The 72,089-nt window shown below is 29.5% G+C and overlaps 3 protein-coding genes across 3 annotated transcripts; all 3 read right to left on the reverse strand.

Annotated features, from left to right (window-relative positions):
- Nucleotides 1-18,750: 18,750 nt before the first annotated feature.
- On the reverse strand, nt 18,751-20,949 carry LOC135961243 (uncharacterized). The gene has a single exon (XM_065512738.1). It carries the CDS (start codon nt 20,947-20,949, stop codon nt 18,751-18,753), a length of 2,199 nt encoding a protein of 732 aa, XP_065368810.1.
- Nucleotides 20,950-21,302: 353 nt separating this feature from the next.
- On the reverse strand, nt 21,303-22,979 carry LOC135961244 (uncharacterized). The gene has a single exon (XM_065512739.1). It carries the CDS (start codon nt 22,977-22,979, stop codon nt 21,303-21,305), a length of 1,677 nt encoding a protein of 558 aa, XP_065368811.1.
- A 21,603-nt stretch (nt 22,980-44,582) lies between these two features.
- Nucleotides 44,583-45,371, reverse strand: LOC135961245 (uncharacterized). The gene has a single exon (XM_065512740.1). It carries the CDS (start codon nt 45,369-45,371, stop codon nt 44,583-44,585), a length of 789 nt encoding a protein of 262 aa, XP_065368812.1.
- Between the last annotated feature and the right edge of the window lie 26,718 nt (nt 45,372-72,089).

The raw sequence follows: 72,089 nt of genomic DNA on the forward strand, positions 1-72,089 counted from the left end.
TGATAAAGCCACCAATTGTAGGTAACTATTACTTTAATTATCGGGGTCACCAATTATAGTCTTTACTATAATAAAAACAAAGATTCTTTCAATTCCAATAAAGTTCTTTTATTTTAGCTAGTTTGCTGTGCAAGAATGTATCAAGCGTTAATTTTAAACAAGTGTCAAATCAATTGTAATCAGCATTGTATTTTCACGTATTAAGCTGTCACAATGTAAAAGTGTCGTATTTTATCGTACTAATAGGGTAAAGTTGCTACATTTTACTAAAATTTGCGCCATCTGTTGTCAACAAAAAAAGGAAATCTTAAAGTTGATCTTTTAGTAAGGTTCCAAAAATAACATTCATAATAATAATAATATCCATAACACTAATTTATTTTTGCCCATGGGACAAAAAAATCAAAAAAATCAGGTCTTACCCGAAAAATTTTCTACGAAAAAATAGACACATTATAGATTTTTTTTAAAGAGAAATAGTACTCAAGCAATAATGCCTATATCGCACTTGATCAACAAGTGGGTATTAACTCAAAATTTTAAAATTTTCAGTAGGGGTTAAAAACTGTTTGTGGTTACATTTTAGGAGAATTTGAAAATCTGAATACATCATAGTAAGTAAATTCTTAAATAATTTTCTTAACTTGTTCCAATTATTGCAAAAAATCTATTTTTTGAGTTAATACCATTTTTCTGAACAAATTTAAAAAAAAAATGTTCTAAAAAGAGTCATATTACGAATTAAAATCATAAAGTAAAATAAATATTATCAACAAAACAGTATCAACTCAAAATACAACCAAATTTAAATAAAACAATTTGATTACACAGAAAAAAGAAATTCATAATTGGAATGAATTTTGTAATAAATATTATTAATCGAACTTGACTTTTTTTTCCCAAACTTTTTTCATTCAGAATAAGAACATGTTCATAAATATTATAAAATTGTTCATGACGGATATTTTTGCTTTTTTTTGCATAAATTTAATAATATTTTATAATAAATTGCATTATCTAATGAATTAATTCAAAACTATTTGCATAATAGCCATATATTTCCTAATATTTTAAGATGAATCAACAATATCTGAAAATTAAAAACAACATAATAAAATATAAATAAACATTAAGCATATCATCCCCTTAAAAAAATTTAATCATTTTCGCGCATATTGGCTCATTTTATAGCTAAAATCATAAAAATAAATAAAAAAAATTTCAAGGAAAATTTCAAACATTTTTCAACAACATACAAATATAAATGAAATTGAAATTATATTTTTCAAGCCTTCTAGATTTAATTTGAAAACACAAAATATGAACAAAATCTTAATATTTAAGAAATTATTTATAAATGTTATGAATTGAAATCAAATCATAATATTTATGTTGAAACTTTTTTCTGTGTATTATTAACTTGAATAAAGGCTCAAATCAAAATAATACCTTTTTATGAAAATATACGATGCATTTATATTTCATACTTTTGTATTAACTCAAAATAATACCTTTTTGTTGATTCATTAGCATGAAAATGGTCTCAACTGTGGTTTTCGAGATGAAAGATAATCGGAATACGTCGAAACTTTTACAGTAGGTAGATATTGATGTTGTTAGTTGAGTTCATGCAAAAAGTGAAATTTTCAAAATTTTGAGTTAATACCCTCTTGTTGATCAAGTGCGATATATTTATTGTGTTACTTTCTTTGGAAAGGGGTTAATGTAGAAGGAAAGGTAGTGAAAGGAGGCGAAAAGCTTTTTATTTGACAACTCTGAAATTGAGAACAAACATTACTGTTCTTAGTGCAGGTTGCAGCGCCTCTGGTGGTGAGATGGCGCATTATTCAAGCCGTTTTAATGGTGTACCACCAATAGAGGGCGCTGCACTATAGGTTAAATGACTAGTTTTTCTGTGCTAAATTAATAACGACTTTGGTATTCAAACCAAAACCTTAAAGATTTTCGAAAGTAAGAATAATTCTATTAAAAAAAAAGAATTTAACCCACTAACGGCCAAAAATTAACCCATTTACAATCATTAATGCAAACTTAATACATTAATTTATTTTAATTATACTAAAACTTTTAAATCTAATTCATTTTGTAAATTTAAATCAAAAAGGTCCTCTTCGCTTTCATTAATTTCATTGTCTTGGAGGCTAAAGTGAAATTCTTCCATGGGTTCACTGCAACATAACAGTTGAATTACTTCTGGTAGAAGTGTGGAACGTTTCCGGTTTTGTAAGCGCCTATCTAAAAATGATGTGGAAATTAATGGATCTAAGGTACAGCTTAATATTAATATTAATTCAGAGCTTAAAAAATCTTCTCCGCTTCCATTACAGCGTCTTTTTGCATCTCAAAAATTTTTCAGCTATATGAAGTAAAATAGATTGCAAAGAAACTTTGGCTAGAGTCTCATTTGCTTTTAAAATTTCAATAATTTATATGGGAGCTATGACCAATTATGGATCGATCGTCATGAAATTAGGTCGTGTGATTATTTTTATTATGAGAGTTGAATTTTATGTATACCAACATTTTTAAGAGATTTATGCACGTTAAAGTTATTTTCGGAAGCGGGTATTATGTGAGAGCTATGACTAATTAAGGACCGATCATCATAAAATTAACTGACATGAATTCCGTATATATAAAATTTATTTGGAGCAAATTTTATTTGGAGATACTAGGACAGGGGTGCCCACAAGTTCCTTATGGAAGAGTAATCACTAGGGGGCGGATTTTCATGCATTTATTATTGGAAAATATGCGCCTAAAATATGCTTAAAAAAAAATCAAAATATGACCTAAAAATTTAAAAAATATGCACTTATATTTTTGTGCAGAAACATAAAATAATTAAGTATGGAATTCGAAATGTCCAAAAAAATACACAACACTGTTGCCAGCAGTTAGAACTCTTTAAATTATACCAGGAATTAAACAATTAAAGTTCTAAAACTATTTTTAAAATAATTTTTCTTCTGAAAAAACGATGGACGATATATTAATTGTAATATCTTGGTATGAATACTTGTTTAAAGCCATAATCTTTAGAGCTTCTTCAGTGCTGTAAAGTAGCATCCAACCTTAATTTTTATCTCGTAATAACCAAGCAATTAAGCAATTAGTAAATGTATCCCTTATAGAGGGAAATAATATCTGATCACTTGGCTGACTCCAATTTATATATTTTGGGTCATTTGACGTGCTATTTGTAATGCAGAGAGAAGTCAATTGGTTACTTTATACATCCCATGGAATCTAGCATAAAGACAATTATCACTTAAGTGTCTCTATGTAATCTATAGTGTCTCTAAGTTATCCAAAATCTCTAGTTTACGACAGTCTTTCGATAACGAAATCTCTTATAAATCGAATTTGCAATTAAAACAAATATGAATGTTTTTCGATACATTTAATGAATTTTTAATACTTAAAAAAAGTAAACTTTTTTGAAGAAAAATGTTTTGAAATGATAATTTTCAATTACTGTTAAAGAAATGAAGAACTTAATGCCAGTTTCTCGATGTCGAAAGAAGTTAGTTAGTAAATGTTATCTACTGCTATTTCTATAATAAATTCGAAAAAAAAAACTGTTGTCGAAACAATGTATTGCCCATTAATGACAAAAAATTATATTTTTATTAAAAATTGGCATAATATGCATATAAATATGCATTTTGAAGTAAAATATAACAAAATATGCATTATCAATAAAATATGCAAAAATATGCACTAGCAAATCGATGCCATTTTGCAGCAAAATGTGCGATTCGGATAGATAATTGGTCTACAATGTATTTGGACGTTCGAGAAAAAACATGCATTTGCATATAAATCCGCCCCCTAGTAATCACCAATACATTTAAAGAAAAGCTACTTTTTATTCAATATTTGTTGTTGCTAAAACCAATTCATACAAAGAAAAAAGAAAAAAAAACTCACTTTCAACACACACATTTTTAAAATATCATACGATAAACAAAATCTACATGGATGATCGCAGTCGTCAATGTTTACCAGCAAAGCATACGAAAGTGTTGTTGCTTTCAACATGCGTGTATTCAGTGAAGAACGACAAAAAAATAATAAGACAAAGTTGTGTGTGTATTTTGTATTGCTAGTGCTCTAGTGAGTATACAAAACACACCGCCTATAGCTAAGAGCAATTACAAAAACAAAAGAATACCAAGAGTATAGGGTATTCGAATTATTCGATTTTTCTCTTGTTCGAATAATTCGAATAAGAAATTTTAATTTGTTCGAATAATTCGATCACACGTTTAAAATTAATCGAATTATTCGAATAATTTTAATTTTTTTAAAAAAGTAAAGAATGAAGTTTTGATTTCGGTTTTTTAATATTTTATTGTTAAAGAAAAACAAATAATAACGTGAAGTTAACAATTCAACTATTGATAATGGTAAAAAACATTCGAAAACAAAGTCCATTATTAAATTTTCAACAAAAATATTCTGATCAGATTAACTCCCGAACAATCTACAAAACAATTGACTAGCAAACCCTTTAGTTTCCGTTTGGAGCTATGCTTTACAAAATTTGAGCTAGCATGATCCTGAATTCCAATACAATATAAACGTATTAAGAACTTGGTTATTTTGAAGTCATGATTGACGCATTTACAAATACGCAAAACGTTTATTACCATGTTAGACAAAGATCATTTCAAAATCATATTCTCCATCACATTCAACTCCACTTTAATCTAAGTTAATATTTTGATTATTAATTGCGATTCTTCTAATATTTCGCCAGCTAAATAACAAATATTTTATTCCGTACCTTTTATTTTCATTGGTTCAAATCCTAAGTTAAACATTTTGAAAGATTTGTTTTTAGAATTGTAACTTCTTGCAGTAATATTTATAGAAGGAACTATCGGAACACTCATATACAGTGATCGAAAGCCCCTTTGTCTTTAGTTATTTGTCGAATTTTGTCGAGGTAGTCCAAATCGTTGCATTTCATTATTTAATTTATTTATTTTAATTTTGTGTCCAATAATAATTTTTTTTAGTTTAACAAAATTTTTCTTGTTTTTAGTTTGATGTTTCCTATTCATGTGTTGATTGTTTGTTTATGTAGAACTGTCAAACGAAAGGTGGAATGTATCTTTGTACAGGGTTGTTTTTAATTTTTAGTGATGCCCATAGATTGGAGTTAACCAACTTATTTTGATGAAGGAAGAGAATTTTCGACAAGTTAGGTTTGAAAATTTCTTTTTTGAAACCTACAAAATTAAGATGTAAATTTTCTTCAAGGTTAAGGCTTAGAGTACACCGAATTGTGTTCTTTTGTATATGTTACATTTTTTTTTGGTAGTATTTGTTAGTGTAATTTTCTGTTATTTGTTTTGTAAACTGTAGAGAACTTGTGTAGCTAGTCTAAACTAATAAAATTAAATTACTAATCAGTAAGAAAGCAGAAAGCGAAGGTCCAAGAACGAGACATGCAATAAATTAAAGTTGAAATTAAATATTTGTGTCCTAAGAAATTTTTTTTTGATAATATAAAAATTTGTGACCAAAATAAAATCGTCTAGAAAATAAAATTGCTTAATTGAAGAAAGTGAAGATCACTATGAACAGAAACTGAAATGGAATAAATTATTTTTTTTATAGATTTGAGGCTAAAATAACGATTTTTTTATGAAGAGATAAAGCAGAAAAGATTGATCACATAAGAAAAACCAAGGCAGTGTAGCCGAAATATTTCTTGGTCACAATTAATTTAAACTAAATTGGAGAAAAATAACTGAAGTTAATCCCTCTTATTATAAATTTACAAGTGGTAGCACCGAATAATCAAGGCGAAAAGTGCATCCAACCACGCCATCTGCTTTTGAGCTGTAGAATAAAAATAGATTCCACACATATAATTTGAGGAAATTAAGTCAGGACTAGAACCCAATTTATTAGTGTCTAGAATAATAATAATAAAAAATTATAAAAGAGGAAAAATTAAAAAAGAGGATTTGAAAGATAAATTTGGAATAATATTGCAATTGCTAAACACAATTTCCACTCCGCTGGCAATTAAGTTTCATTTTAATAGTATATGATTTTGTTTGATATTCCTCCGGCAGTGAACTACATGAGGTTCACAAGTGAGTTTGATTGGCATTTTTGTCATTTACTTTTAACCTGCAACACCATATAGTAATAAAATGTGTAAACATAGTGGATGAAGGTCCACAGAATCTAATATACCCACTCCGGAATTAAAACTATGTGTTTCCACATAGAAATTAATTAAATTTTGTTAAAGTTTAACAAAATGTCAATAAAAATAAATTAATAAAACAAATTATAAAACAGTGATGTTTATTTTATCACAGAATATTCGTCATTCGAATACTTTAAATAATAATTGAAATAAACTATATAAAAACGTTTGTACATTAATACATTTTAGCTTAATATAAATTTACTAGAATCAGATATACATTTTTTTTATCTAAAATTCAATTTCTAAAATACAACACATAAAAGACACAATAAAATTTTACAAATACATAAAACACAAAAGTTACATGAATTTCAATTACATAAAATACAAAAGATACAATAAAATTTCACAAATACAATTAACACATAAAAGTTTCAATAAAATTTCACAAATACAATTAACACATAAAAGTTTCAATAAAATTTCACAAATACAATTAACACATAAAAGTTTCAGGAACAGTGGTTTTCCAGTCGATGTGGAGAGTATTCATGGAGGTTGTTGGCATTTACAATCTTATGACGTTTTCCTACAATTTATGATGTTCATTTTAACAATTCTAAAATTTGCAAACTAAGCCTATTTTATAATATCTCAAATTTTCTTATATTTCGTTATTTTGTTAATGATTCCAAATACAACAAATGCAAACTGACTCCTCAAGATCAGGACAGTTGTATTGCAATCACAAAATTTCGAAGATAACAAAAATCATAATACGCAAACTAACTGTTCCCAACTGTTAGGACGATTTTGACTATATTTTCTACCTAAATAATTTTCCCTATCAAATTTAACTATCATTTGCAATCTAACAACAAAATAAAACTGTTAGGACAATAATATTTATCTTATCAAAATACGCAAACTAACTTTTCGACTGTTAGGACGATTTTGACAAGTTTCCATTGGGCGACATTTATTGTTAAGAAACCTTAGCCCCTTCATTGATGAGTTTTGATGCCATGAACCGCGTGGGAACTCAACCCGCATCAAAATTCTCATGGTTCGTCACAACAAAAAAATAATCTATCACTACATTGATTAAAACATAAAACAAAATACCCTAACTCTGAACATCACAATACACTAATATCATGTAAGTGAATAGTCATTATTCACTTAGACGACCCCTACGACTCCATCTTCAACAACTCACCATTTCATACTTTTGTATTCACACTCTCACCATCTTCATATTTACCAACACATATTCATAACTTCTTTTCAAATCACATTTATTACAAATATAAAAACTAAAATAAATATAAACAATAAAACTTAACTAAAACAATTATTTCTATTTTCTTATTTTTATCTAATGAAGTAAAAAGGTCTTTTATAAAAAAAATCTTACGTTTAATTTGTCAGTTATATATTTTCTTGTCTCAATTTAAATAAATAAAGTTTTCTAAAATCGACATATGTGTCTAAACGATAGGTTCATGGATCCAGTTGATTTCGTTTTTTCATATATATTAAACTTTTTCTTTACTTTTTCTTTATAGTAAATTGTCTTTTCTATCAAAGACAGTGAAATTTACAACATAATAGATATGTAGTTTGTTTAACTAAACTAACATATCTTTATGGTTTCACGCAAAACATTGGCCCATAATCATAGTCAAACACTAAAGTTGGTTCTTTTTAAAAACAACCTTAAAATAAAAACCTGCTTTTTATTAATTTGCAACCATAGTCAAAATTAAAGTATGTTTTAAATTGAACCGACTTTAACTGGGTGCCACCGCAAATGTAGAAAATGTTTTCATACAATATACATCAAAAAACAGACAAGTGGCAACGCTGAACAGCTGACATCCAAATTTAAAAAAAATCAAATAAACGTAAACAATAAAAGTAACCGGGACATCTAAGAAAGAAAGTTGTTTGTTGTGGAAAAATGGAAAAGATAAGATTAATATCATAATTACGATATTTTGGTACTAATTTTATTGATAACTGTTCAATAATTGCAAAATTTCTAACAATATCTTGTAGCTTAAGCATTTTTTACTTTGTGATGAACATTTTTACTCTGCGAAGAACAGCTGATGCTGTTGTTAAACGAGTTAAAAACAACTTTAGCTAGTTTTATATTTAGAGTCGACTTCAGCGTCAGAAGTATACTTTAACTTGTCTATGATAGACCTAAAGTCCACTCTTAAGTAAAGTCGAGTTTAATTGTCTTAAAATGTACTTTATTTTTGACTTATAAATGGTTTTTAAAGCTAAAGTGTTCGTTAACAAAATTGTGTTTTATATCTACAATAAGGTTTTTTTATGCATATAGCCGTTTAGCTTTAAAACCCATTTATAAAAGTATTGTATTCATAAAAGTTTGATAAAGGTACAATCACTAATGTACTGATTTTTGTCTAAGCTGGCAATGCTTGTCATTTATTTCCCCTTTTTCGTTGTTAGTGTTGCTTGATTGTTTTTAACACTAAACAAACCACAATAAATAATAATGGTACACTGAAGGGCGCTATACCAAAAAAAAAGATAAGTACATTGAAATCACCAGTACTACCAGGTATGCTTAGATATGTAAGTATTAATAAAAGAAATTTAAGTCCCCAAAATAATGGAACGTCTGTCAAGAAACAGAAGATCGTTGATAATCCCTTGATAGGCAATCGTTTCGCACTCTTGAGCGAGGATAATAATAAAAGTATAAAAGATGGTGCTTACGAAAAGAAATCATTAAAGCCACCACCAATATATCTGCGTGAGTCCAGCTCGAATAATTTGGTCAAAACATTTGTTGAACTCATTGGAAAAAATAATTTCCATATTGTTCCAATAAGAAAAGTGCACACCGCGAAATAGTCGTATACACTGAGGATTTTTATAGAAAAATCTCTCAATACCTAAATGATAATAAAAAGAATTTTTATACATATCAACTGAAAAGTAGTAAAGGGTTGACAGTTGTCATTAAAGGCATAGAGTCCAGTGTTGAGACTAATGATATCAAGGAGGCCCTGCAAGAATTGGGCTACGAAGTAAGAGCTGTAGTTAATATATTTAACAAAGATAAAATTCCTCAGCCAATGTTTAGAGTCGAGTTGGAGCCAGAAAAAAATAAATTGAGGGGAAATGAAACTCACCCAATTTACTCAACACGATATCTGTTAAATCGTAGAATAACCATTGAGGAGCCTCTTAAAAGAAATCGTCCTGTTCAATGTGGCAATTGTCAAGAGTTTGGACATACTAAAAATTATTGTACCTTGCGAACAGTGTGTGTGGCATGCGGAGACCTTCATTCTTCATCACAATGTGATATCCTAAAGAATGGTCTCAGAAGAAAATGTGGTAACTGTGGTGGCGATCATTCAGCCAACTACCGCGGGTGCCCAGTTTATAAGGAGTTATTGAACAGATTAAGAGAGAGGCAAAAGCTAATAAGAGGGAAAACATCTGAAGTACCAGCCTACAAATTTGAAAACACCTATCCACCAGTCAATTCTGAAGTTCCGCTATTGAACAAGCAAGCAGCCTCAACACAATTAAATTCACAATCCACTCAAATTGATCAGCCTAAGAATGTAGCAGGTTCTTATGCCAATGTTTTGAGAACGGGTTATCAGCAGCCTGGTGTTCCCCAAAATACGGGAGGGTTGGAAGCACTTATGCACGCGCTTACCCAGAATATTACCTCTCTTAATCAAAATATGACAAACTTTATGTCATCCATGCAAAACACAATACAAGAGCTTTTAAGAGCGCAGAACCAAATGATACAAATCCTCTTAACAAAAAAATGAGTTATTTGAGACTATGTTTCTGGAATGCAAACGGTTTAAACCAACACAAATTAGAGGTATCCCACTTCATGCAGAATAAAAACATCGACGTGCTATTGGTTTCGGAAACTCATCTTACCAATAGGTATAACTTTTATATTTCGGGTTATACATTCTACTGTACAAGTCATCCTGATGGTAAGGCACATGGTGACACTGGTATTTTAATTAGAAATCGTTTAAAACATTATCCCCTAGATGAATTCTTAAAGGACTATATGCAGGCAACATCCATTCATCTGGAAAGCTTTGCTGGAGATTTAAATATAAGCGCGATCTATTGCCCACCACGCTTTTCAATGACCAAGGAGAAGTTTGAAGAATTCTTTAGCACGCTAGGAAGTCGCTTTCTGGCATGTGGCGACTATAATGCCAAACACACTTACTGGGGCTCTCGACTAATGAATCCCAGAGGTAGACAGCTTTATAAAGCATTAGTTGATCGCAACAATGGCCTGGATATTGTGTCCCCTGGACAACCAACATACTGGCCTGCTGATCCTAAAAAAATTCCTGATCTCATAGACTTTGCCATAACAAAAAATATTAATCGAAATTCAATATCTACAGAAATGTCATATGATTTATCTTCTGATCATTCCCCAATTATAGTATCTTATTACGGGAGGACTAACATTTCAAAATTTCATACTGAAACATATTACTTTAAGACAAATTGGCTTAAATATAAAAAATATATAAGCAGTCATATCCACACAGATCTTTGTATTCAGTGTGAGGAAGATGTAGATAAAAGTGTCAATGACTTTACGTCATTAATTGTATCGGCTCTAAATCATTCAAAGAGTCAAATATTTCCTAAAACTGATATGCACATTTCCAACTCAGATATTGAACGACTTCTTTTAGAAAAGAGAAAACTCAGAAGAGAATGGCAACAAAGTAGATCACCTGCTGCAAAGCAGAGGCTGTCTGCTGCTAGTAAAAATCTGAAAAAAGCCCTTCAATTAGAGGAGGATCGCAGAAATAGAAATTACATTCAAAGTTTAACAAATACCAAACACACAAATTTTTCCCTTTGGAAGGCAACGAAAAATATCAAGCCACCGGTAGAGGGGCAAAGCCCTTTAAGGAAAGCTGACGGTACCTGGGCTCGAAGCACGGAAGAAAAGGCTAAAATATTTGCCGATCACTTAAGTACAGTCTTTCAACCAAACTCGCCAACTACTGTTTTTGAACTTGTAGAGCCACCTGTGTCAACATTATCCAATGATGACATATTAGATATAAGCCCAGAAGACATTAACGAAGTAATCAAGGATAATATAATATTAAAAAAATCACCTGGAAATGATTCTGTTACACCTACTATGATTAGAAACCTACCGAGTGTGGCAATAATTGTGCTGTCTACAATATTTAATGCGATCTTTAAACATGGAGTTTTTCCGACAAATTGGAAAACTTCTCAGATAATAATGATACCAAAGCCAGGTAAGGACTTGACCGTACCATCCTCCTATAGACCAACAAGCTTGCTTCCTTGCTTATCGAAACTGTTCGAAAAAGTGTTCCAAAAGAAAATCATACCATTTTTAAATGAGAAAAATATAATCCCAGTTCATCAATTTGGTTTCCGGGAACGCCACGGAACAATCGAACAAGTTAATCGTATAACCGGAGAGATATGAAAATCCTTTGAATTAAAGAAATATTGTTCAGCTATATTTTTGGATGTCGCTCAAGCCTTCGACAAAGTATGGCACAAAGGCCTGGTATATAAAATAAAATGTTTGCTGCCACCATCTACTCATAAACTATTGGAATCTTATCTATCGGACCGTATATTTACAGTTAAGTACAATGATTACGTGACAAGAGAATATAGGATTGGAGCAGGAGTACCACAAGGAAGTGTTCTTGGACCTACCCTCTATTTGATTTACACCTCTGATTTGCCTACGAGCGATGAATTGACTATTTCTACATTTGCTGATGACACCGCAATTATTAGCTCGCATGAAAACCCATATATAGCATCTAGTATAATAGATGGCTACTTAAGATGTGTGGAAACATGGTTAAACAAATGGAGAATACGTGTAAATGAGTTAAAAAGCAAACATGTTACGTTCACACTGAGGAGGGGATGCTGTCCACCTGTCACACTTAACAATGTAAATATACCTCAGTCCGATTATGTTACATACCTTGGTATTCACTTAGATAGAAGACTTACATGGCGCCGTCATATAGAAACCAAGAGACTTCACATGAAGTTAAAAGCATCTAGCCTTCACTGGTTAATAAGTGACCAATCAAAGTTAAGCCTGGACTATAAAGTCACCCTGTATAAAATCATTTTAAAACCAATTTGGACATATGGAATCCAATTGTGGGGAACGGCCAGTAATTCCAGTATTGAGCTTATACAGAGGGCCCAGTCGAAAATTCTTAGGACCATGGGTGCACCATGGTACATAAGAAATGAAAACATCCACAGGGACTTGGAAGTGCCACTAGTGAAGGATGAGTTTAAGAAAGTCCGCGATAAATATATACTGAAACTGCAATCACACCCAAATCCGCTTGCTCGGCTTCTCGCACAGAGCCAAACCAGATCAAGGCTTTGTAGAGGAGATCTACCACCCCGCTAAGATGAGGTCCATCCATCAAACAATGCTCTCTTTAGCAATTAGTTTTAATTTTAGTTATAAGATTTAATCACTTATTGTTAGGCCTAATGATATAGGCAGATTCAATAAATAAATAAAAAGTTAAAAAAAAAAGAAGTAAGTGTTGCTTTCAATTAGGATAAAATATTCGTTAATTTTCTTTTTTTCATTAATTGTTTTTAGTAATAATACATTTTTGAAGATAACAACTAATTTTTAGATAAAAAAAATGTATATCTGATTCTAGTAAATTTATATTAAGCTAAAATGTATTAATGTACAAACTTTTTTATATAGTTTATTTCAATTATTATTTAATGTATTCGAATGACGAATATTTTGTGATAAAATAAACATCACTATTTTATTATTTGTTTTATTGATTTATTTTTATTGACATTTTGTTAAATTTTAACAAAATTTAATGAATTTCTATGTGGAAACACATAGTTTTAATTCCGGAGTATGTATATTAGATTCTGTGGACCTTCTTCCACAATGTTTACACATTTTATTACTATATGGCGTTGCAGGTTAAAAGTTAATGACAAAAATGCCAATCAAACTCACTTGTGAACCTCATATAGTTCACTGCCGGAGGAATATCAAACAAAATCATATACTATTAAAATGGAACTTAATCGCCAGCGGAGTGGAAATTGTGTTTAGCAGTTGCAATAGTATCATCTATTATTCCAAATTTATCTTTCAAATCCTCTTTTTTAAGATAAAAAGCAAAAAGAATTCCTTAAAGTAGGTTTAAAGTAGGGTCAAACCTACTATAAAATTTGTAGACTTAACAATTGTTTATCAAAGGTATTTTAAGCTATTAATCGTTTATGAATACAACTTTATGAACATTTTCCTATAATTGGTTTATAAACCTTTTGTAAATGTTTATGCATATGGCTGATAAACGTTTGCTAAATGCACTAAAACTAATGTACTGATTTTCGTTTAAGCTGGCAATGCTTCTCATTTATTATTTCCCCTTTTTCGTTGTTAGTGTTGCTTTCAATTTGGATAAAATATTCGTTAATTTTCTTTTTTCATTGATTGTTTGTAGTAATAATACATTTTTGAAGATAACAACTAATTTTTAGAGAAAAAAATATATATTTGATTTTAGTAAATTTATATTAAGCTAAAATGTATTAATGTACAAACATTTTTATACAGTTTATTTCAATTATTATTAAAAGTATTCGAATGACGAATATTCTGTGATAAAATAAACATCACTGTTTTATAATTTGTTTTATTAGTTTATTTTTATTGACATTTTGTTAAATTTTAACAAAATTTAATGAATTTCTATGTGGAAACACATAGTTTTAATTCCGGAGTGGGTATATTAGATTGTGTGAAACTTCTTCCACAATGTTTACACATTTTATTACTATATGGCGTTGCAGGTTAAAAGTAAATGACAAAAATGCCAATCAAACTCACGTGAACCTCATGTAGAACACTGCCGGAGGAATATCATACAAAATCATATACTATTAAAATGGAACTTATTCGCCAGCGGAGTGGAAATTGTGCTTAGCATTTACAATATTATCGTCTATTATTCCAAATTTATCTTTAAAATCCTCTGTTTTAAGATAAAAAGTAAAAAGAATTCCTTAAAGTAGGTTTAAAGTAGGGTCGAACCTACTATACAATTTGTAGACTTAACAATTGTTTATCAAAGGTATTTTAAGCTATCAATCGTTTATGAATACAACTTTATGAAAATTTTCCTATAATTGGTTTATAAACCTTTTGTAAATGTTTATGCTTATGGCTGTAAGTCTTTAGTCATAGGTATTTGTTGATTATATTGTAATTGTTAGTAAATATTATTGTAAAGGGATCAAACTAATAGGAAACTAAATCATATTTTTGTAGCCTCATTATTCGTCCTTCAGGGAGCTCCTTTTGGGATTAAAGAAAATAATATTAAATAAGGTCTAAATATAATATTGATTAAAATTTTAAGCTCGAGTTTCTGTTTTATTAGATTGATTCTTATCCATATAATTTGATTGTGAATAGGTTAAGAATAAATGTTTAGTGTTAGTATTAAGTTCTATAGTTCAGCAATTTTTTTTTTTAATAACAGAAAAGATAAAATCAATGGCCCATAATCAGAGTCAAAAATAAAGTACATTTTAAGACAATTAAACTCGACTTTACTTAAGAGTGGACTTTAGGTCTATCATAGACAAGTTAAAGTATACTTCTGACGCTGAAGTCGACTCTAAATATAAAACTAGCTAAAGTTGTTTTTAACTCGTTTAATAACAGCATCAGCTGTTCTTCGCAGAGTAAAAAAGTTCGTCACAAAGTAAAAAATGCTTAAGTTACAAGATATTGTTAGAGATTTTGCAATTATTGAACAGTTATCAATAAAATTAGTACCAAAATATCGTAATTATGATATTAATCTTATCTTTTCCATTTTTCCACAACAAACAACTTTCTTTCTTTAGATGTCCCGGTTAATTTTATTGTTTACGTTTATTTGATTTTTTTTTAAATTTGGATGTCAGCTGTTCAGCGTTGCCACTTGTCTGTTTTTTGTTATATATTGTATGAAAACATTATGGGCCAATGTTTTGCGTGAAACTATAAAGATATGTTAGTTTAGTTAAACAAACTACATATCTATTATGATTTGATAGATAGACAATTGACTATAAAGAAAAAGTTTAATATAGTTATTTCACAAATACTTATGAAAAAACGAAATCAACTGGATCCATGAACCTATCGTTTAGACATATATGTCGATTTTAGAAATCTTTATTTATTTAAATTGAGACAAGAAAATATATAACTGACAAATTAAACGTAAGATTTTTTTTATAAAAGACCTTTTTACTTCATTAGATAAAAATAAGAAAATAGAAATAATTTTTTTAGTTAAGTTTTATTGTTTATATTTATTTTAGTTTTTATATTTGTAATAAATGTGATTTGAAAAGAAGTTATGAATATGTGTTGGTAAATATTTTTGAGTTTCAGGCACAGTGGGTTGAAGATGGTGAGAGTGTGAGAATACAAAAGTATGAAATGGTGAGTTGTTGAAGATGGAGTCGTAAGGGTCATGTAAAAATAAAAAAACACTTTCCTTTTAATGTTTTTTCCACTAGTATAGTTGTACAAAATTTGTTTTATTATAAAATCCAAATTCAAAGGGCTCGATACAAATTCAAAAAGTTTAGGATAATTAATGTTTACTTTACCAAGGCTAAGCCACGATTGGCTCGCAAAACTATAATATAAAGTTAAAGTAAGACTTAACGAAAAAATCTAACTAAAAGGCTAAATATATATAGTTGCAGCGCTCTATAGATGGAAGTCTTTTTTATATATTTTTGATGGCAACATCATCCCCCAACAGGACAGAGATGGGAAAACCAATACCATCCATTCAGACATGAACATTCCGGCGCCCTTGCTGTACAGCAACTCAAAAAACCACTTCAAGAAAACCTAAAAGCTTATATAAAAAATAGAAAAAAAAGAGAAGAAACAAAAACCTCAAAAAATTCAAAAAACGTAAAAATTCCATTTTATTTCAAATCAAAGTAATAAATATTTAAATGTGATGACTCCATTCCATAATAATCCAAGCTTGTGAAGCCACCATCCAAAATACGAAAAAGAAAAAAAATAAGAAAACTAAAAAAAATAAAATACCAAAAATTAAATTCTTGTTCATTATTTAACGAATTCAAAAAAAAACAGTGCACGTAATTTCATACAAACTATACCATTATGATGAACACAATCCAGAAATGATGTAGCCAAAAATTGTGTATTGTGCAAGTGGTTTGCCGAAGGACCCTCCATATACGCCATTTCTTATAATTCGGCTATACAGATCACCACCCAATAACACGTTTACTGGACTCGCTGTGTTAAAATTCGGATCTGCCAATTGCAGCCCTGGAAATTCGTCAATGATACAAGCATCGACAGATCTCGGTGGTGCCATTATGTCCAGAGTCCGCTTGATTTCGGCGTAAACCTCAATTATGGTGCTGGAACCGTGGTTACCACCAATTTTAATGAGGCACTTCTCCTTGTCGCCCACGATTATTCTACGAGCAGATATTCTTCGAGCCACTTCTTCCGAGATAATGGATACCTCTGAGTTGGCATCTATTATGGCTCGTTCACTAATGAAACGCCCATTCGATTCTATGTTTACTATAGCCGTTGGCTTCAGCAACACTGACCCGCTTATATTTATTGGTGGTCCCATCACGGTTCCTGCGACGGTGCTCCTTTTAAGCGCATTTTTTGTTCTACGATTACGTCTGCGGCGGGCGTTACGGTCATTGTTCTTCCTTAAAACAAGTGCTTGAGACGTGCTAGGTCTCTCGCTCTCATGACCATTTGTTAACTGACGTTCCCTGGTAGAGCTGCTCGACAAACTGGGTTCGGTCGACTCTCGGCGATCGGACAAATTATTTTCTCGACGATGACGGTGGTTTCCTCTGTGCGAGGATATAGAACTTCTTCCTTCCTTGTGAAGCAGAGTGTGGTGCATGTCACCACAACGTCCGCATCGTCCCGTACTTTCACAAGTACGCCAGGTATGGTCATGAGCCAAACAGCCCGCGCAATAGCGATAAATGGAGACCAGTCGCATTCGTTCCTCATAATCCACTTGCAAAAATTTGTGGCAGGATTTCAATGGGTGATTTTTAAGACAAATCCGGCAAATTATCTTTTTAGAGGTTTGACGACCTTCAGCATTATTGCGAGGATTTACCATATTGTTTCTGGAAAATGTCTGTAGGAAAAAAATTAAAAAAGACTAGTCAGTTGGAAGTACCACTAACTTCACAACTGGTCTAACTATTGAGCCACGTGCTGTCCTTAACTCAACAACTCGAACGTGGCCATCCTTACCAATATTCAGCTTTTCTACACGACCTAAACGCCATTCGTTTGTAGGCAAGTTATCTTCCCGTATGACTACCATATCACCGATCTGCATGTCTTTCCGCACATATTTCCATTTATTGCTTTTTTGCAAATCCTTCAAATATTCATCCTTCTCTTTGCCAACGATATACAATGGATATCGGAGCTTCCAAAACTTCAACCTCGGGAGGTGATAATAGTGGGCCACCGATAAGAAAATGGCCTGGCGTCAAAAAATCTAAGCAGTCAACATTTTCCGATAAAGGACATAAAGGTCTCGAATTCAAACAAGATTCTATCCGCGCTAACAATGTAGAAAATTCCTCAAATGTGTATTTCAAACCTCCAGCAATTCTACGAAAATGGTGTTTAAAACTTTTAACCCCGATTCCCATAAACCCCCCATATGAGGGGCACTAGCAGGATTAAAATGCCAGTTTATTCCTTGATGTGCATATCCGGAGTTTATTTCGGAACCTATGTCATGAAGAAAATTACGAAATTCGGTCTTTAAAACTCTTGACGCCCCAACGAAATTGGTTCCATTGTCCGAATACATATTCTTTGGACAGCCCCGACGAGATACAAATCGGGAAAAAGCCGCCAAAAAGGCGGGAGTTGACCAGCTACTGACTGCTTCTAGGTGAATTGCTTTCGTAGCGAAACATGAAAATACAAACATAGCCCTTCGTTATCAAGCAAGCTCGGCCCGTAAAATTTCGAATATCAAAGGGGCCAGCAAAGTCCACACCAGTCGTGGTGAAAGGCCGATTTATAATTGTTCGCACTGTAGGAAGTGCTGCCATAATTTGACTATGTGTTGTCTTTTTCCGAATGGTACATGTTTTGCAGCGGCCTATTATAGTTTTTATCAAGTTCTTGGCCCGAGGGATGAAAAACTCTGTACGTAGCACCCTCAACATAAGTTGATTGCCTCCATGCAGTGTAATATCATGAATAAATTTCACAAAAAGTCTCGCAATTTGACAACTGGACGGTAATAAAATGGGAAACTTTTCATTATAAGTCAAATTCGGTGCGTTCTCCAAGCGACCTCCTACACGTATCATACCATTTTCATCCATAAACGGATTTAAATTCAGTACTTTGCTATTTGTTACCAATTTTTTTTCGAAAGTTTGTGATATTCATCAGCAAATTCAACTTTCTGAGCAACAATAATAAGTTTTTCCTTCACAGATTTTAATTCATCTGATGAAATGTCCAACGAAGTAAACAAATGTTGGTTAATTTTAAGAATTCCATTAATTCCTCTAACTACATATGCCATTACTCTGAGAGCTCTGCCGTAAGATGAAAAATTTTCCAATAGATCAGAATATGTTTTAAAATACGAGAAAAAAACTTTGGGTGTTCTCTCTTCTTCTCTTGTGCCAAAATCTACACATGTTGGAGATAACCAATAATTTGAAGGAGAACGAAGCCATGAAGGACCATTCCACCAAAGATGACTTTCGATCAAATCTTGTGGGCGAACACCACGACTAATTAAATCCGCCGGGTTGTCTTTTGAGCACACATGTCTCCAGCATTCTTTGCCAGTTTTTGCTACAATTTTCGAAACTCGATTAGCAACGAAAGTAGTCCACGAATTTGGTGGCTTCTGAAGCCAAGCTAAAACAATCATTGAGTCGCTCCAAGTGAAAAATCGTGTCTCATTTTGGTTCAAATCTAAATCTTTTCTAACAACTTCCAGTAAGTCTGCTAGTAAAAGAGCTCCGCAAAGTTCCAGACGTGGTAACGAAATAGTCTTGAGAGGGGCAACTCTTGATTTGGCTAGTAATAAATGCGAATGTATTGCATTAACTCCATTATGGACTCGTACGTAAATACAAGCTCCATAAGCCTTTTCAGAAGCGTCACAAAACCCATGAACTTCAAGTGTCGTCGTAGGTTTGAATCCTACCCAACGAGAAATATGAATATCGTTTATCGATTCATAATCAACAAGAAATTGTCTCCATTTTATCCCAGCATCTTTTGAAATAATTTCATCCCAATCAGTTCCCTCACTCCAAATTTGTTGCATCAATATTTTTGCTATAACTACTATCGGTCCTAACCATCCAGCTGGATCGAAAAGTTTGGCAATAGTAGATAGAACTTCCCGTTTTGTAAAATTTTCTTTCAATGATATTGTGGAAGTAGCAAAATAAAATTCATCAAGTTTTGCATTCCATCGTATACCTAGAGTTTTTGGCACACTTTCATCATTAATTTCTAAAAAGTTTTCATTCAAAAGATGATCTGCTGGTAAACCGTAAATAATTTGTTCAGCATTTGAGGTCCATTTCCTCATAGAAAATCCAGCGGATGATAATGCTAGGATCAATTGATCACGAGCTTTTATCGCCAACGAAACTTCATGTGCTCCTGCGAGAGCATCGTCCACATACATCATGCGGCGTAAAATTTTTGAATCTAACGGCCATTTGTCTTCGACATCTTCAGCTAACTGAAGTAGAGTTCTGATGGCCAAAAAAGGAGCACAATTAACACCGAAAGTAACTGTTTTTAATTCAAAATCTACCAAATCACAGCTGTGGTTCTTACGAAATACAATTTTTTGAAGTTTCGTTTCTTTGGGATCAATTAGAATCTGGCGATACATTTTTTCAATGTCACCATTAAAAACATATCGATAGAAACGCCATCTATTTATTAGCAACATCAAGTCATTTTGCAAAATAGGTCCAGGGTACAATATATCATTAAGACTCAACCCAGTTGTAGTCCGGCTGGACGCATTAAAAACAACTCTTACTTTCGTTGAAGAGCTTTCAGGCTTAAAAACTGCATGGTGTGGCAAATAATATGTCTCTGAAAAGTCTGAATCATTAAATTCAGCCTCGACCATATGGTTCAAAACATCATATTCGGAAAGAACATTATCATAGATCAATTTCAACTCAGGATTTCTTTTCAGGGAAATCTCGTTTCGCAAAAACTGTTTCCTGGCTTTCTCACGCGAATGTCCTAAACACCTATCAGTCGAATACTGCTGTTCGAAAGGTAGTGAGACAACATAACGACCTTCAGAATTTCTCTTAACTGTATTCTTAAAATGTTCTTCACAATATTCATTTTCTGGTGTGAGTCGGGAATGTTGCGGCGGTTCTTCCAAGGTCCAAAATTTCTCGAGTTGCTTGTCCAAACTATCATCAGTAAAATACGAAACACTTGTTGTGAAAACTTCTTTGTTCGAGTTAGGAAGTGGACCAGTCAAAATCCATCCAAAATGTGTTTCCTGCGCCATCAAGTTTCCTAAGACATTTTTCCTAACACCACCAAGCATGATCCTAGGATAGTTATCGCCCCCAATCAAAATATCAACTTGACTGCTTCTCGAGAAATTTGGGTCCGCTAACTTAACCTTTAACTTATGACGTGAAAATTTTTGACATAGTCACAGATGTGGTGTAAATTTTACACCTTATAATTTGTGCAAAAAATTTTACTTTAAAAAAAATTTTTTCGTTAATATTTGCTTTTTAACAATAAGATACAACAATTTCAATTTAAAAAAATTAAAAAAGGAAAGCAAAATGTTATTTGAAACAAAAATGTAGGCACTTTATTTCGCAAGCCTTTTTGATAAAACTATAAAAAAATGAAGAGAGGGTGTAAAATTTACCACCACCTCATAAGTTAAAGGTTAAGATTAGATAAAGAACATTGAGAAACATCAACTGAATCAACAGGCAACTTCCCAGTCAAGCTCGGTAAAACAAGACTTTGAACTTCAAGCCTAAAACCTGAATCTTGGGGAGAGCTCAAAACAAACGAGCATTGCTTTTGAACAGACCCCGCAAACGCGCCATTCAAACCTGAAACCTTAGCACAAATACTCTTAATAGGCAAATTAAGTTTCCTCTGCAATCTTTCCGAAATGAAAGTGGCCTGTGAACCTGAATCTATTAGTGCCCTTGCAGTAAACACGTCGCCTCGAGATATAATATTTACTAAAGCAGTTCCCAATAAAACTTGTTGTCTTGCAGTTACAAAACAATTTTGTACGGTCTGAGTTTGTACAACCGCTTGACTGGTAGTTGGCCTATCTGAACTATCATTATTATTCGTAGATGTTTCTGTTACCTCCCGATGTAACATAGAATGGTGTTTTAATTTACATACTGAGCAACTATATTTGCTTGTACAAGTATCTAACTTGTGTCCGGTACCTAAACAATTAATGCAAAGATTGTTTCTCTTTACTATCAAAAATCTTTCTCCGGGATTCATTTCCAAAAATTTCGAGCAAAATCTCAACAAATGGTCTCTTGAACATAAAATACAGGAATTTCCTACCTTGGCTTGAAAACTTCTAAATTTTCCTCCAGATGATGCATTATTTCCAAAATTAGACTTATTCTTGGACTTAAATCTGTTTACATTTTGCCTATTTCCCGTAGGGTTGACAGCATCTTCCGAATCAGATTTTTGTGTTCCACTCATCAAACCAGAATTACGAATGTCGAACACTGTTTCCAAAGATTGAAATCGGGATGTTATAAAAGTGTCCATTTCTCGCCATTTCGGTATCTCTTTCTTAATTTTCACACTCTGTTCCCACAATGACATAGTGAGGACTGGTAATTTAATGGAACACAGATATACAAAAATAGGGTCCCATGTAGAGATATCTATCTCATGTAATTTCAAGACCGAAATGCAATTATTGATGTCCCTTTGAAGCCTTTTTATATCCTTAGCTGATTCAGTTTTAACGGGGGAAAGGTTGAATAAAATCTTAAGTTGGCTGTTGACCAAAATCCTTTTATTTTCATAAGCCTCACTTAGATTATTCCAGGCATTTTGAAATCCTTGATTTGTCAAAGGCGAATCCCTAACAATTTCCAAAGCATCGTCAGATGAGAATTGTCTTAAATAAAACAATTTCTCAACTCCCGACAAATCGTCACAGTTAATATAAACCGCTGTGAACATATCGCGAAAAGAAATCCAAGATCCATAATCGCCCTTAAATACTTCCATCGTGCAAGGTGGCAACTTCATGTGATGGCTAGAAATGCTATTCACCACAGTAGCTGAGTCTCCACTGTTCCCAGGTGCACAATGAGTTGAACTTAAAACTGGCTTGTTTATAAAGGATTGAGACAGTTCACCCATTAAAGCCGCAATAGTTATGTAGGCTAATCTACATTCCTTATACAACCGTTTTGCCTGATCACAATCTTCATCTGAATCTTTAACCGTGTTGCTAATAGCGAAAGTCTCGTAACTTGCTTTTACTTTTTCCCATAAATCCTTAAATTCATCTTTTTGAAGGTCGATGCTAAAGGAACTTCGATTTTCTTGTGGCATTTCATTATAGTCATTCTCAAATTCAAGAAATATCGCGGCCAACTTTTAAAATTTTACTAAAACATCCGATTTCATCTTATATTAGTAAGCTGCCAATATGAAAGAAAATGAAACTGCCAGAAAAAATGTTTAAGCGACCAAAAACAAAAACTAATATTCTCAAACTTATAGATTTGAAGCACTAAAAAGACAAAAAACTTAAAAATTGCCAGATGAATTCCAAAAACCAAAAATCTTAAAATTCAAAAAAGACAAATGTTATCAAAACCACTAAAAGGTCTCAAAATTCGTAAAAAGTAAAAAATTTTCAAAAGAAACTCGATTATTTCTCAAAGATACCAAAAAATAAATGCTGCTGTTTCACAAAAATGTTGAAATATTTACCGAATAATTGTTTTCCAAAATGACGTTGTATATCTTGCGAAAACTAATCGAAAAAACTTAAGAAAACAATATTCAGATTACACCAACGAAAAACAAGTAAGGGTGAACGAAAAAAAACACAACTTAAAAATCAAAGAAGAAAAATATTTCCCAAATGTACATAATATAAATTTTCCTTAAATCGATTATTATGTAGTCAAATACAACTTACAAATAGAATTGTTCAATTTAGTACTGTTGTATTGCAAAATATATTTAAAAAAACTTATTGAAGATTTAAAAAACACAAATCTGTCATCAAACACTTTAGCCTTCAAAACCATATATAAAAGTATTCGAATGAATTATGTTATGATACAAAATAAACATCACTATATTATGATTCACTTCAAATATATTTTCATTGTCATTTTGTTAAATTTTAACAAAAAGGAATGAATTTCCATTAGAAAACACTTTGTTTTAATGCCGGAGATAATTATCAAATTGAGTGGACCTACTACAGTCTATAGTAAATTACAAAAATAAAAATCTAACTTGTTTATAAAAAGTTAAGCAACTTATGAAGCTGCCGGAGAAATACAAAACAAAATCATATATTATTATAGTAGAACTTATTCCCCTGTGGAGTTAAAATTATGTTTAGCAATTGCAATAATATCGTCTATTATTCCGACTTTATAAACATATATCCTTAAAATTATCTTTTTTCAAGAAAAAGGCAAAAAGAAATCTTTAAAATCGGTTTCACTTTTAAATTTGTACACTTAACACTGGTTTATAAGCCATTAAACGTTTATGAATACAATTCATAATGTTTTGCCTAATAATGGTTTATAAACCTGTTGTAAGTGTATCTGAATAAATATCAAAAAACAAAGCAATTAAAAATTATTAATTTTTCAGCTTACCGCATGAATACAAAACTACCCTGTTTTCGAACGAGTTCTTGCTACACAATCTTCTTCTTGTTCTCTATGCGAATTGTATTTACTATCACTTCTTACATTACTGCTTGTCCAATAAACTTGTTGCGTTAATATCCTCTTCAAGAACTTTACTAACAAAAGTGTGGGTTGTCTCACGATCGGCCGGCAAAAACCACAAAAATTCAAAAAACAATATTTCACGTTTTTGTGTTTACTTTTACTTGTTTGTTTTGCCAACGAACAAGTGAATAGAAATAAAAAAGCCAAAAAAAAAACTTACTTGGTGCAAGAGTATTTTAAGGGAGCAGCGCCAAATAGACCCAATGGAGGCACACACAGGTTCATAAATTTTGTTTATAAAAAAAAACAAACGTCTAGTATTGACATCTGTCATACTAAGCCAGTGTTGTTGAGCTAAAAAACAACAGCATGACTCAAATACTAATATATTTATCCAAGACACCAACATTTTATCAGTGTTGGTTAAAATACTGTGGAAAATTTAGCTAATACACATACCTCAGTAATGTATTATTAGCAAAACAATGTTTTTGTTAGAATTTTAAAGTCTAACAAAATTTAAAACAAAATTAAAAGAGAAAAAACATCACCTTTTTCTTTTTAAATTCCAATGTATGTCAAACCAAAGTATCCGGTTCGAAGGACCAAATGTTAAGCCACCAAGCGTATATGTAAAACTGTTGTGGGACCTGTAAATTGTTCAACCAAGTTTCCAAACAACTTGGTTTTAGTTTAATAAAAAGAAAGTGGTTGTTTTTAGGCACAGTATTGTTGTTTTGTTGAAAAAAAAATAAAAAAACACTTTCCTTTTAATGTTTTTTCCACTAGTATAGTTGTTATGGTATTCAATCGGTTAACCGATTAATTTTGTTCGGTTAACTGTTCGAATAATTCAAAATTGCCGATTTTAAAATAACGAATAAACCGATTAATTTGTGTCGGTTAACCGATTAACCGAAATTTCTTTTTTCATTTTAATTCAAATACAAATGTCAAAGTAAAATTACATATTTTTTCGAGCATTCAAGAAATATGTTTAGTGAGTATAATAACTCAATAATGTATTGTCGGATGAGAACATGATAATAGACGAAACTGGAGACTCTACTGAAACGAATTTTTATCAGAACTTATCGAAATAATTAAAAGTATTTAAAATCTAAAAAATTCAAAAGCACAATGGTATAATGGAGCATTTTATAAGCTTCGAAAAAACTAAAAAAAATAACTGACAAATTGGATATTCTTTATCACGTCTTATTTTCGATTTCTCCAACATCTCCAACGAGAGAGTTTTTTCCAAGTCGAGTTTTATTAAAACTAAAGAAAATTATTTACTTTTTTGTTGAATTGATATATTTGTTTATTTTTTATGTTTTTGTTCTTTTTATTAATAAAATACTTCAATAAGTACACAAAATTCGTGATTTAGTTTCAGTTTAACATTTAAATATAAATTATTCGGTTAATCGAATAATTTAAAATTAACCGATTATTAACCGAATAAATCTAAACCCCGATTAATTATTTGCTCGATTAACCGATTAAACCAGAAACCCGATTAATTGAATACCCTATTAGTTGTACAAAATTTGTTTTATTATAAAATCCAAATACAAAGGGCTCGATACAAATTCAAAAAGTTTAGGATAATTAAAGTTTACTTTACCAAGGCTAAGCAACGATTGGCTCGCAAAACTATAATATAAAGTTAAAGTAAGACTTAACGAAAACATCTAACTAAAAGGCTAAATATATATAGTTGCAGCGCTCTATAGATGGAAGTTTTTTTATATATTGTTGATGGCAACATCATCCCCCAACAGGACAGAGATGGGAAAACCAATACCATCCATTCAGACATGAACACAATGTAGTGATAGATTATTTTTTTGTTGTGACGAACCATGAGAATTTTGATGCGGGTTGAGTTCCCACGCCGGTTCATGAGCTAGTTGAGGTGGCATCAAAACTCATCCATGAAGGAGCTAAGGTTTCGTAACAATAAATGTCGCCCAATGGAAACTTTTCAAAATCGTCCTAACAGTCGAAAAGTTAGTTTGCGTATTTTGATAAGATAAATATCATTGTCCTAACAGTTTTTTTTTGTTGTTAGATTGCAAATGATAGTTAAATTTGATAGGGAAAATTATTTAGGTAGAAAATATAGTCAAAATCGTCCTAACAGTTGGGATCAGTTATTTGCGTATTATGATTTTTGTTATCTTCGAAATTTTGTGATTGCAATACAACTGTCCTGATCTTGAGGAGTCAGTTTGCATTTGTTGTATTGGGAATCATTAACAAAATAACGAAATATAAAAAAATTTGTCCTAAGATATAAGATATTAGTTTGCAAATTTTAGAATTGTTAAAATGAACATCATAAATTGTAGGAAAACGTCATAAGATTGTAAATGCCAACAACCACCATGAATACTCTCCACATCGACTGGAAAACCACTGTTCCTGAAACGTTTATGTGTTAATTGTATTTGTGAAATTTTATTGAAACTTTTATGTGTTAATTGTATTTGTGAAATTTTATTGTATCTTATGTATTTTATGTAATTGAAATTCATGTAACTTTTGTGTTTTATGTATTTGTAAAATTTTATTGTGTCTTTTATGTGTTGTATTTTAGAAATTACTGTGACTTTTGTATGTTAATTTTGTTTTTTTAAAAATCTTAATTTTGTATTGAAAGTGTTATTCTATAGTTATATGTTTTATATTTACAATTGTGATTAAATGTTTGAATATTAATTTTAAAGAATTTTGAGAAATAAGAGAATTTAACCAGTATTTTCATTTGTGCTCAGTAGTAGAATAATTAAATAAAAACAGAATGCCGATTCAAAGATCTCCACCAGAAACTGAAAATAGGGAATTAAGTGATATTATTGATATGTCAAAAACAATAAATACTCCCAATACTCACGTACCAAATCAAAAAACATCAGGTCATTTAGCTTCGGGCCAATCAACAGGTGCCATTCCGAAGGAAAGTAATCCGAAACCTACGGTAAATTATAACGTACCACCGCCACCGATTCCACAATTACAGAGGAGAATGTCAATAGGACATAGTCCGAGGGCATATGCAGTATTAATCAGGGAACTAATTATTGAGACAAATAAAGAATATAGAGATGAATTAGAAAATAGATTAGATAGAAGAATACAAGATAGTTTACAGGAAGGCTTCGCGGAGATAATAAGGCAAATGAAAAAAATGAATGTAAATGAAAAATCTTCCGAAGGTCTAAATTCCTTAGTTAGTGATGATACTGAACCACTTATCCCTGATCTCACTAAAGCGCCAGAAAAGAGAAAAGTTGAAACTTCCAATAACATACAAAGAAGATTAGATTTTCAACAAATATCTAATAATGAAATTAATATGTGTGTCAATAATCGACCGATAGAAACGCTGATACTGAAAGACATTATCCACATATCTTAGGGTAGATAAATGGGATGTAAGTTTTGACGAAAACACCGAAAAATTATACATAGAGGACTTTATTTTCCGAATAGAATATCTACAAAATATCATTCTTGTCCTTGGAGAGAATTACGCGGAGAGTTTCATAAACTATTGAAATGTGACGCTAAAGATTGGTATTGGTTGCTAGTTCAACAAAAGTCTTTAGATACTTGGGATGATTTAAAGAAAGCATTAAGATTGCAATATGCTTCAAATCGCAGCGAATACGAATTCATGTGAGATTTTGAGGAACGTAGACAAAAACCTGGGGAATCAATAGATGCTTACTTCCAAGCTATGCGAAAACTTAGATCCCGTTTAAAAATTATTAAAAGAAATATACGTCAAAATATCTCACAAATAGTGTACCCAATGCAGATATTTTCAGTAGAACATCTTAGGGATGAATGTAAGGAGATGCAACATCAATCAAGATATGGTCCGAGAAGACAAATCGATGAAATAATTGAGGACCAACAGAATGAGATAATAGAAGAAATCTATCCTAACAATAAAACAAAATCTAATGAAAAAAATAACAATACATGCTGGAACTGTCACTTACTTGGTCATTTATTCAAAGAATGTCCATGGATGCAGCGAAACTTGTTTTGTTTTAAATGTGGTTTGTCAGATAATAGGATTAATGAATCATATAAAAAGAGATTAGATAATTACCGGAGAGTCAGGAAGAGAATTTTTGGACCTGAATCTGATATTAGTAGATTAGACAAAGTAATACGAACAGGAATAGATTTAAGAAGAAAAAAACATTATTTAGAAGTATAGATCAGTCCGTCCGAAAATGTTGCGCTATTAACTATAGTAACCAAAATGATCGAGGGTATTTGCGAGTATACAATTAGGAAATATAACTTTACAACGATTACTAGATAGTGGAGCATCTATCAGCATTTTAGGGAAAAATTGCATAGAATTAGTTGAGAAAATAGGAGCCAAAATTGTACCAATATTGACCGAAGTGAAAACAGCCGGTGGAAAAGATTACCAGGTATTAGGGAAAACCAATGTAATAGTTGAATATCAAGCCAAATCTAGTGTAATAGAATTCAATTTATGTCCCGATTTATTACAGGAGGTTTATTTGGGAATAAACTTTTGGATAGAATTCCAAATAGCCCCTGAAATTTTTCAATTAGATTCCATAGAACCAGACCATGCAAAACTTTCCCTTAGAAGTAGATAAACAAAATATCACTATGGATCAGCAAGAGCAATAGGAAAAAGTGAAATCATTATTCAGGACATTTGAGAAACATGGATTAGGAAGAACACAAATAGAAGTACATAAAATAGATTTAGTAGAAGGCACAATACCGATTAAGGATAGACATTACTCAGTTTCTCCAGCCGTTCAGGAATTGATATATGCAGAGGTTGATGAAATGTTAAAGCTAGGGGTAATAGAAATCTGCAATAGCCCATGGAGTAACAGATGAACATTGGTAAGAAAACCAGGCAAAAACAGATTATGCCTAGACGCGAGAAAACTTAATGAGAAAACAATAAAAGATGCTTATCCAATCCAGAATATAGAAGGCATACTCAGTAGGTTAGATGAGATACACTTCATAAGCAGTGTAGATCTCAAATTTGCTTTCTGGTAAATTGAATTGGAGGAAAAGTCCAGAGCCTACACAGCTTTCACAATACCAGGGCGTCCGTTGTACCAATATGTGGTTATTCCATTTGGATTGTGCATCGCCGCGCAAAGGTTGTGTATACTCATGGACAAAGTGAGTCCTCAAGAACTCAAGGCCAATGTATTCGTCTATCTCGACGATTTACTGGTAATATCTTCTAATTTTGATGACCACATGATATTGCTGAGAAAAGTGTCGGATTGTCTGAATAAGGCCAATCTAACAATAGGCTTAGGGAAATCACAATTTTGCTTTAAGGAATTGAGATACCTTGGATTCATAGTGGAGGTGGATGTATGAAAACAGATCCTATTAAAATTGAGGCTATTAGAAAGTTAGAAGTTTCTTAGGCACAGCGGGATGGTACCTCAGCTTCATTCAATTTAATCAGAAAAGGTACGAAATTTCAATTAAATAATGAGGCATTAGACAGTTTTAATAAGATAAAACAAGCTTTAACGACAGCACCAGTCCTAGCGCACCCGAACTTTAGTAAACGTTTCTATATTCAATGCGATGCATCAAACTATGGTATTGGTGCAGTATTGTTCCAAAAGGATGAAGAGAAAAATGAGTGGCCAATTTCATTCTTCTCACAGAAACTGAATCCTGTGATGGAAATCAAAAGGTTCAGACAATATGTAGAATTGATGCCATTCACAGTGATCACCGATCAGATTGGCCGAATGGCATTAAAATTGCAATCGTTTGATTTTGAAATCGAACATAGAAATGGTTCGGATAACATTCAGGAATTGGAATTAGGTAACGCGAGTATATTAGGCTTTGAGACTGTAGAATTTGATTCAGAAGAATACCAGGAATTAATAGAAACAATAAACAAAAATCAAACCAAACTTCCAGACCTGAAAGTGGTTAACGGAATGGTTTATAAGAAAAGTAATTTTAGTTCAGATATGGAAAATCTAGAAGAATTTAATTGGAAGTTATGGGTTCCCAGTAATTTAACAGATACATTGATAAGGGAAGCTCTTAATCCGAAAGATAAGGCCCATGGTGGCATAAATAAAACATTGCAACGTCTTCGGTTGAGATATTACTGGCCCAACATGTTAATTCAAGTCCGAAACTATATTCAGAATTGTTCAATTTGTAATGAAACGAAATCAGCTAACAGAAATCTAATGCCCGAAATTGGTTCGGAGGAAATAACTTTTAGACCTTTTCAAAAGATTTACATTGACTTTTTAGGAAAATACCCACGGACAAAAAAAGGCAATGCTTACATATATATAGTAATGGATCACATGACCAAATTTGTATTTTGAAAAGCGATGAGAGATGCAACTGCCTCTAATGTGGTTAAATTTCTTTCTGAACAAGTTTTTCACGAATTCGGTGTCCCAGAGATTATACACTCTGATAATGGACAACAATTCACATTAAAAGAATTCGAGAAAATCGTACAATTGTATGAGATTAACCACATGAGAACTGCAGTTCATGCTTCTCAGTCTAATGCGTCGGAAAGAGTAAACCAGAGTGTATTGGCGGCTATCAGGGCGTATATGGAAAACGATCACAGGGATTGGGACGTAAATTTGTCTTCAATAGGGTTGGCATTACGTACTTCTATCCAAACGGCCACTGGCGTTAGCCCATTTTTTGCATTGTTTGGACACAACATGTTTACTTGTGGCTCAGATTATAGATTAGCAAAACAATTAAAAGCATTGGACGATAATGAAATTTTAATGGAAAGGTCTGATAAGATCAGACTTATTAGGGAAATAATTAAAGATAATATACACAAAGCATATGAACGGAGTTCCTTAAGATTTAATAGAGGCGAGCGAGTAGTACGATTTGTTCCGGGTCAGGAAGTTTTTAAAAGAAACTTTGTCTTAAGTGACTTTAAGAAAAACATAAACGCCAAATTCTGTCGAAAATTTGTGAAATGTAGAATTCGTAGAGTTATTGGGAACAATATGTACGAGCTCGAAATCTTAACAGGTACGCCACTAGGAATCTATCACGCCAAGGACATAAAACAATAAAGAATTGATAACCTTACAAAATAGGTAGAGTTTAAACGTATTACAATTTAGAATAAGAAACACAATCTTGACTTAATTATACAATTTAAATTTTGTGCAATATTAGTTTAAGGTCTGTTTGTTGTTCAGTGTTTAATTATTTTTAAATTATACCTATATAATGTTGTCCAAAATATAGAATACAATAATTGGGAATTTGTGCAATAAAAAAATGACAATCTAAGATAAATTTGACTTACGTGTACAAAATTTAGTGCAATAATAAGTTAAGTATGTGTTTATGATGTCATGTGTGTTCAAAAATTGTCCAATTATTTTATAAATGTAGATTATTATGTCCCGAACATATAGAAAAATTCCTGAAAGTGGAGAGAACAAGTAAATTTGTGCAGATCAATTATGTGTGCAATATTAGCTTAAGATTTGTGTTCTGTCTCGGATTGTTGTTTTATTCATGAAATTATAGACTTACGGTCTAATTCATAATAACTTAAAACAGTTTTATAAGTCGTTAATAAGAAAAAAATCGAAAAACAGTATTCATAAACGTTTAATAGTGTTATAAGTCTGTTATAAACCATTCATAAATTTGAAATATTTATTGTAGGTTCGACACTACTTTAAACCTATTTTAAGGTATTATTTTTCCATTTTATCTGGAAAAAAGCGAATTTTAAAGATAATTGTTTATAAATTTGCAATAATAGACGATACTATTGCAATTGCTAAACATAATTTTAACTCCGCCGGGGAATAAATCACACTTTAATAATATATGATTTTGTTTCATATTCCTACGACATTGAGCTTCATGAGGTTCGCAGGTGAGTTTTATAGACATTTTTGTAATTTTCTATTAACCTGTAACGCCATGTAATAATAAAATGTGTAAACATTGTGGAAAAGGTCCACACAATCTAATATACCCACTCCGAAATTAAAATTATGTGTTTCCACATAGAAATTCATTAAATTTTGTTAAAATTTAACAAAATGTCAATAAAAATAAATTAATAAAACAAATTATAAAACAGTGATGTTTATTTTATCACAGAATATTCGTCATTCGAATACTTTTAATAATAGTTGTAATAAAATATATAAAAACGTTTCATTTTAGCCTAATATAAATTTACTGGAATCAAATATAGATTATTTTCTCTAAAAATTAGTTTTTATCATCAAAAATGTATTATTACTAAAAACAAACAATGAAAAAAAAGATAATTTACGAATATTTTATCCTAATGACAAGCAACACTAACAACGATAAAGAAGAAATAACTAAGAAGCATTGCCAGCTTAGACAAAAAACAGTACATTAGTTATTGTGCCTTTATCAAACGTTTATGAATAGAATACTTTTATTAAAGGTTTATACAGCTAAACTGTTTGTTAACAAATTTGTGCTTTAAATCTACAATAAGATTTTATTATGAATTAGACCGTTAGTCTTCTCGTACAATGTTCTCAATATGATAATATAAGAATTTAGTGCAATATTTACGATAAGTTAGAACAATATTAACTTGTGCAATATTGGTAATAATTACAATATTAAGTTAAATTTTTTTTTGTCTCGTATCGTGAATATTAAATTATTGTATTGCTATTGAAGTTCTAGTACCTGAAGCAAAATATAAATATATTGAACAGAATAACATGGATCCAGTATACTTCCCTTATTCGTAGTATGTTTGATGCTGATTGCCCGGCTAACTCACTGGATGATCTTGATTAGGTACCGTGGGTGTAACCTACGTTGGGCGTTGAACAAAAATATGGTGGAAATCATTAGGACATAACCACCTCACACTGTCATCCCTGCGACATGTCTGGGTATACCAGAGTTTTGTTGAGGTAGTCCAAATCGTTGCATTTCATTATTTAATTTATTTTAATTTTGTGTCCAATAATAATTTTTTTTAGTTTCACAAAATTTTTCTTCTTTTTAGTTTGATGTTTCCTATTCATGTGTTGATTGTTTGTTTGTTTATGTAGAACTGTCAAACGAAAGGTGGAATGTATCTTTGTACAGGGTTGTTCTGTAGGGAACTTGTGTAGCTAGTCTAAACTAATAAAATTAAATTACTAATCAGTAAGAAAGCAGAAAGCGAAGGTCCAAGAACGAGACATGCAATAAATTAAAGTTGAAATTAAATATTTGTGTCCTAAGAAAATTTTTTTTGATAAGATAAAAATTTGTGACCAAAATAAAATCGTCTAGAAACTAAAGGTAAATGAAATTGCTTAATTGAAGAAAGTGATGATCACTATGAACAGAAACGGAATAAATTATGAGGAGATAAAGCAGAAAAGATTGATCTCATAAGGAAAACCAAGGCAGTGTAGCCGAAATATTTCTTGGGGTCACAAAATTGGAGAAAACTAACTGAAGGTAATTCCTCTTATTATAAATTAACAAGTGGTAGCACCAAATAATCAAGGCGAAAAGTGCATCCAACCACGCCATCTGCTTTTGAGCTGTAGAATAAAAATAGATTCCACACATATTTGAGGAAATTAAGTGTCTAGAATAATAATAATAAAAAATTATAGTAAAAAGGCATTAGGGTAGGTTAGAACTTAGAATAGGTTAAATTATATTAAGTCTTTAGTCATAGGTGTTTGTTGATTATATTGTAATTGTTAGTAAATATTATTGTAAAGGGATCAAACTAATAGGAAACTAAATCAAATTTTTATAGCCTCATTATTCGTCCTTCAGGGAGCTCCTTTAGGAATTAAAGAAAATAATATTAAATAAGGCCTAAATATAATATTGAGTAAAATTTTAAGCTCGAGTTTCTGTTTTATTAGATTGATTCTTATTCATATAATTTGATTGTGAATAGGTTAAGAATAAATGTTTAGTGTTAGTCTTAAGTTCTATAGTTCAGCAATTTTTTTTTAATTTTTTTTTAGACATATATGTAGATTTTAGAAAACTTTATTTATTTAAATTGAGACCAGAAAATATATAACTGACAAATTAAACGTAAGATTTTTTTTATAAAAGACCTTTTTACTTCTTTAGATAAAAATAAGAAAATAGAAATAATTGTTTTAGTTAAGTTTTATTGTTTATATTTATTTTAGTTTTTATATTTGTAATAAATGTGATTTGAAAAGAAGTTAAGAATATGTGTTGGTAAATATTTTTGAGTTTCAGGCACAGTGAGCCGAAAATGGTGAGAGTGTGAATACAAAAGTATGAAATGGTGAGTTGTTGAAGATGGAGTCGTAGGGGTCATGTAAGTGAATAATGACTATGGTTGGGAGGACGACGTGAGTGGGAATATCATTTAACCCATATTAGTGTATTGTGATGTTCAGAGTTAGGGTATTTTGTTTTATGTTTTAATCAATGTAGTGATAGATTATTTTTGTTGTTGTGACGGACCATGAGAATTTTGATGCGGGTTGAGTTCCCAAGCCGGTGTATGAGCTAGTTGAGGTGTCATCAAAACTCATCCATGAAGGGGCTAGGTTTCGTAACAATTTCAGAAACAATAAAATTTTTGTGAGTCATTATTATTTATTTAAATTTGAAATTGTGAAAAATTTTATTCATCTGAAAATATGTTTACTTCAATTTTGTCCACTACATGTTTGAAAACGGCATAAAATTTTTCTTTTTTTGAATTTTCGTTAAGCCAAATTTTAAACAATAACCTAAAAAAGATAGTATTATTCGAAAACGGTTAAAAATGGCTATTATATGTAAATGAAAATTGTTTTATAACATTTCAATATATTCATTTAATCTGCCGAACTTTGCCGAAATTTTAAAAGCTTCCACGAAGTTACATTTTGAAAACAATCGCAGCACTTTTAAGGTTATGTTAAAAAAGTGGATTTATTTCAAGCAAGTTAAACAATTTTATCACATTTTTTAACAAAAAACATTACTTACTTAGTTTATTGTTCTCCATTTTCACTTTCTTGTTTATAACTCGCGAAATTATTTAAACATGCAATTGAAAATTTGAAAGCAATACAGGCATTTCAACAAAATTTATTAAGTGATTACGATGCAATGTTTTTGACTGCGTGTTGTCAAATGGAATTTAATATCTACCAAAAACAGAAAGCTGACCTAATTAATTTGGAGTATTGGTTACAAAATGGCATTAAAAAAAGTGCAATATTTGCATTTTGAAAAATTGGACTTTAGCACAGTTTGGTAGTCGTTTAACCTATAGTGATAAATATAAATATTAGATATTAGTAAACTAATATTATTATAAACTGATGTTGTTGATTGGCATTGGCTAAGAATCGAACCCATGATCAAACCCTCTAACCAATTAAGCCACAGTGCCCTCATTTTTTGAATAACATCCCTATCATGATTTACTGATTCCTGAAGAAAATTAAAAATTTGAACGGATTAAGATATCATAATAAGATTTAGAACTTATACCTATAGATCGAAATGTCTTTTAATCAATGGATTGATAATGTTTGCCATTGGAAAAATATGTTCCAAAAATTTAGTTTTTTCATAAAGGAGATGTTTGGTGAATTTATATAATACTAGCTAAAACCCGGTGTGCTTCGCTACCCGTACCGTAAAGATTTACAATATATTTAGTCTATCTAAAATTAGTTTCTGTTCATGTGAAAAACATGGATTTTCTAGATTTAGTCCGCAAAATTGCAAACACTGACGATGAGCTTTATCAATTATCATTGCAAATACTAAGCAAATAGGAAACTGGAATCGAATAAAATCAAATGGCATTTCCGAAGTTATAATTCCCAGTTATAAAGGTCGCTCCGATTAGATTGTTCATTAATTGCCTTACTGTACATACAAACAAACACACATTGACTTTTATATATGGGGCATTTCATGTCAAGTGAACCAACTTTTGAAATCGATGTCTTCCGGGATGAAATTTGCACCAAGGTTAGTTCTATTGGATAGTAACTCAGACAAGATCGGTCGAGAACTCTCTGAGTTATAGGGGGTCAAATTTTGACATTTTGGTCAAACTGGTGTTTTTTCTTATCCATGTAACTTATTACCTATTGTTCTTAGCAAAATGTGTCCCAAATAGCTTAGATAGCTCTTTCTTCAATATTTTAATAAAAAAATAAAAAATTTTTAATATTTTTTTTCCGAAATCAAAAACTTTTTTGACTTTTTTTTAAAAATGGGCCCTTTTTTTCTTAAAATAAAGCTTAGTGGGATGCGAGTGGGATATATATCAAAATAAATGTTTTGTAACCACTAAGCGACCAAAAGGGTCTTCAAGGATAATATCTAAGCTTTTGTTTGAGCTAAAAAAAAAAATTAAAAAAGGGTCCATTTTGAAAAAAAAAGTCAACAAAGTTTTTGATTTTGCAAAAAAAGTCAAAAATTGTATATCTTTTATAACTCGAGAAATACAATTTTTGACTTTTTTTTTGCAAAATCGATTTTTCTCCAATATGGGCCCTTTTTTAACATTTTTTTTTGCTCAAAAGAAAGTTTAGTTCTTTTCCTTTAAGACCTATTTGGTCGCATAGTGGGATACGAGTGGGATATCTATCAAAATAATTGTTTTAACACAAAAATTGTATGTCTTGAGTTACAAAACATTTATTTTGCTATATATCCCACTCGCATCCCACTAAGCGACCAAAACCATCTTAAAGGAATACGAGCCCTAACCGCAAAAATGACGTAAGCGCCATTTTTTAAAAAATTTAGTTTTTAATGAAAATCGATAGAAAACTTTCGTGCGCATCAAAACACGAAACTATGAAAATTAAGACTTTATATATACAGAGATATCGCAATTTCAATTATATCGTAAGCGACACTCACCTTTTTGCTTTACCGCAAAAATAACGTAAGCGACATAAAAGCAAAAAGGGGCGGTAAATGAAAGTAAGAGTAGCCGAAGAACTAGAGAGAAAATCAAAAGAAATTGAAATACAAAAAGATAGATGTACTAAATGTGATCAAGGAAAAAATTTAGACAGCAGTCACATCCAAACAGAAGAATTTAAGCTTAAGAATTTTTTTGAAGGAATAAAAACAAAGGGAAAATGTTTTGTTTTTATGTGCTAGTTTCGACCTTCAAAAAGTTTTGAATATGCCTCATAGTAAAACAAGTAAGAAAGTATGGTTGGTCAAGCCCGACCATATAATACCCTACACTAAGAATAAGAGATTTGAGATTTATGTCTATATTAAAATTAACTATGTTGAATTTTATGTGTATACCAACATTTTTAAGAGATTTATGCACGTTCAATATTTGTTGTTGTTAAAACCAATTCATACAAAGAAAAAAGAAAAAAAAACTCACTTTCAACAAAAACAAAATCTACATGGATGATCGCAGTCGTCAATGTTTACCAGCTAAGCATACGAAACTGTTGTTGCTTTCAACATGCGTGTATTCAGTGAAGAACGACAAAAAAAATAATAAGACAAAGTTGTTTGTGTATACAAAACACACAGCCTATAGCTAAGAGCAATTACAAAAACAAAAGAGTACCAAGAGTATAGGGCTTGGGCATGACTGCTTTACATGGACAGCCAGACGGACGGACATCGTTTAATCGACTCAGAAAGTGAATCTGAGTCGATCGGTATACTTTCAGGTGGGTCCTAGACTAATATTTTAGGGTGTTACAAACATCTGCACAAACGCATAATACCCTCCCCACTATGGTGGTGTAGGGTATAAATATTACACTGTTTTATTCAAGAAAATATTAGTATTACAATTTAAGTGTTTATGGATTGTGTTTTTTATTTGGTGAAAAAGACGGCAAACGATGTTGTAATGAAATTTGTACTGCAATGTACAAATATCTCCTTATTTTAGACGAACGGAAAACAGTGAACGATTTAAGTTTGTATTGCGATAACTGTGCCTGGCAAAATCATAATAAAACCATGTTAACCATGATAGCTTATTTCATTATATCATCCAAATTCATTAAATCTATTAAAATTACTTACTTACTACCAGGTCTTACCATGATGCCTGTTGATTCTATTCACAGCACAATAGAATCATTTACTCGAAACCGAACTGTATGGGTTCCTAGTGAGTGGCCTACAGTTATTCGAAGTGCAAGAACAAACCCTTACGGTTATGAGTGTATATCATTAAAGCACTCTGATTTTCTAAACTAGAAAATGTTTTCTGATCTGCTTCTTCCAAAGTAAATAAGATTACAATTAAATACATCTATTTAGACAATAGCGAGGAAAAGACTATTAACATTGATTTAAATACTTCTACGGCCCGTGGACTTCCAACACAGAATTAAAAAATTTCGTCACATAAATTCAATGATATAAAAACTCTTTGCAATAAAAATAGTATTCCTCAATGTTTTCATAACGAATATATTGGCCTAAAACATTCCCAAAATATTAAAGACGCCTTAAACAAAACATATGAAGAAGATGTGCCTTAATTTCCTAAGCACCTACTATATTATGTTAAATCTTTACTATGATTTATAACAAATGTTTAATTTAGAAAATATCTTTTTTCGAAAAAGAAAATATTTTTTCTTTGTAAAGCATTTATCGTATGCGCCACAATTTAGTCTCACATGCCTGTAATAGAGACGGTAAAAATAACGTAAGCTCCAAAACAAATTTGTTGCTCACAAAATAAAATGCACTTATCGCATGTATGATACCATTAATAGACTACATTCAAATTTTTAAAGAAATCCTTCGCACAACTTGAAAAAAAAAGAAAAAAACTCTCTCCTATAAAATTTGATTTTTGGCACTTACGTTATTTTCGCGGTTAGGGCTCGAATAGACCTAAGCTTTCTTTATAGCAAAAAAAAATTACAAAAAGGGCCCATTTTAAAAAAAAGTCAAAAATGTTTTTGATTTTGCCAAAAAAATCAAAAATTGTATATCTTGAGTTACAAAATATTTATTTTGATAGATATCCCACTCGTATCCCACTAAGGGACCTAAAATATCTTAAAGGAATGGACCTCAGCTTTCTTTTGACTAAAAAAAAATGTTAAAAAAGGGCCATTTTGAAAAAAAATTCGAATTTGCAAAAAAAAAAAGTCAATAATTGAATGTCTTGAGTTAAATCATTTTTATTTTGGTAGATATCCCACTCACATTTTACTAAGTGACAAAATAGGTCTTAAAGGAAAAGACCTAAGCTTTCTTTTGAGCAAAAAAAAATTTAAAAAAAGGTCCCCTATTGGAAAAAATTTCGATTTTGCAAAAAAAATTAAAAAATTTTATGTCTTGCGTTACAAAATATTTATTTTGATAGATATCCCACTCGCATCACACTAAGCGACCAAAAATATCTTAAAGGAATGGACCTAGGCTTTCTTTTGAGCAAAAAAAAAATTAAAAAGAGGTCTCATATTGGAAAAATTGCGATTTTGCAAAAAAATTTTAAAAATTGTATTTCTTGAGTTATAAAATATTTATTTTGATAGATATCCCACTCGCATCCCACTAAGGGACTAAAAATATCTTAAAGGAATTGACCTAAGCTTCCTTTTGACTATAAACAATTTGCAAAAAAAAAGTCAAAAATTTTAAGTCTTGAGTTAAAAAATATTTATTTTGATAGATATCCCACTCGCATCCCACTAAGCGACCAACTTCAAGGATAATATCTAAGCTTTTGTTTGAGCTAAAAAAAAAATTAAAAAAGGGTCCATTTTGAAAAAAAAGTCAACAAAGTTTTTGATTTTGCAAAAAAATTGTATGTTTTGAGTTACAAAATATTTATTTTGATATATATCCCACTCGTATCACACTAAGCGACCAAATAGGAAAAAAATATTAAAATTTTTTTATTTTTTTCTTAAAATATTTTTTTCGAAAGATTGAAGAAAGAGCTATCATATTTTGCTAAGAACAATAGGTAATAAGTTACATGGATAAGAAAAAACACCTGTTTGACCAAAATGTCAAAATTCGACCCCCTATAACTCAGAGAGTTCTCGACCGATCTTGTGTAAAAATTGTGTCTGAGTTACTATCCAATAGAACTAACCTTGGTGTCTTCCCGATCGGAAGACATCGATTTCAAAAGTTGGTTCACTTGATATGAAATGCCCCACATATATAAGGGTTTCAAATGTATATATACACATTTTAAACATTTGCTTAATATTTTTGGTAGTCCGCGCATTTCTGTACTAAATATTAATATTGATATCTGCTATAGCTGTCCCTATATATAATTTTTCATCACATCTATGGGAGGTGCCACGCCCACTATTGCTATTTTGCCCATTTTTGGCCTAAATAAGTAGTTTATACAAAATTTGAATGGTTTCAAATGTATACATACAAATTTTAACATTTGCTTAATATTTTTGGTAGTCCGCGCATTTCTGTACTAAATATTAATATTGATAGCTGCTATAGCTGTCCCTATATATAATTTTTCATCACATCTATGGGAGGTGCCACGCCCACTATTGATAGTCCGCCCATTCTTGTCCTAAATATGTAATTCATACAAAGTTTCATTGCTTTACATATCAATATTATACAGATAGATATGAATTATAGTATTTAGTTTGTATGGGATGTGCCACTCCCATTATTGATAGTCCGCCCATTCTTGACCTAAATATTAATATTGATGGTAGAATAACCGTACCATATATCTTATTGTTTTCCATATATAAATTTTTTTTAATTATCATCATATGGGAGGTGCCACGCCCTCTGTGGTTACTACTCCCATTTTTGCCGCAAATATTTGAACAAACAGTGGAATTGCTCATGCAAAATTTGAGGACTATAGGTATTAGAGTTTCCTAAATATTTGATTTTAAAAATTAACTTTATATGGGAGGTACCTCGCCCACATAAAATTTCAAAACAAAAAGCCTATAGCTCCTTCCAGACATACATAATTATACTGTAAAAATTTCAAGCAAATCGGTTCAGCCGTTTAGCCGTCTATAGATCCCCAACTAATAATAATAAACATACATACATACATACATACATACATACATACATACATACATACATACATACATACATACATACATACATACATACATACATACATACATACATACATACATACATACATACATACATACATACATACATACATACATACATACATACATACATACATACATACATACATACATACAGACATACATACATACATACATACATACATACATACATACATACATACATACATACATACATACATACATACATACATACATACATACATACATACATACATACATACATACATACATACATACATACATACATACATACATACATACATACATACATACATACATACATTTTATGATTTTATTAGCCTATGGAAAATTATCCTTACAGGCAATTAACAATTATTTGTATAAATGTAATTAAAAAACTTATTATAAAAATTATGAATTCAAATGAGCAATAATGTTGTTTTTAATTATATTGTTACTTAATGAAAAATCAATTAACATGTAAAATTTATTAAATTCCATACACATTCTCCTTATTGGATCAGCATTGGCAAAGTTCGCTCTAATAAATTTCACTGATAATGGAACAAAATGACGTGATGGTCGTTGAGGCACATTAAATGAGATATTTTGGATTAAAAAACCGGAACTTACACTACCATTGATTATGTTGCAAATAAATGAAATGTTTAACATTGATCTTCGGCTCTTCAGGGTTGGAAGTTTAATTAAAGCCAATCTTGCAGAATATGAAGGTAGATTTATTGGGTTGAAATTTAATCCACGAAGACAAAAGAGTAGGAACTGTTTTTGTACAGATTCAATAGCGTCAGAATGCTTTTTATATATAGGGTCCCATATTACGGATCCGTATTCCAGGATAGGTCTTACCAGGGATGTGTATAGAGATTTAGTGGCATAAGGGTCATTGAACTCCCTAGCCCAACGTTTCATAAATCCTAGTACACCTCTGGCTTTATTTGCTGTCATTGTTATATGTGAAATAAAATTTAGCTTGGAATCCAGTAAAATTCCCAGATCTAAAAATTTATCGACCATTTCAAGCTGATGTAGTTCAAAAACATAGTGTGCCGGTATTGGATTCTTTCTAACAAATCGCATATATTTGCACTTTTTTAGGTTTAATTCCATATGATTTTCTTTACACCATGAATAAAACGAATTTAAATCATCTTGAAGAAGTTGCTGATCAAGAACTTGACGATAGCTTAAAAATATTTTAACGTCGTCTGCATACATTAAGACATTTGAACCACGAATAACTTGAGGAAGGTCATTTATAAACAGTGAGAAAAGAAGAGGACCGAGATGACTGCCCTGTGGTACACCAGATGATACCTTTATATTTTTAGAACGAATATTCTTAAAAAGTACAGCTTGTATTCTATTTGTTAAATACGAGAAAATCCACTGTAATGTACTGTCGGAAAACCCCAATAAACAAAGTTTCTTTCTCAAAAGCATATGATTGACTTTGTCAAAAGCTTTGCTGAAGTCTGTATATATCACATCTATTTGCTGATGTTGAAGAAATCCGTGATAAATTTCGGATGTTAGGTGAAGAAGATTTGTTGTAGTTGAGCATCCTTTCTGAAAGCCATGTTGATAAGGAGATATTAAAGTTGAGACTTGATAGCATAATTGTTCAGTTATGATTTTCTCGAATAATTTGGGTATTATACTTAATTTAGCAATACCTCGGTAGTTTTTAATATCAGACTTATTTCCTGATTTAAATAATGGAACAATAAAAGAATCCTTCCAGACGTTAGGAAAATTACAACTCTTTATTGATTTGTTAAATAAATACGTAAGAGGGATAGCAATATTGTCAGCACAATTGATTAAAATACTGCTGGGGATTTTATCAGGACCAAAATTATGCGAAAATTTTAGTTTCTTTAATTCCATGGTTATATTACAAACATCGATAAAGTGTATAGATACTGATTGATTTGAAGATATCGTATATGGGTAGTCAGCAGAATCATTATAAGTTGCATTTGAATAAGTTGTTGAGAAAAAATCCGCAAATAGATTGCTTATAACTGCATCATCACTAGATTCATTTTGGTTAAACTTCATAGATGAGGGGATGCCAGTTGATTTTCTTTTGGAGTTGACAAATTTGAAAAACGATTTAGGATTACGTTTAAAATTGTATTTAACTTTGTTTATATAATTATTGTAACACGATTTACTGAGCAGAGTGTACTCAGCTCGACAAACGGAGTACTTGAAGTAAAAAAGATGAGAACCAGTTTGTTTAAATTTTTTGTAAAATTTATTTTTCTTATTTTTAACTTGAACCAGCTGTTTATTATTCCACGGTGGACCAGACAGATTTGTATATATTTGTTTTGGAACACATAAATCCAAGAATGAATTTAATTTATTGTAAAAAGCTTCAGTCATTTGCTCAACATCTGTATAGTACGAAAATATATTGTACCAGTTTGTATTGTTAAGGAGTTCATTCAACATATTATAATTGGTACGATTGAACGAAAAAACCTTTTTACTTTCATCAGGTGAAGTCAAGAGCGATTTATATATTATTGGCGTTCTTAGCTCAATTGTAGGATGGTAGCAATCTTCTGGAGTTGTAATTGTTTGGACAAAATATTTATCATCTGGCAAATAATTCCAAGCTACTGATGGCAGATTAAAGTCTCCAAAGACAAAAATAGCGTCGTTATTATGAAGGGAGCGGCCAATAGAACTAATAATTTCAGCCTGTTTGATGTATGTTATTTGTGGAGAAGATGGCGGAATGTAGGAACATGTAATAAATATTTTATATCCATTTACTTTTACTGATACTGATATAAATTCTATGTCTTGTGGAAATTCGAAATCTACAAGTTCAGATGAAAAATTAGAAGAAACTGCGATAAGGACACCACCACCTGTGGACTTGCTGCCACGATCACGACGAAAAATATTAAATTTGTTACAAAGTATTTCGGTATTTAAAAAATTTTCATTGAGCCATGTTTCTGTTAATACTAAAATATGTTGATCAATGTTAAAGCTTTCTATATAAAGGGATGATAGTTTTGTTCTCAAACCACGAACATTTTGATAAACGATAGACATGAAGTCATTAGTTGGAATTAGTTTTTTGGAGCAACAAATTCACGTTGTGGAAGTACCGCGATATTTTGTGGCCTAGGTCTGTAAATATATTCACGAACAAGTGTATTTATAGGCCAGAAATTCGGATCATCTAAGGTTTTAAAAATATCAATGGAAACAGTAATTTTAAATGATGAGATAGATCTGGGTTGGGGAAAGTTAAACTTTTGTATTGAAATATCAGCTTCATTTCCAATTATATTTTTCACGTAGTAGTCAACAGATTCAGTTGTAGTATCGTTTGCCAAGCGGGAAATAAATATTGTTTTTTTAGGAGGTATTGCTCGTAGAGGAATACGGACGTTTTCATTATTTAGCAGTTGTGGAGGATTGTAAGAAGTATTATTGTTTATATTAGCAGTATTTAAAATAGCATCTGCATAACTTAATTGTAAATTATTACAATTTAATTTGGGAGCATTCGAGGATGGGAAATTGCAATCAGTTGGTACAGATGGATCGGAATTACTAGGTACAGATGGATCAGAATTACTAGGCGGTCCAGAAACAGAAGTAGAAGGTTGCTCATCACGTTTTTCCTTTGCGGATTTGCGGCGTTTAGGAGAAGATTGAGGCGGGGACTTAAGATTATCTAATGATTTATAATCATCAAACAAATTGCCATATTCTGATATACGATCATTTAACTTATTAGCATCGTCTTGAAGTTCCATAAATTTCTTCTTAGTATCTTGGAAAAAACGGTAATAATTCACACCAAGTTTCCTACAGCTTTCGCAACACCAGTGTAGTCCATTATTTTTCATAATTGCTTCAGCAACTAGGCCAGATAATCCACTACATTTAAAGTGGCAAAATTCATGGCAGAGCCAACACACAATCATTCTTTCTTCTTCACTTTTAATATTGCAATTTTTTTAAATAATAAATAAATAATCACTCACCCACCTTCGTTACTCTATTGAACCCCCTAGAAATAGTATCCCCGACTGGTCACTCTGCAATATCAAGCACGAAAATAAATTGGTTGAAATATAGAAAATATATTAGCACACACAGTACAGAAAATATATCTCTAAGAACACCAGAAGATACCGATATCTCACTCAAAAATTTTGAACAAAACTTAAAACTTGCTGTTGAACACGCCACTCAAATAACCCAACAAATAAGATACAATAGACTCTATTCTGCAGACATTGAACAGTTATTAGCTGAAAAAAGAAGAGTTCGTCGAGAGTGGCAACTCTATAGATCCCCTCAACTTAAAACGGAGCTTAGAAAATGTCGCAAACGCCTCAGTATGCTTCTTCACAAACGCAAAACTGAATCGATTAATAAATATCTGGAGAACTTAGATGCCACCCAGTACTCAAACTACTCTCTATGGCGAGCTACAAAAAAATTAAAAAGACCTGTTATGAGCAGACCTCCTCTACGTAATTCTAGTGGAGGCTGGGCGAGAAACGATACTGAAAAAGGAAACCTGTTTGTTAGTCATCTAAAGACCTACACCTACTTTACCCCATAGTACTGCAGCTAAACCACTTCGTTTTGAGATTTCAGAGATTGTCAAGGCTATTGTTGATTTAAACTCCAAAAAATCACCTGGTATTGATAAAATCAGTAACAAGATGCTCCTCGAGCTACCCCAAATTGCATTAAGAATAATCCTATTTATTTTTAATGCTATATTACGCCTTGCATATTATCCACCAGAATGGAAGGTTTCTTTAGTTACAATGATACCTAAGCCGGGAAAAGATCACAGTAAATTAGAATCATATAGACCCATTAGCCTATTGTCAAATATATCAAAGCTATTCGAAAAACTGTTAATGCACAAGTTAAAGCCGATAGTAAATCATTTTGATTGTATTCCAACTCATCAATTCGGATTTCGAGAAAAACATAACACCATAGAACAAACTCACAGGTTGGTAGAAATCATATCCAAGACATTTGAAGAAAAAAAGTATTGTTCTGCACTCTTCATCGACGTTTCGCAAGCCTTCGACAAAGTATGCCATGAAGGATTATCGATAAAAATAAAACAATATTTACCAGTGAACACACACAAGCTTCTAGAAAGTTATCTAAGTCATCGAAAGTTCGTTCTTAAAGAGGGAGACTTCATAAGTTCACCACAGCCTATTGAAGCAGGCGTACCCCAAGGAAGTATACTGGGTCCCTTCCTATATTAGCTATATACTTGAGATATGCCTACAAACAGTCGAACCCACATATCAACTTTTGCTGATGACACAGCTATACTAGCCATTCATGAAAACCCCCAAGAAGCATCTGTACTTTTACAAGGCCATATACTCGACATAGAAAGGTGGTTAAAACAATGGAGAATAAAAGTAAACGAGCAAAAATGTATACATCTTACATTCACATTGCGTAGATAATCGTGCCCTCCAATCCTAATAAATAATCATATAATACCTCAACAAACTGAAGTTAAATATCTAGGTCTGCATCTAGACCAGACGTCGGCGCTAGTATTGTTCTGACAACGAAGATTTTCGGCTATTTACACGTACACAACACGATCGAAAACAAAACTCGTAGCAAGAGCTTAAAAATAGACTCATTACATTTAGTTGTTTAAAAACATTCAACAAAGCAGGAGTATACCGCATGATTGTTTTAGTTTTTTTTATTTTCCATAAAAATACTCACAACAAGAGCGTAGAAAATTCAAACATTTCATTTAGTTGCTTGACAGCATTCAACAAAGTAGGAGTATAGCGCATGTTTTTCGTTTTTTTGCTCATTTTTTGTTTGTTTTTAGCTCAGTCTTTGTTTTTTTCAGTACACTGAGAAGCAACAACCTGAATGAATGTTTATTTTTTATTTTACAGAATATTTTTTAAACTTTTACAGAATATTATTATATATTATAAACTTTATTAATAATAAATAGGTATGTGGGCAGAAGAATGGGAAAGGAAATTTTTATTTTCTTTAAATTTATTAAAAGAGGCCGAATGCCTTGTATGTAATAAAGTTTTAAAAAATGTTTATGCAAGTTGTCTGAAACGACATTATGAAAATTGTCATAAAGATTTACATTATGTAGCTGGAATTGACAGAATACATCTTTTAAAAAAATTGAAGGAAGACTTTCATATTAAAAATGTACAAATAAAAAATAAAATCATTAGTAATACTGATGATTGTTTGGCAAATCAATTGGCAAATCAATTAAAAGCTACATATGCAATATCTTTAGCTCTTGCATCAAAAGGTCGACCTTTTGAGGACGGCGAACTTTTTAAAGATATTTGTCTGTCCATAATGCATTTGTTTGGTAATGCAGGGCTACAAATTGAACAAATAGTTTGAGATATGCCGTTATCAGCTAGAACTATAACTCGACGCACTGAACAAATAGGGCTATTTTTGCAATGGGAAACACAGGAGAGAATTAAAAATTCTAGATATGTATCTGTATGCTTCGACGAAAGTGTCGATAATTGCGATACCAGCCAAATGGTTGTATGCATTAGAACCGTAGATTTTAATTTCAACTCCTTTGAAGAAATTCTAAAACTAATTCCTTTCTACGGAAGTGTCACAGGAGCTGCTATTTATGACGCTTTTGAAAGGAACATTTTAACTATTGTAGATAAAAGTAAATTATCCGCCATTTGTACAGATGGCGCCGCAGTTATGCTGGGGCGAAACAATGGTTTTGTTGGACATTTAATTAAAGCTGACATAGATGTACCAAATTTTCATTGTGCTATTCACCAACAAGCATTGTTCTCAAAAACGGTAGGCTTCAACGAAGCAATGAAAATGGCCATAAAATAATAAATAGACTTAGAGGAGGACATAATGCCCTTACCCATAGAAAGCTAGTGGCTTTCTTAAAAGAAATAGAAGCAGAGTACGGTGATATATTGTTGTTTACCGAAGTTCGATGGCTAAGTCGAGGAAAAAGTCTGGAACGCCTTTTTAATCTTAGGGAAGAGATATTAATCTTTTTAGAATCCCAGGGCTGTTCTAAAGACTCTGACTTAATAAAATCATTAAAATCTCCAGACTTTTTCCTTGACATAGCCTTTCTAACAGACGTAACACAACATTTTAATAATTTAAATACTGCACTCCAAGGGAAAAATAAAAATATTTCCCAAATATTTAATTTGATTAAAGAATTTTCTAGAAAATTAGCGATTTTAAAGGATCAAATTTCTTCGGAAAACTTAACAAATTTTCCAAAATTGAAAGAAGTTTTTCTAACATATAAAAATAAGGAAAAGCTTTTAATATTTTCCGAAGAACTAAATTCACTTTTAGAAAATTTTATACATAGATTTAAGGATTTTTATAAAATAGAATGGATTATAAATATATATAATAATCCAATTTTATGTTCATTGGAAGATGTTCCACCTAACATACAGGAAGAATTAATATTGATGCGGGAAGATGCTTTTATTCCAATGGAAAGCGGTATTGAATTTTGGAAAAAAATTTGTCCACAAAAATATACCGAATGCAGAAATTTAATCTTAAAACTTCATTCAATGTTTTCTACAACATACATCTGCGAGTCCGCATTTTCATCAATGTCATTAATTAAAAATAAACACAGAAGCAAATTGAGTGATAACCATTTAGAGACGTTATTAAAAATAAAGTGTTATGGTGATGAAATTGACATCGATAAATTAATGAATTTTGTAAACTCTAACAAATTAAACTTATGTGGTTAATTTTTGAACATATAAACATATAGTTTCTGTTTCGAAAATAAAAATATATTAAAAAAAAACTGTTTTATTAATATTAAAGCAAATGGGAATTTACATTTGTAAATGAATTAAGAAATTATTTGTAAATTTAATTTGATTTTGACACACATACATTCATTCATACATACATACATACATACATACATACATACATACATACATACATACATACATACATACATACATACATACATACATACATACATACATACATACATACATACATACATACATACATACATACATACATACATACATACATACATACATACATACATACATACATACATACATACATACATACATACATACATACATACATACATACATACATACATACATACATACATACATACATACATACATACATACATACATACATACATACATACATACATACATACATACATACATACATACATACATACATACATACATACATACATACATACATACATACATACATACATACATACATACATACATACATACATACATACATACATACATACATACATACATACATACATACATACATACATACATACATACATACATACATACATACATACATACATACATACATACATACATACATACATACATACATACATACATACATACATACATACATACATACATACATACATACATACATACATACATACATACATACATACATACATACATACATACATACATACATACATACATACATACATACATACATACATACATACATACATACATACATACATACATACATACATACATACATACATACATACATACATACATACATACATACATACATACATACATACATACATACATACATACATACATACATACATACATACATACGTACATACATTACATACGTACGTACAAATAACAAGGCAAAACAAACGAGTTATCGAAAACAGTTTACTTAACCATTACATGTTATTTCTCTATGTGTAGTGTCACCTATACATATGCACAAAATAAATCCTCTCTATCCGCCGGTATATGATCTAGACCGACGTCTTACCTGGAAAAAGCATATAGATACGAAATTGACTCAAATGAAGTTAAAATTACTACAAATTTACTGGCTAATTGGTAAGAACTCGAGATTGAGTTTAATTTTGCTGTACAGCTCAATAATAAAACCCATATGGTGCTATGGAATTCAATTATGGGGCACGGCCTCAGCTTCTAATATTGAAAAAATTCAAAGATTCCAAAATAAAATATTACGAATGATAACAGCAGCGCCTTGGTATGTGCGAAATATTAACATTCATAAGGACCTAGGTGTCTTCCTGGTGAAAAATGAAATAAAAAAACAAGCGCAGTCATATTTGAAAAAGTTAGAAGTTCACCCAAACCCACTTGCACGAACATTAATGAGAAGTAATGGCTACATCCGACTAAGAAGAAGGAATCCAACAGACCTGCGCTAATGATAGGATCTATTAATTAAACAAAATTTTTCGTCCAACTGTGGTGGGACGTAAATAAAAAAAAATAATATTTAGATTTAAGATTTGAACAAAATATTGATAGTTCACATTATTTTGTGAAGATACAATAAATAAAATATGAAATAAAAAAAAAATTAAAATTAACAAAGGGAACCTGTTGAAGTCGCTTCAACACAGTATATTCTATAGAAAATATTGTGTATAACAGTATATTCTATAAAAAATATTGTGTATAAAAGTATTTTCTATAGAAAATATTGTGTATAAAACTATTTTCTATAGAAAATATTGTGTATTACAGTATTCTCTATCGAAAATATTGTGTATTATAGTATTTTCTATAGAAAATGTTGTGTATTACAGTATTTTCTATAGAAAATGTTGTGTATTACAGTATTTTCTATAGAAAATGTTGTGTATTACAGTATTTTCTATAGAAAATATTGTGTATTACAGTATTTTCTATAGAAAATATTGTGTATTTCAGTATTTTCTATAGAAAATATTGTGTATTACAGTATTTTCTATAGAAAATATTGTGTATTACAGTATTTTCTATAGAAAATATTGTGTATTACAGTATTTTCTATAGAAAATATTGTGTATAACAGTATTTTCTATAGAAAATATTGTGTATAACAGTATTTTCTATAGAAAATATTGTGTATAACAGTATTTTCTATAGAAAATATTGTGTATAACAGTATTTTCTATAGAAAATATTGTGTATAACAGTATTTTCTATAGAAAATATTGTGTATAACAGTATTTTCTATAGAAAATATTGTGTATAACAGTATTTTCTATAGAAAATATTGTGTATAACAGTATTTTCTATAGAAAATATTGTGTATAACAGTATTTTCTATAGAAAATATTGTGTATAACAGTATTTTCTATAGAAAATATTGTGTATAACAGTATTTTCTATAGAAAATATTGTGTATAACAGTATTTTCTATAGAAAATATTGTGTATAACAGTATTTTTGAACATATAAACATATAGTTTCTGTTTCGAAAATAAAAATATATTAAAAAAATTCGTCACCGAATGTGAATTAAAAAAAAAAATATAACTTTATTATACCTACATATACATATATACTTTTCAATATTACTTTTTATATGAATTATTTTTTTTGTTATGAAGTAATTAATATTATTTTTCGCGAGCCTTAAACTGTTTTATTAATATTAAAGCAAATGGGAATTTACATTTGTAAATGAATTAAGAAATTATTTGTAAATTTAATTTGATTTTGACACACATACATTCATTCATACATACATACATACATACATACATACATACATACATACATACATACATACATACATACATACATACATACATACATACATACATACATACATACATACATACATACATACATACATACATACATACATACATACATACATACATACATACATACATACATACATACATACATACATACATACATACATACATACATACATACATACATACATACATACATACATACATACATACATACATACATACATACATACATACATACATACATACATACATACATACATACATACATACATACATACATACATACATACATACATACATACATACATACATACATACATACATACATACATACATACATACATACATACATACATACATACATACATACATACATACATACATACATACATACATACATACATACATACATACATACATACATACATACATACATACATACATACATACATACATACATACATACATACATACATACATACATACATACATACATACATACATACATACATACATACATACATACATACATACATACATACATACATACATACATACATACATACATACATACATACATACATACATACATACATACATACATACATACATACATACATACATACATACATACATACATACATACATACATACATACATACATACATACATACATACATACATACATACATACATACATACATACATACATACATACATACATACATACATACATACATACATACATACATACATACATACATACATACATACATACATACATACATACATACATACATACATACATACATACATACATACATACATACATACATACATACATACATACATACATACATACATACATACATACATACATACATACATACATACATACATACATACATACATACATACATACATACATACATACATACATACATACATACATACATACATACATACATACATACATACATACATACATACATACATACATACATACATACATACATACATACATACATACATACATACATACATACATACATACATACATACATACATACATACATACATACATACATACATACATACATACATACATACATACATACATACATACATACATACATACATACATACATACATACATACATACATACATACATACATACATACATACATACATACATATCTCCAAATTATGCAAATCAGAAGTGGATAGATCTCATCTCTGCATAAAATGTGGACTAGAGGGTCATATTGCAAAAAACTGCGAGGGTGAGGCATGCTGCATACTCTGCAAATCCAATGGAAATCCGGAACTGATGCACGCGGCAGGAAGCTATAGGTGTCCTGTTTTCAAAAAGGCCTTAAGCGAGAGATTTAAATGAAATTCATCCAACTCAATACAAACCACTGTGTTGCTGCCCAAGAGCTTTTATATCAGACAATCCTCGAATTGAAAATAGATGCTGCAATAATATGCGAACAGTACAAGAACCTCGAAAGAAACGTCTGGGAAAGCGACTCATCAGGCAGAGCGGCAGTGTGGGCCTGTGGAAACAAGGCCATAGAACAAGGCATGAAACACAAACAGGAAGGCTATGCTAGAGCAAAAATTGGAGGTATACTCATATACAGCTGTTACATATCACCCAATGCACCACTGGATGAATTCGAGAGATGCATAGACAACTTAGTAAACGACGCTTTTCAACACAACCAGATCATCATAGGGGGCGACTTTAATGCATGGGCAGTAGATTGGGGCAGCCAAAGAACTAATGAAAGGGGTAGGATTCTCCTCGATTCTCTAGACTTGATGTAGTACTTGCAAACAAAGGAGTAGCTTATACATTTAGAAGAGCAGGGTACGGTTCAGTTGTGGACATAACATTTGTAAGTACTACACTTGCAAACAACATGGATTGGGAAGTGAGCGAGCAATACACACACAGTGATCACCAGGCAATTATTTTCACCATAAAGCCAAATAATGCGTCAATAGCACCCTCATGTAAACCCACAACTCAGGGCTGGGCGAAAGAGAAACTCGACAAGGCCACCTTCGCGGAGATATTTGTACACTACCATATTGAGGACGGTACGGCAGCAGACATGGCAACACAAATCACGGAGGCATTAAAAACTGCCTGTGATGCATCCATGCCAAGAAAGAGATCCAGCCAAAGGAGGAAGGAGAATTATTGGTGGAACGACAATATAGCCGATCTAAGAAGAGAATGCTTCAAAACCAGGCGAAAATACCAACGAAGTAGGGGCATGCATGACTTTCTTACAAATAAAGACAACTACCATCAAGCTAGAAAATGCTTACAAGATGCAATAAACCACAGTAAGGCTGAGAGCTTTAAAAAACTCTGCGACGAGGCTGACACTAACCCCTGGGGAAACGCTTACCGTGTGGTAATGTCAAAATTGAAGGGGAAAAAGTCACCTCAAATTACATGTCCCAGTCTCATTAAGGAAATAGTAACGGTTTTATTCCCAGAAGGCGAATCATATATAGACCAAGAAACACCAGCATACCAAGGCGAAATAGTTGTTACAAAGGAGGAAATACTTAACCTGTGTTCAAGAATTGGAGATAATAAGGCGCCAGGCTTAGACTTCATCCCAAATAGAGCCTTGAAAATTGCTCTAAAGTCAAGACCAGAACTATTTATAAAACTGTTTAAAAACAGCCTGAAGGAGGGTAAATTCCCAAACAGTTGGAAAAAACAAAAGCTCATCCTGATTCCTAAACCAGACAAAGTACTTGGTGAACCACAGTCATATAGACCTATATGTCTTCTTGATACGCTAGGAAAATGCTTGGAAAGAATTATCTATACTAGGCTACTGGAGGCCGTTGAGGCGGTACATGGTCTATCTGATAGACAATATGGCTTCAGAAAATCAAAATCAACGACAGACGCGGTTAACCTGGTAATCGATTTAGCCAGAAAGGCAATAAAAGGGAAAGGCAAAAACAGAAAATACTGTGCAATCATCACACTGGATATAAAAAACGCTTTCAACTCTGCCGGATGGAAACATATAATCTCATCCCTGAGAGACATGAATGTACCTGCGTATCTAATTAAGATAATCAAGGACTACTTCTCCAACAGAACTTTGTGGTTCGAAACCGATAAGGGATTTGAATCATATAGCGTTACATCAGGAGTTCCTCAGGGCTCGGTCTTAGGTCCACTTCTGTGGAATATTATGTATAATGGCATATTCAACCTGCAAATTCCAGAGGAGGCAACAATTGTAGGATTCGCAGACGACGTTGCAATTCTAGTTACAGCTCGAAATCTTGGCGAAGTACAAATCTATGCGAATGAAGCAATCAGATCGATAAAGGAGTGGCTTACGACAATGAACCTGCACTTGGCAGAGCAAAAGACTGAGTCAGTGCTTATAAGCGCAAAGAGAAAAATAGAAACCTTAACGATTAAAGTCGGTTCAACCGAAATTACTTCATCAGAAGCCATAAAGTACTTGGGCATAATGGTTGATAGAAGGCTCACCTTCACCAAGCACCAGGAATACGCATGCAAAAAAGCTGCTGGGGTGGCAAATGCACTAGCAAGAATGATGCCTAATATAGGTGGACCGCGCCAAAGTCGCCGTTTATTAATATCAAGTGTTTGCAATGCAGTTCTACTCTACGGGGCACCAATTTGGGAAAATGCACTAAGACATTCCGCCAAAAAATCGATGATGTCAATACATACATACATACATACATACATACATACATACATACATACATACATACATACATACATACATACATACATACATACATACATACATACATACATACATACATACATACATACATACATACATACATACATACATACATACATACATACATACATACATACATACATACATACATACATACATACATACATACATACATACATACATACATACATACATACATACATACATACATACATACATACATACATACATACATACATACATACATACATACATACATACATACATACATACATACATACATACATACATACATACATACATACATACATACATACATACATACATACATACATACATACATACATACATACATACATACATACATACATACATACATACATACATACATACATACATACATACATACATACATACATACATACATACATACATACATACATACATACATACGTACATACATACATTACATACGTACGTACAAATAACAAGGCAAAACAAACGAGTTATCGAAAACAGTTTACTTAACCATTACATGTTATTTCTCTATGTGTAGTGTCACCTATACATATGCACAAAATAAATCCTCTCTATCCGCCGGTATATGATCTAGACCGACGTCTTACCTGGAAAAAGCATATAGATACGAAATTGACTCAAATGAAGTTAAAATTACTACAAATTTACTGGCTAATTGGTAAGAACTCGAGATTGAGTTTAATTTTGCTGTACAGCTCAATAATAAAACCCATATGGTGCTATGGAATTCAATTATGGGGCACGGCCTCAGCTTCTAATATTGAAAAAATTCAAAGATTCCAAAATAAAATATTACGAATGATAACAGCAGCGCCTTGGTATGTGCGAAATATTAACATTCATAAGGACCTAGGTGTCTTCCTGGTGAAAAATGAAATAAAAAAACAAGCGCAGTCATATTTGAAAAAGTTAGAAGTTCACCCAAACCCACTTGCACGAACATTAATGAGAAGTAATGGCTACATCCGACTAAGAAGAAGGAATCCAACAGACCTGCGCTAAGGATAGGATCTATTAATTAAACAAAATTTTTCGTCCAACTGTGGTGGGACGTAAATAAAAAAAAATAATATTTAGATTTAAGATTTGAACAAAATATTGATAGTTCACATTATTTTGTGAAGATACAATAAATAAAATATGAAATAAAAAAAAAATTAAAATTAACAAAGGGAACCTGTTGAAGTCGCTTCAACACAGTATATTCTATAGAAAATATTGTGTATAACAGTATATTCTATAAAAAATATTGTGTATAAAAGTATTTTCTATAGAAAATATTGTGTATAAAACTATTTTCTATAGAAAATATTGTGTATTACAGTATTCTCTATCGAAAATATTGTGTATTATAGTATTTTCTATAGAAAATGTTGTGTATTACAGTATTTTCTATAGAAAATGTTGTGTATTACAGTATTTTCTATAGAAAATATTGTGTATTACAGTATTTTCTATAGAAAATATTGTGTATTTCAGTATTTTCTATAGAAAATATTGTGTATTACAGTATTTTCTATAGAAAATATTGTGTATTACAGTATTTTCTATAGAAAATATTGTGTATTACAGTATTTTCTATAGAAAATATTGTGTATTACAGTATTTTCTATAGAAAATATTGTGTATTACAGTATTTTCTATAGAAAATATTGTGTATAACAGTATTTTCTATAGAAAATATTGTGTATAACAGTATTTTCTATAGAAAATATTGTGTATAACAGTATTTTCTATAGAAAATATTGTGTATAACAGTATTTTCTATAGAAAATATTGTGTATAACAGTATTTTCTATAGAAAATATTGTGTATAACAGTATTTTCTATAGAAAATATTGTGTATAACAGTATTTTCTATAGAAAATATTGTGTATAACAGTATTTTCTATAGAAAATATTGTGTATAACAGTATTTTCTATAGAAAATATTGTGTATAACAGTATTTTCTATAGAAAATATTGTGTATAACAGTATTTTCTATAGAAAATATTGTGTATAACAGTATTTTCTATAGAAAATATTGTGTATAACAGTATTTTCTATAGAAAATATTGTGTATAACAGTATTTTCTATAGAAAATATTGTGTATAACAGTATTTTCTATAGAAAATATTGTGTATAACAGTATTTTCTATAGAAAATATTGTGTATAACAGTATTTTCTATAGAAAATATTGTGTATAACAGTATTTTCTATAGAAAATATTGTGTATAACAGTATTTTCTATAGAAAATATTGTGTATAACAGTATTTTCTATAGAAAATATTGTGTATAACAGTATTTTCTATAGAAAATATTGTGTATAACAGTATTTTCTATAGAAAATATTGTGTATAACAGTATTTTCTATAGAAAATATTGTGTATAACAGTATTTTCTATAGAAAATGTTGTGTATTACAGTATTTTCTATAGAAAATATTGTGTATTACAGTAAATTAGAATCATATAGACCCATTAGCCTATTGTCAAATATATCAAAGCTATTCGAAAAACTGTTAATGCACAAGTTAAAGCCGATAGTAAATCATTTTGATTGTATTCCAACTCATCAATTCGGATTTCGAGAAAAACATAACACTATAGAACAAACTCACAGGTTGGTAGAAATCATATCCAAGACATTTGAAGAAAAAAAATATTGTTCTGCACTCTTCATCGACGTTTCGCAAGCCTTCGACAAAGTATGCCATGAAGGATTATCGATAAAAATAAAACAATATTTACCAGTGAACACACACAAGCTTCTAGAAAGTTATCTAAGTCATCGAAAGTTCGTTCTTAAAGAGGGAGACTTCATAAGTTCACCACAGCCTATTGAAGCAGGCGTACCCCAAGGAAGTATACTGGGTCCCTTCCTATATTAGCTATATACTTGAGATATGCCTACAAACAGTCGAACCCACATATCAACTTTTGCTGATGACACAGCTATACTAGCCATTCATGAAAACCCCCAAGAAGCATCTGTACTTTTACAAGACCATATACTCGACATAGAAAGGTGGTTAAAACAATGGAGAATAAAAGTAAACGAGCAAAAATGTATACATCTAACATTCACATTGCGTAGATAATCGTGCCCTCCAATCCTAATAAATAATCATATAATACCTCAACAAACTGAAGTTAAATATCTAGGTCTGCATCTAGACCAGACGTCGGCGCTAGTATTGTTCTGACAACGAAGATTTTCGGCTATTTACACGTACACAACACGATCGAAAACAAAACTCGTAGCAAGAGCTTAAAAATAGACTCATTACATTTAGTTGTTTAAAAACATTCAACAAAGCAGGAGTATACCGCATGATTGTTTTAGTTTTTTTTATTTTCCATAAAAATACTCACAACAAGAGCGTAGAAAATTCAAACATTTCATTTAGTTGCTTGACAGCATTCAACAAAGTAGGAGTATAGCGCATGTTTTTCGTTTTTTTGCTCATTTTTTGTTTGTTTTTAGCTCAGTCTTTGTTTTTTTCAGTACACTGAGAAGCAACAACCTGAATGAATGTTTATTTTTTATTTTACAGAATATTTTTTAAACTTTTACAGAATATTATTATATATTATAAACTTTATTAATAATAAATAGGTATGTGGGCAGAAGAATGGGAAAGGAAATTTTTATTTTCTTTAAATTTATTAAAAGAGGCCGAATGCCTTGTATGTAATAAAGTTTTAAAAAATGTTTATGCAAGTTGTCTGAAACGACATTATGAAAATTGTCATAAAGATTTACATTATGTAGCTGGAATTGACAGAATACATCTTTTAAAAAAATTGAAGGAAGACTTTCATATTAAAAATGTACAAATAAAAAATAAAATCATTAGTAATACTGATGATTGTTTGGCAAATCAATTAAAAGCTACATATGCAATATCTTTAGCTCTTGCATCAAAAGGTCGACCTTTTGAGGACGGCGAACTTTTTAAAGATATTTGTCTGTCCATAATGCATTTGTTTGGTAATGCAGGGCTACAAATTGAACAAATAGTTTGAGATATGCCGTTATCAGCTAGAACTATAACTCGACGCACTGAACAAATAGGGCTATTTTTGCAATGGGAAACACAGGAGAGAATTAAAAATTCTAGATATGTATCTGTATGCTTCGACGAAAGTGTCGATAATTGCGATACCAGCCAAATGGTTGTATGCATTAGAACCGTAGATTTTAATTTCAACTCCTTTGAAGAAATTCTAAAACTAATTCCTTTCTACGGAAGTGTCACAGGAGCTGCTATTTATGACGCTTTTGAAAAGAACATTTTAACTATTGTAGATAAAAGTAAATTATCCGCCATTTGTACAGATGGCGCCGCAGTTATGCTGGGGCGAAACAATGGTTTTGTTGGACATTTAATTAAAGCTGACATAGATGTACCAAATTTTCATTGTGCTATTCACCAACAAGCATTGTTCTCAAAAACGGTAGGCTTCAACGAAGCAATGAAAATGGCCATAAAATAATAAATAGACTTAGAGGAGGACATAATGCCCTTACCCATAGAAAGCTAGTGGCTTTCTTAAAAGAAATAGAAGCAGAGTACGGTGATATATTGTTGTTTACCGAAGTTCGATGGCTAAGTCGAGGAAAAAGTCTGGAACGCCTTTTTAATCTTAGGGAAGAGATATTAATCTTTTTAGAATCCCAGGGCTGTTCTAAAGACTCTGACTTAATAAAATCATTAAAATCTCCAGACTTTTTCCTTGACATAGCCTTTCTAACAGACGTAACACAACATTTTAATAATTTAAATACTGCACTCCAAGGGAAAAATAAAAATATTTCCCAAATATTTAATTTGATTAAAGAATTTTCTAGAAAATTAGCGATTTTAAAGGATCAAATTTCTTCGGAAAACTTAACAAATTTTCCAAAATTGAAAGAAGTTTTTCTAACATATAAAAATAAGGAAAAGCTTTTAATATTTTCCGAAGAACTAAATTCACTTTTAGAAAATTTTATACATAGATTTAAGGATTTTTATAAAATAGAATGGATTATAAATATATATAATAATCCAATTTTATGTTCATTGGAAGATGTTCCACCTAACATACAGGAAGAATTAATATTGATGCGGGAAGATGCTTTTATTCCAATGGAAAGCGGTATTGAATTTTGGAAAAAAATTTGTCCACAAAAATATACCGAATGCAGAAATTTAATCTTAAAACTTCATTCAATGTTTTCTACAACATACATCTGCGAGTCCGCATTTTCATCAATGTCATTAATTAAAAATAAACACAGAAGCAAATTGAGTGATAACCATTTAGAGACGTTATTAAAAATAAAGTGTTATGGTGATGAAATTGACATCGATAAATTAATGAATTTTGTAAACTCTAACAAATTAAACTTATGTGGTTAATTTTTGAACATATAAACATATAGTTTCTGTTTCGAAAATAAAAATATATTAAAAAAAAACTGTTTTATTAATATTAAAGCAAATGGGAATTTACATTTGTAAATGAATTAAGAAATTATTTGTAAATTTAATTTGATTTTGACACACATACATTCATTCATACATACATACATACATACATACATACATACATACATACATACATACATACATACATACATACATACATACATACATACATACATACATACATACATACATACATACATACATACATACATACATACATACATACATACATACATACATACATACATACATACATACATACATACATACATACATACATACATACATACATACATACATACATACATACATACATACATACATACATACATACATACATACATACATACATACATACATACATACATACATACATACATACATACATACATACATACATACATACATACATACATACATACATACATACATACATACATACATACATACATACATACATACATACATACATACATACATACATACATACATACATACATACATACATACATACATACATACATACATACATACATACATACATACATACATACATACATACATACATACATACATACATACATACATACATACATACATACATACATACATACATACATACATACATACATACATACATACATACATACATACATACATACATACATACATACATACAGACATACATACATACATACATACATACATACATACATACATACATACATACATACATACATACATACATACATACATACATACATACATACATACATACATACATACATACATACATACATACATACATACATACATACATACGTACATACATTACATACGTACGTACAAATAACAAGGCAAAACAAACGAGTTATCGAAAACAGTTTACTTAACCATTACATGTTATTTCTCTATGTGTAGTGTCACCTATACATATGCACAAAATAAATCCTCTCTATCCGCCGGTATATGATCTAGACCGACGTCTTACCTGGAAAAAGCATATAGATACGAAATTGACTCAAATGAAGTTAAAATTACTACAAATTTACTGGCTAATTGGTAAGAACTCGAGATTGAGTTTAATTTTGCTGTACAGCTCAATAATAAAACCCATATGGTGCTATGGAATTCAATTATGGGGCACGGCCTCAGCTTCTAATATTGAAAAAATTCAAAGATTCCAAAATAAAATATTACGAATGATAACAGCAGCGCCTTGGTATGTGCGAAATATTAACATTCATAAGGACCTAGGTGTCTTCCTGGTGAAAAATGAAATAAAAAAACAAGCGCAGTCATATTTGAAAAAGTTAGAAGTTCACCCAAACCCACTTGCACGAACATTAATGAGAAGTAATGGCTACATCCGACTAAGAAGAAGGAATCCAACAGACCTGCGCTAATGATAGGATCTATTAATTAAACAAAATTTTTCGTCCAACTGTGGTGGGACGTAAATAAAAAAAAATAATATTTAGATTTAAGATTTGAACAAAATATTGATAGTTCACATTATTTTGTGAAGATACAATAAATAAAATATGAAATAAAAAAAAAATTAAAATTAACAAAGGGAACCTGTTGAAGTCGCTTCAACACAGTATATTCTATAGAAAATATTGTGTATAACAGTATATTCTATAAAAAATATTGTGTATAAAAGTATTTTCTATAGAAAATATTGTGTATAAAACTATTTTCTATAGAAAATATTGTGTATTACAGTATTCTCTATCGAAAATATTGTGTATTATAGTATTTTCTATAGAAAATGTTGTGTATTACAGTATTTTCTATAGAAAATATTGTGTATTACAGTATTTTCTATAGAAAATATTGTGTATTTCAGTATTTTCTATAGAAAATATTGTGTATTACAGTATTTTCTATAGAAAATATTGTGTATTACAGTATTTTCTATAGAAAATATTGTGTATTACAGTATTTTCTATAGAAAATATTGTGTATTACAGTATTTTCTATAGAAAATATTGTGTATTACAGTATTTTCTATAGAAAATATTGTGTATAACAGTATTTTCTATAGAAAATATTGTGTATTACAGTATTTTCTATAGAAAATATTGTGTATAACAGTATTTTCTATAGAAAATATTGTGTATAACAGTATTTTCTATAGAAAATATTGTGTATTACAGTATTTTCTATAGAAAATATTGTGTATAACAGTATTTTCTATAGAAAATATTGTGTATAACAGTATTTTCTATAGAAAATATTGTGTATAACAGTATTTTCTATAGAAAATATTGTGTATAACAGTATTTTCTATAGAAAATATTGTGTATAACAGTATTTTCTATAGAAAATATTGTGTATAACAGTATTTTCTATAGAAAATATTGTGTATAACAGTATTTTCTATAGAAAATATTGTGTATAACAGTATTTTCTATAGAAAATATTGTGTATAACAGTATTTTCTATAGAAAATATTGTGTATAACAGTATTTTCTATAGAAAATATTGTGTATAACAGTATTTTCTATAGAAAATATTGTGTATAACAGTATTTTCTATAGAAAATATTGTGTATAACAGTATTTTCTATAGAAAATATTGTGTATAACAGTATTTTCTATAGAAAATATTGTGTATAACAGTATTTTCTATAGAAAATATTGTGTATAACAGTATTTTCTATAGAAAATATTGTGTATAACAGTATTTTCTATAGAAAATATTGTGTATAACAGTATTTTCTATAGAAAATATTGTGTATAACAGTATTTTCTATAGAAAATATTGTGTATAACAGTATTTTCTATAGAAAATATTGTGTATTACAGTATTTTCTATAGAAAATATTGTGTATTACAGTATTTTCTATAGAAAATATTGTGTATTACAGTATTTTCTATAGAAAATATTGTGTATTACAGTATTTTCTATAGAAAATATTGTGTATTACAGTATTTTCTATAGAAAATATTGTGTATTACAGTATTTTCTATAGAAAATATTGTGTATTACAGTATTTTCTATAGAAAATATTGTGTATTACAGTATTTTCTATAGAAAATATTGTGTATTACAGTATTTTCTATAGAAAATATTGTGTATTACAGTATTTTCTATAGAAAATATTGTGTATTACAGTATTTTCTATAGAAAATATTGTGTATTACAGTATTTTCTATAGAAAATATTGTGTATTACAGTATTTTCTATAGAAAATATTGTGTATTACAGTATTTTCTATAGAAAATATTGTGTATTACAGTATTTTCTATAGAAAATATTGTGTATTACAGTATTTTCTATAGAAAATATTGTGTATTACAGTATTTTCTATAGAAAATATTGTGTATTACAGTATTTTCTATAGAAAATATTGTGTATTACAGTATTTTCTATAGAAAATATTGTGTATTACAGTATTTTCTATAGAAAATATTGTGTATTACAGTATTTTCTATAGAAAATATTGTGTATTACAGTATTTTCTATAGAAAATATTGTGTATTACAGTATTTTCTATAGAAAATATTGTGTATTACAGTATTTTCTATAGAAAATATTGTGTATTACCGTATTTTCTATAGAAAATATTGTGTATTACAGTATTTTCTATAGAAAATATTGTGTATTACCGTATTTTCTATAGAAAATATTGTGTATTACAGAATTTTCTATAGAAAATATTGTGTATTACAGTATTTTCTATAGAAAATATTGTGTATTACAGTATTTTCTATAGAAAATATTGTGTATTACAGTATTTTCTATAGAAAATATTGTGTATTACAGTATTTTCTATAGAAAATATTGTGTATTACAGTATTTTCTATAGAAAATATTGTGTATTACAGTATTTTCTATAGAAAATATTGTGTATTACAGTATTTTCTATAGAAAATATTGTGTATTACAGTATTTTCTATAGAAAATATTGTGTATTACAGTATTTTCTATAGAAAATATTGTGTATTACAGTATTTTCTATAGAAAATATTGTGTATTACAGTATTTTCTATAGAAAATATTGTGTATTACAGTATTTTCTATAGAAAATATTGTGTATTACAGTATTTTCTATAGAAAATATTGTGTATTACAGTATTTTCTATAGAAAATATTGTGTATTACAGTATTTTCTATAGAAAATATTGTGTATTACAGTATTTTCTATAGAAAATATTGTGTATTACAGTATTTTCTATAGAAAATATTGTGTATTACAGTATTTTCTATAGAAAATATTGTGTATTACAGTATTTTCTATAGAAAATATTGTGTATTACAGTATTTTCTATAGAAAATATTGTGTATTACAGTATTTTCTATAGAAAATATTGTGTATTACAGTATTTTCTATAGAAAATATTGTGTATTACAGTATTTTCTATAGAAAATATTGTGTATTACAGTATTTTCTAAAGAAAATATTGTGTATTACAGTATTTTCTATAGAAAAAATTGTGTATTACAGTATTTTCTATAGAAAAAATTGTGTATTACAGTATTTTCTATAGAAAATATTGTGTATTACAGTATTTTCTATAGAAAATATTGTGTATTACAGTATTTTCTATAGAAAATATTGTGTATTACAGTATTTTCTATAGAAAATATTGTGTATAACAGTATTTTCTATAGAAAATATTGTGTATTACAGTATTTTCTAAAGAAAATATTGCGTATAACAGTATTTTCTATAGAAAATATTGTGTATAACAGTATTTTCTATAGAAAATATTGTGTATAACAGTATTTTCTATAGAAAATATTGTGTATAACAGTATTTTCTATAGAAAATATTTTGTATAACAGTATTTTCTATAGAAAATATTTTGTATAACAGTATTTTCTATAGAAAATATTGTGTATAACAGTATTTTCTATAGAAAATATTGTGTATAACAGTATTTTCTATAGAAAATATTGTGTATAACAGTATTTTCTATAGAAAATATTGTGTATAACAGTATTTTCTATAGAAAATATTGTGTATAACAGTATTTTCTATAGAAAATATTGTGTATTACAACATTTTCTATAGAAAATATTGTGTATAATAGTATTTTCTATAGAAAATATTGTGTATAACAGTATTTTCTATTGACAATATTGTGTATAACAGTATTTTCTATAGACAATATTGTGTATAACAGTATTTTCTATAGACAATATTGTGTATAACATTATTTTCTATAGACAATATTGTGAATAACAGTATTTTTTATAGACAATATTGTGTATAACATTATTTTCTATAGACAATAAAAATATTGTGTATAACAGTATTTTTTATAGACAATATTGTGTATAACATTATTTTCTATAGACAATAAAAATATTGTGTATAACAGTATTTTCTATAGAAAATATTGTGTATAACAGTATTTTCTATAGAAAATATTGTGTATAACAGTATTTTCTATAGAAAATATTATGTATAACAGTATTTTCTATAGAAAATATTGAGTATAACAGTATTTTCTATAGAAAATATTATGTATAACAGTATTTTCTATAGAAAATATTATGTATAACAGTATTTTCTATAGAAAATATTGTGTATAACAGTATTTTCTATAGAAAATATTGTGTATAACAGTATTTTCTATAGAAAATATTGTGTATAACAGTATTTTCTATAGAAAATATTGTGTATAACAGTATTTTCTGTAGAAAATATTGTGTATAACAGTATTTTCTGTAGAAAATATTGTGTATAACAGTATTTTCTGTAGAAAATATTGTGTATAACAGTATTTTCTATAGAAAATATTGTGTATAACAGTATTTTCTATAGAAAATATTGTGTATAACAGTATTTTCTATAGAAAATATTGTGTATAACAGTATTTTCTATAGAAAATATTGTGTATAACAGTATTTTCTATAGAAAATATTGTGTATAACAGTATTTTCTATAGAAAATATTGTGTATAACAGTATTTTCTATAGAAAATATTGTGTATAACAGTATTTTCTATAGAAAATATTGTGTATAACAGTATTTTCTATAGAAAATATTGTGTATAACAGTATTTTCTATAGAAAATATTGTGTATAACAGTATTTTCTATAGAAAATATTGTGTATAACAGTATTTTCTATAGAAAATATTGTGTATAACAGTATTTTCTATAGAAAATATTGTGTATAACAGTATTTTCTATAGAAAATATTGTGTATAACAGTATTTTCTATAGAAAATATTGTGTATAACAGTATTTTCTATAGAAAATATTGTGTATAACAGTATTTTCTATAGAAAATATTGTGTATAACAGTATTTTCTATAGAAAATATTGTGTATAACAGTATTTTCTATAGAAAATATTGTGTATAACAGTATTTTCTATAGAAAATATTGTGTATAACAGTATTTTCTATAGAAAATATTGTGTATAACAGTATTTTCTATAGAAAATATTGTGTATAACAGTATTTTCTATAGAAAATATTGTGTATAACAGTATTTTCTATAGAAAATATTGTGTATAACAGTATTTTCTATAGAAAATATTGTGTATAACAGTATTTTCTATAGAAAATATTGTGTATAACAGTATTTTCTATAGAAAATATTGTGTATAACAGTATTTTCTATAGAAAATATTGTGTATAACAGTATTTTCTATAGAAAATATTGTGTATAACAGTATTTTCTATAGAAAATATTGTGTATAACAGTATTTTCTATAGAAAATATTGTGTATAACAGTATTTTCTATAGAAAATATTGTGTATTACAGTATTTTCTATAGAAAATATTGTGTATAACAGTATTTTCTATAGAAAATATTGTGTATTACAGTATTTTCTAAAGAAAATATTGCGTATAACAGTATTTTCTATAGAAAATATTGTGTATTACAGTATTTTCTATAGAAAATATTGTGTATTACAGTATTTTCTATAGAAAATATTGTGTATTACAGTATTTTCTATAGAAAATATTGTGTATTACAGTATTTTCTATAGAAAATATTGTGTATTACAGTATTTTCTATAGAAAATATTGTGTATTACAGTATTTTCTATAGAAAATATTGTGTATTACAGTATTTTCTATAGAAAATATTGTGTATTACAGTATTTTCTATAGAAAATATTGTGTATTACAGTATTTTCTATAGAAAATATTGTGTATTACAGTATTTTCTATAGAAAATATTGTGTATTACAGTATTTTCTATAGAAAATATTGTGTATTACAGTATTTTCTATAGAAAATATTGTGTATTACAGTATTTTCTATAGAAAATATTGTGTATTACAGTATTTTCTATAGAAAATATTGTGTATTACAGTATTTTCTATAGAAAATATTGTGTATTACAGTATTTTCTATAGAAAATATTGTGTATTACAGTATTTTCTATAGAAAATATTGTGTATTACAGTATTTTCTATAGAAAATATTGTGTATTACAGTATTTTCTATAGAAAATATTGTGTATTACAGTATTTTCTATAGAAAATATTGTGTATTACAGTATTTTCTATAGAAAATATTGTGTATTACAGTATTTTCTATAGAAAATATTGTGTATTACAGTATTTTCTATAGAAAATATTGTGTATTACAGTATTTTCTATAGAAAATATTGTGTATTACAGTATTTTCTATAGAAAATATTGTGTATTACAGTATTTTCTATAGAAAATATTGTGTATTACAGTATTTTCTATAGAAAATATTGTGTATTACAGTATTTTCTATAGAAAATATTGTGTATTACAGTATTTTCTATAGAAAATATTGTGTATTACAGTATTTTCTATAGAAAATATTGTGTATTACAGTATTTTCTATAGAAAAAATTGTGTATTACAGTATTTTCTATAGAAAAAATTGTGTATTACAGTATTTTCTATAGAAAATATTGTGTATTACAGTATTTTCTATAGAAAATATTGTGTATTACAGTATTTTCTATAGAAAATATTGTGTATTACAGTATTTTCTATAGAAAATATTGTGTATAACAGTATTTTCTATAGAAAATATTGTGTATTACAGTATTTTCTAAAGACAATATTGCGTATAACAGTATTTTCTATAGAAAATATTTTGTATAACAGTATTTTCTATAGAAAATATTTTGTATAACAGTATTTTCTATAGAAAATATTTTGTATAACAGTATTTTCTATAGAAAATATTGTGTATAACAGTATTTTCTATAGAAAATATTGTGTATAACAGTATTTTCTATAGAAAATATTGTGTATAACAGTATTTTCTATAGAAAATATTGTGTATAACAGTATTTTCTATAGAAAATATTGTGTATTACAACATTTTCTATAGAAAATATTGTGTATAACAGTATTTTCTATAGAAAATATTGTGTATTACAACATTTTCTATAGAAAATATTGTGTATAACAGTATTTTCTATAGACAATATTGTGTATAACAGTATTTTCTATAGACAATATTGTGTATAACATTATTTTCTATAGACAATATTGTGTATAACAGTATTTTCTATAGACAATATTGTGTATAACAGTATTTTCTTTAGAAAATATTGTGTATAACAGTATTTCCTATAGAAAATATTGTGTATAACAGTATTTTCTATAGAAAATATTGTGTATAACAGTATGTTCTATAGAAAATATTGTGTATAACAGTATTTTCTATAGAAAATATTGTGTATAACAGTATTTTCTATAGAAAATATTGTGTATAACAGTATTTTCTGTAGAAAATATTGTGTATATCAGTATTTTCTATAGAAAATATTGTGTATAACAGTATTTTCTATAGAAAATATTGTGTATAACAGTATTTTCTGTAGAAAATATTGTGTATATCAGTATTTTCTATAGAAAATATTGTGTATAACAGTATTTTCTATAGAAAATATTGTGTATAACAGTATTTTCTATAGAAAATATTGTGTATAACAGTATTTTCTATAGAAAATATTGTGTATAACAGTATTTTCTATAGAAAATATTGTGTATAACAGTATTTTCTATAGAAAATATTGTGTATAACAGTATTTTCTATAGAAAATATTGTGTATAACAGTATTTTCTATAGAAAATATTGTGTATAACAGTATTTTCTATAGAAAATATTGTGTATAACAGTATTTTCTATAGAAAATATTGTGTATAACAGTATTTTCTATAGAAAATATTGTGTATAACAGTATTTTCTATAGAAAATATTGTGTATAACAGTATTTTCTATAGAAAATATTGTGTATAACAGTATTTTCTATAGAAAATATTGTGTATAACAGTATTTTCTATAGAAAATATTGTGTATAACAGTATTTTCTATAGAAAATATTGTGTATAACAGTATTTTCTATAGAAAATATTGTGTATAAAAGTATTTTCTATAGAAAATATTGTGTATAACAGTATTTTCTATAGAAAATATTGTGTATAACAGTATTTTCTATAGAAAATATTGTGTATAACAGTATTTTCTATAGAAAATATTGTGTATAACAGTATTTTCTATAGAAAATATTGTGTATAACAGTATTTTCTATAGAAAATATTGTGTATAACAGTATTTTCTATAGAAAATATTGTGTATAACAGTATTTTCTATAGAAAATATTGTGTATAACAGTATTTTCTATAGAAAATATTGTGTATAACAGTATTTTCTATAGAAAATATTGTGTATAACAGTATTTTCTATAGAACAGTATTTTCTATAGAAAATATTGTGTATAACAGTATTTTCTATAGAAAATATTGTGTATAACAGTATTTTCTATAGAAAATATTGTGTATAACAGTATTTTCTATAGAAAATATTGTGTATAACAGTATTTTCTATAGAAAATATTGTGTATAACAGTATTTTCTATAGAAAATATTGTGTATAACAGTATTTTCTATAGAAAATATTGTGTATAACAGTATTTTCTATAGAAAATATTGTGTATAACAGTATTTTCTATAGAAAATATTGTGTATAACAGTATTTTCTATAGAAAATATTGTGTATAACAGTATTTTCTATAGAAAATATTGTGTATAACAGTATTTTCTATAGAAAATATTGTGTATAACAGTATTTTCTATAGAAAATATTGTGTATAACAGTATTTTCTATAGAAAATATTGTGTATAATAGTATTTTCTATAGAAAATATTGTGTATAACAGTATTTTCTATAGAAAATATTGTATATAACAGTATTTTCTATAGAAAATATTGTGTATAACAGTATTTTCTATAGAAAATATTGTGTATAACAGTATTTTCTATAGAAAATATTGTGTATAACAGTATTTTCTATAGAAAATATTGTGTATAACAGTATTTTCTATAGAAAATATTGTGTATAACAGTATTTTCTATAGAAAATATTGTGTATAACAGTATTTTCTATAGAAAATATTGTGTATAACTGTATTTTCTATAGAAAATATTGTGTATAACTGTATTTTCTATAGAAAATATTGTGTATAACTGTATTTTCTATAGAAAATATTGTGTATAACTGTATTTTCTATAGAAAATATTGTGTATAACTGTATTTTCTATAGAAAATATTGTGTATAACTGTATTTTCTATAGAAAATATTGTGTATAACTGTATTTTCTATAGAAAATATTGTGTATAACTGTATTTTCTATAGAAAATATTGTGTATAACTGTATTTTCTATAGAAAATATTGTGTATAACTGTATTTTCTATAGAAAATATTGTGTATAACAGTATTTTCTATAGAAAATATTG

This window comes from Calliphora vicina, chromosome 5 (genome assembly GCF_958450345.1).
Source record: "Calliphora vicina chromosome 5, idCalVici1.1, whole genome shotgun sequence".
Taxonomy (NCBI): Eukaryota; Metazoa; Arthropoda; class Insecta; order Diptera; family Calliphoridae; genus Calliphora; species Calliphora vicina.

Bases quoted from the DNA above. Each gene is read 5' to 3' on its own strand.
- LOC135961243 (XM_065512738.1), bottom strand. From the start codon at position 20,949: ATGCTTGGTGGTGTTAGGAAAAATGTCTTAGGAAACTTGATGGCGCAG.
- LOC135961244 (XM_065512739.1), bottom strand. From the start codon at position 22,979: ATGCCACAAGAAAATCGAAGTTCCTTTAGCATCGACCTTCAAAAAGAT.
- LOC135961245 (XM_065512740.1), bottom strand. From the start codon at position 45,371: ATGAAAAATAATGGACTACACTGGTGTTGCGAAAGCTGTAGGAAACTT.